The sequence below is a fragment of the Miscanthus floridulus genome, chromosome 4 (assembly GCF_019320115.1).
Source record: "Miscanthus floridulus cultivar M001 chromosome 4, ASM1932011v1, whole genome shotgun sequence".
NCBI lineage: Eukaryota > Viridiplantae > Streptophyta > Magnoliopsida > Poales > Poaceae > Miscanthus > Miscanthus floridulus.
This window is the reverse complement of record NC_089583.1, coordinates 118,951,314-119,022,953: the sequence shown is the minus strand read 5'-3', so window position 1 is coordinate 119,022,953 and position 71,640 is coordinate 118,951,314. Positions and strand designations below refer to the sequence as shown.

The 71,640-nt window shown below is 43.3% G+C and overlaps 4 protein-coding genes and 1 pseudogene across 6 annotated transcripts; 3 read left to right on the top strand and 2 right to left on the bottom strand.

The window, feature by feature from the left end:
- Positions 1–19,479: 19,479 nt before the first annotated feature.
- LOC136550537 (protein CHROMATIN REMODELING 5-like) lies at positions 19,480–35,954 on the top strand. Its single transcript, XM_066542138.1, is given in 32 exon segments — positions 19,480–19,901; positions 20,339–21,025; positions 21,162–21,223; positions 22,081–22,506; positions 22,845–23,078; positions 23,202–23,285; positions 23,588–23,647; positions 23,710–23,810; positions 24,066–24,117; positions 24,206–24,269; positions 24,616–24,709; positions 24,793–24,880; positions 24,967–25,101; positions 28,025–28,216; positions 28,297–28,364; positions 28,551–28,644; positions 28,733–28,857; positions 29,056–29,119; positions 29,743–29,952; positions 31,001–31,243; positions 31,409–31,519; positions 31,599–31,688; positions 32,085–32,267; positions 32,357–32,437; positions 32,535–32,777; positions 33,151–33,303; positions 33,389–33,550; positions 33,552–33,584; positions 33,648–33,830; positions 34,358–34,708; positions 34,786–34,876; positions 35,012–35,954. Coding segments are annotated over 31 exon segments (5,199 nt in total). The 5' UTR covers positions 19,480–19,901; positions 20,339–20,388; the 3' UTR covers positions 35,497–35,954.
- Positions 35,955–38,807: 2,853 nt separating this feature from the next.
- Positions 38,808–39,818, top strand: LOC136552860 (uncharacterized protein At5g39865-like). Its single transcript, XM_066544432.1, has one exon. The coding sequence runs from the start codon at positions 38,897–38,899 to the stop codon at positions 39,491–39,493; it is 597 nt and encodes a 198-aa protein (XP_066400529.1). The 5' UTR covers positions 38,808–38,896; the 3' UTR covers positions 39,494–39,818.
- A 2,503-nt stretch (positions 39,819–42,321) lies between these two features.
- On the bottom strand, positions 42,322–46,732 carry LOC136552859 (E3 ubiquitin-protein ligase DIS1-like). 3 transcript variants are annotated; one of them, XM_066544431.1, is made up of 5 exons: positions 46,572–46,732; positions 44,443–44,666; positions 43,697–44,083; positions 42,844–43,179; positions 42,322–42,431 (listed from the first exon to the last, which is right to left on the bottom strand). In XM_066544431.1, the coding sequence occupies exons 2-4, from the start codon at positions 44,641–44,643 to the stop codon at positions 42,859–42,861; spliced, it is 909 nt and encodes a 302-aa protein (XP_066400528.1). In that variant the 5' UTR covers positions 44,644–44,666; positions 46,572–46,732; the 3' UTR covers positions 42,322–42,431; positions 42,844–42,858. The 3 variants fall into 3 exon arrangements, with proteins under 3 accessions (XP_066400528.1, XP_066400526.1, XP_066400527.1); XM_066544429.1 differs by lacking the exon at positions 42,322–42,431 and having other exon boundaries at positions 42,565–43,179; XM_066544430.1 differs by lacking the exons at positions 42,322–42,431; positions 46,572–46,732 and adding an exon at positions 45,068–45,162 and having other exon boundaries at positions 42,565–43,179.
- Positions 46,733–49,456: 2,724 nt separating this feature from the next.
- LOC136552858 (F-box protein SKIP5-like) lies at positions 49,457–52,584 on the bottom strand. Its single transcript, XM_066544428.1, has 5 exons — positions 52,347–52,584; positions 51,467–51,611; positions 51,309–51,387; positions 51,116–51,174; positions 49,457–49,952 (listed from the first exon to the last, which is right to left on the bottom strand). Exons 1-5 carry the CDS (start codon positions 52,462–52,464, stop codon positions 49,607–49,609), a joined length of 747 nt encoding a protein of 248 aa, XP_066400525.1. The 5' UTR covers positions 52,465–52,584; the 3' UTR covers positions 49,457–49,606.
- A 7,843-nt stretch (positions 52,585–60,427) lies between these two features.
- Positions 60,428–62,494, top strand: LOC136549204 (annexin D3-like; annotated as a pseudogene).
- Positions 62,495–71,640: the final 9,146 nt, after the last annotated feature.

The window sequence follows — 71,640 nt, the reverse complement described above, 5'->3', positions numbered from 1 at the left end:
CAAGACACCTATGCCATCAAATGGACATCTCAACCTAGATGAGGGAGGTAAAATGGTTGATCAAACTCTCTACCGCTCTATAATTGGTAGCTTATTATATTTGACCGCATCTAGACCCAACATCATGTTTAGTGTGTGTATGTGTGCTAGATTTCAAGCTAATCCTAAGGAAGCTCATTTGGATGCCATTAAAAGAAACCTTAGGTACCTTAAGCACACACTAAGCATTGGTCTTTGGTATCCCAAAGGAGCTAGATTCTAACTAGTTGGCTATTCTGATTCGGATTATGTCGGTTTCAAAGTTGATAGAAAAAAGCACATATGAAGGGTGCCACTTGCTTGGTAAATCACTAGTGTCTTGGCCCTCCAAGAAGCAAAATAGTGTGGCATTGTCTACCGCTGAGGCAGAATACATTGCCATGGGTGCTTGTTGTGCACAAATTCTTTACATGAAGCAAACTTTACTAGAGTATAGTATAGTTGTAGAAAAAGTACCTCTTTTGTGTGGTAATGAGAGCACGGTAAAGCTTGCTAATAATCCAGTTCAACACTCTCGCACCAAGCACATAGATATCCACTATCATTTTCTTAGAGATCATGTTGCTAAAAATAATATATCACTAGAAGGTGTAAGGACCGAGGATCAATTGGCGGATATCTTCACTAAACCGCTAGATGAGGCTACATTTTGTTGGTTGAGGAATGAGCTCAATGTACTTGATTTTAGTAACTTCACTAGAAAATGAGCTTGTGTTGTTCCTTGCATTGCATTGTAATATAAAACATGTTTAATTTTTAGTAATGCACTTAGGGCTTGTCTAACATGGTTAAGATAACTACCGAAAAGTGTGTGAAGAAGCTTAACTTTGGATCAAACTTGACAAGCAACTAGACTTACTTTCAAGTATTGCATGGCATGTGCATGTGTGTTGATTTGTCATTTTTTTTGTTATCTTTTGAGTACCCGTTATGTTTATCGACAAATAGGGAGAGCATTTGAAGCTCCTATTGGTCATAAAACCCTATTGTGTGACCACATGTTGCTCCTTGCTCCTTTTATTGCATATTCTCTTAAAAAGAATTATAGCCTAAGGCAAAATACTTTAAATTTTTTGAGGGTTTGAGAGAGGTCTCTCACATCAATCCCAACTAGTGTTTATTTGTATCTTATTGAAGTTGGGACTTGATTGGGAATAGGCAGCGTGAAGGAACTTTGAAGATTTGCTGAAAAATGGTGACCAGACGATGCACTGGACTCTGCTTCCAGCGTCCGGTCAGTTCACAGGAGGTGAACAGATGCAGCGTAGGAGTGACCGAACACTGCACAGTGCTCTTCCAGCGTCTAGTGTGAAGGTGATCCTGTGTCCGATGAAACGAAGAAGACGATGTTTGGATCGACCGGACTCTGTCCTGCATCTAGTCAAGGGTAATCGGATGCATTCGGTCACGACTTGAGGGATTTTGGACCTCTCTATTGTCGACCAGACTCCAAGTGGTAGTGTCCGGTCACGGAAGGTCAAGCAAAAAAAATTTCTCTTTTCTTTCCTTGTCAGTCATGGGAGGCCACTATTTACTTTTCCTCATCATGCACCCGCGCCGCCATGACCTAGCCTCGCCTACCTTGCGCCGCCGCGCACACGCCCGCATCTGCCTGCCGCGCCATCACCGCGCTTGAGCCCACGCCTACCTCGCCACGCCCTTGCCATGCCTACGCCTCCCTAGTCGTGCCGCCTGTAACACCTCTGGTGTTACGAGCTCGTTTAGCACCAATATTTGGGCCTAAGAAAAATTTACCGAAACGATTTTCTTGGATTTTAAAATTTAAAAACTAGCTTTTTGCGTCAACGGTAAAAATCGAAAATTATATTTTAAAGCATTGTTATGGAGATTTGTTTTGCCAAAATTATTATTAAACACCTTAATATTTTGTTCCATGGCTTGGTACGAGTATGAGCTATCGCGTGCGATGTTTATTGGTGAAAGTCAATAGGATTTAGCTCTTTTATAGTTGTCGGCAACGTATCATTGTCACCTCCACGTCGCGTAGTCTCACGCGCAGGCAGGCAGCCAGTAGAGCCTCATGGTGCCCACGTGTTCTGTTGCAGCGTGTTCCCTCATATACGTACCCTGGTGAAAGGTCCTAATATGGCTAGAGGGGGGGGTGAATAGCCTATTTAAAATCTATAAATCAACTAGAGCAATTTAATTAGTATAACAAATAGCGAAATGCAAACTTGCTCTAGCTCTACAAGGGTTGCAAGCCACCTATCCAATAATTCTAGTTGTTATGATCACTAGACACACAATCTACTAGGTCACTACTCACTAAGAGCTCTCACAATTGCTACACTAAAGAGCTTCACTAGATGAACTTAATCCACAAAGCAAGCTCTCAATTCTAGCTACACTAAAGAGCTTGATATAGCTAGTTTGCGAGAATGTAAATGAGTAAGTGAGATGATTATACCGCCTTGTAGAGGAGTGAACCAATCACAAGATGAATACTTTATCAACCACCAGGAGAATACCAAAGGGCAAGAGACCACCAATTTTCTCCCGAGGTTCACGTGCTTGCCAACACCTACGTCCCCGTTGTGTCGACCAATACTTGGTGGTTCGGCAGCTAAGAGATGTTGCACGAACCTCGTCCACACAATTGGACACTGCAAGAACCTACCCACAAGTGAAATAACTCAATGACACGAGCAATCCACTAGAGTTACCTTTTGGTGCTCCGCCGGGGAAGGTACAAATCCCCTCACAATCACCGGAGATGGCCATGAACAATCACCAACTCATACCAATCCTCCTCTGCTGCTCCAAGCCATCTAGGTGGTGGCAACCACCAAGAGCAACAAGCGAATCCCGTAGCAAAAACATAAACATCAAGTGCCTCTAGATGCAATCACTCAAGCAATGCACTTGGATTCTCTTCTAATCTTACAAAGATAATGAATCAATGATGGAGATGAGTGGGAGGGCTTTGGCTAAGCTCACAAGGTTGCTATATCAATGCAAAATGGCCAAGAGGGTGAGCTAGAGCCAGCCATGGGGCTTAAATAGAAGCCCTCATGAAATAGAGCCGTTGTACCCCTTCACTGGGCACAACACGGGGTGACCGGACGCTGGACCTCAGCGTTCGGTCGTGTGATGCGTGCCACGTGTCCCCTCTCTTCAAATGTTGATCGCCTGATCTCAATGGTCAAGTGATGACCAGACGTAGTAGCTCAAAGTGACCAGACGCTGAGTCCCAGCATTCGGTCGTTTCCAGTAAACATCCAGAGACGACTTTTCACGACCAGACACTTCTGATCGAGCTCAACCGGACTCACCCAGCATCCAGTCACACGAAGACTCTTCTGTGCGCTGCCACATTAGCTGGATTGGATGCACCCTGTCAGCGTTCGGTCGAAGACCGACATCAGCATCTTTGCTGTATCATTGACTAGACACACTGGTTCCACTGAGACCAGCGTTCGGTCACTTCATCACCAGCGTGACTAACTTCTTTTCAACTCTATCTTCTTCATCCTTGCTCAAATGTGCCAACCACCAAGTGTATCACCTTGTGCACATGTGTTAGCATATTTTCACAAACATTTTCAAGGGGGTTAGCACTCCACTAGATCCTAAATGCATATGCAATGAGTTAGAGCATCTAGTGGCACTTTGACAACCGCATTTCGATACAAGTTTCACCCCTCTTAATAGTATAGCTATCAAACCTAAGTGTCTTGATCACCAAAACAAAATGGCTCCTACCATTTATATCTTTGCCTTGAGCCTTTTATTTTTCTCTTTCTTCTTTTCAAGTCCAAGCACTTGATCATCACCATGGCATCACCATCATCATGTCATGGTCTTCATTTGCTTCACCACTTGGACTAGTGCTACCTATCTCACAATCACTTTTGATAAACTAGGTTAGCACTTAGGGTTTTATCAATTCACTAAAACCAAACTAGAGCTTTCAATCTCCCCCTTTTTGGTAATTGATGGCAACCCTTTCACAAAGATATGAATTAAAATTCAATTGAATCCATATTGCTTGTCCAAACATATTTACCATGTGTAAAAGAATATGGACAAGTTTTATGAATCCCATATGGTAGCGATTGCTCCCCCTACATATGTGCTAAGAGTTTAGATTAAAGCTTGCACATATGCTTAGATAGGAAATATAGGAGACAATGTCTACCAAATGATGCTAAGGTATAAGAGATGGACCTTTGAAGCATGATACAAATCGAAGTGCACCAATATACCATCCTTAGCACTATTGGTAACTAGACATACATAAAAACTAGAATACCCCATGAGATCAACATTACAAATAAGGGTCTAGTTTCCATAGAATGACCATAAGTCTAGTTACTTTAGCCTATGCATGCTAGTTTCTCATTTTATCATTCAAGCCTATAACTAGCATACACCACACAAGCATGGATATTGAAATTTAAAACTTGTGCCATGCAAGCAAATATATGAAATGTACATTCAAATACAACATACAAGTTTATGAGCTTGCTCCCCCTACTTGTGTGCATTTTTTATTTTTTATTGATCCCCTTACAATGTCATTTCATTTGTTTGCTCCTCCTATCTTACTATCTTTATGAATTTCTCTTCCCCTTTGTCAATAATTAGCACAAAGGTGAGCTCAAATTATAGATAGGTTGAGGAGAAACCATGTGAAATGAGGATTATTTTCCTAATTTGGTTCAATCTAGATCATTTGCAAAAGATATTTAACTCGGTTTGATCCAAGGACAAGCTTCTTCACACCTCTAAATAAGGGTTATCTTGTACCATGTTGAGTTAAACACTTGTAGCTTATTTTCTAGATTAAACACTAGTTTTATAAGCCCACAAACATGTCATATGCTACCACTAGATCATTTCAAGCATACAAGTAATAGTGGTACCATACAAGCATTAAATTCATTTGATTTTCATGAATGAGCCTAGGATATGATAGGAATGACTAGATGCACTAAACAAGTCCTTAGCAATGGATGGATGACATGTCAATCAACTTTACCTTGCTTTGCTCGAAGGAGAAGCATGTCATATAATGGGGGGTGCATCAACACATATTTGAGAAGTCAAGTATGTTCAATTTATTCCTTAGCTTACAAAACCTCTTCTCATCAAGTGGCTTAGTGAAGATATCGGCAAGTTGATCTTCGGTGCCCACACTCTCAATGCAAATGTCCCCTTTTTGTTAATGATCTCTTATAAAATGGTGGCAGACATCAAGATGTTTTGTTCTTGAATGTTGAACTAGGTTATTGGTGAGCTTTACGGCACTTTCATTGTCACATAGCAATGACACTTGCTTGAATTTGATTCCAAAATCACTCAAAGTAGCCTTCATCCAAAGTAATTGAGCACAACAACTATCAACCGAAATGTACTCCGCTTCGGTGGTTGAAAGTGCTACACTATTTTGCTTCTTTGATGACCAAGACACAAGTGATCTTCCCAATAGTTGACATGTGCCCGATGTGCTCTTTCTTTCAACTTTACATCCCGCATAATCAGAGTCTGAATATCCAATCAACTCAAATCTTGCTCCTTTGGGATACCACAATCCAATATTTTATGTATGCTTCAAGTACCTCAATATTCTCTTTGTTTCCTTCAAATGACTTTCTCTTGGTGAGGCTTGAAATCTAGCACACATACATACACTAAACATCACATCCGGCCTTGATACGGTCACATAGAGTAGGCTTCTAATCATAGATTGATACATCTTTTGATCCACTATGTTGCCACTAGCATCACTATCTAAGCTTCCACTTGTTTCTATTGGTGTACTAATAGCTTTAGCATCATCCATTGCAAACTTCTTAAGCATGTCCTTGATGTACTTGCCTTGACTCACAAATGTGCCATTCTTCATTTGCTTGATTTGAAGACCAAGAAAGTAACTAAGCTCTCCAATCATAGACATCTCAAACTCACTTGCCATCATCTTGCCAAACTCTTCACAAAAATCATGATTTGTTGACCCAAATATGATATCATCAACATACATTTGTATTACAAATAAGTTATTTCCAAGCTTCTTGGTGAAGAGAGTGGTGTCAACCTTTCCCATTTTGAATCCCTTAGAGAGTAGGAATTCCCTCAATCTCTCATGCCATGCTCTTAGTGCTTATTTCAATCCATACAAAGTCTTTCTCAACTTGTAAACATGGTTGTGTTTCTTTTCATCTTCAAAACCGGGAGGTTGCTCGACATACACAAGCTCATTGATGTACCCATTGAGAAATGTACTCTTCACATCCATTTGGTACAACTTGATGTTGTGGGTACAAGCATAGGCTAACAAGATCCTAATTGCTTCCAATCTTCTAACCGGGGCATATGTTTCTTCAAAGTCAAGACCTTCAACTTGAGTGTAACCTTGAGCCACTAATCTTACTTTGTTCCTTATTACTATCCCATCTTAATCTTGCTTGTTCCAAAAGACCCACTTGGTTCCAATCATATTATGATCCTTAGGCCTCTCAACTAACTCTCATACTTGGTTTCTTATGAAGTTGTTTAGCTCTTCATGCATAGCATTGACCCAATCAACATCTTTCAAAGCTTCTTAATGGGAATAGGGATCCCATTCTTCTGTCAAGTAGAGGTAACTATCATTGTGGCGGAGAATGACACACCAATCTGGCTTTAGATCGAAAGATTGAACCTTGCAATCTTAGCATCACAAATCCTCTGGTTATCAACCAAGTAAACTTCTTCTTTTGCAAAAAAATACGCTGACCAGCAAACTCAAAGCGTGAACCAGGAACCAGATATGAATGAGACCTAAACACGATGAAATGATGACACATGAGAGACGACCATTCAATAAAGCAAACTGAAATTAAAATATTGCAACGGCACAACGGGTGATAGGATAAGGAGAAAACAAAGATTAACACAAATATTTTTGTGGGACAATTTTTGGGATTTATAGGACAAAGACAAAGACAAAACTAGGGTAATGATAAACCTAATGGTAATACCTAAAGCTCTGATTACCACTTAATGGGAATAGAGATCTCAATCTTCCGTCAGGTAGAGGTAACTATCGTTGTGGTGGAGAATGACACACCGATCCGGCTTCAGATCGAAAGATCAAACCCTACAATCTTAGCACCACAACTCCTCTGGTTATCAACCAAGACACGGATCCGGTTGACCTCGCCAAGAAGGCTAATCCCTACCTACGTAATGAAGAACACAAGCAAGAACAAGAAAGAAAGCAACCAAATTGCAGATGAATGATTAATCTTACGAAGTTAGGGTCTCATAAACCGATGAACGGCGAAACTATTCTTGACAGATTAATCTAAGCAAAACCCAAAACATAATAGCGGCGGTGGCATATGATTAAGGTCTTAGGGTTATCGCCTACCAAGGACGCACCCCCTAATGGGCCCAAACACGATATATGGTCCAACGGACCAAAAGACGGTGTCGCAGCACCCTGGTAGATTCTAGATGCTGACTTATTTCAATGATTCCTATTGATTCTGAAGGGATTTTGATGTGAGACCACTTGGATTAGCTTCCTTATCAAATTAGCTTTCCAACCATATATAGATCGTCGAAAACGGAGTCTGGATGCATTCTAGGTGACCAGTTTAAGGCAGACTGGTCCTAGAGGCCGAGGCAGACTCGAACTTGAGTTGCTTTGGGCCTCCACCTCGGGGACTCGAATCGAATTAGCCTCAGGCCTCCTTCTTGACTTGGACACCCTTGCTGGCCTCCTACCCCTCCATACCATGTGCCAAACATGGTCATATGCATGGGTGTCATGTCCTCATCACTTTATCCATCTTTTTAGGTTCAATGAATGACACAAATAAGAAGTGCTCACAAAATAAAGCCAATCTGGATCTAGTTTGCACACCTCTTGAAATATCACCAATTATAGTGTTCAATGGATGATCTCTTGCAACATTGGTTGGTTGAAGCACTTGCACTTGATTGCTTGTATTTGATTGATCACTTGGTTGAGATGATGAACTAGCCACTTGTTGTTGATCTTGTACTTTGTCATCACTTGTTCTTGCTTGAACTTGATCATGAGAACCACTAGCTTGCACATTTGAGTTAGAGAGCACTTGATTCTTGTCATCTTCAACATCAATCACCTCCCTAGACCTTATATCACCAATGTCCATATTTTTCATTGCATTGACCAATTGAGTGTCTCTTACATCATCTAGATTCTCATCTTCCTCTTAGAAACCATTTATTCCATCAAATTCCACATCATGAACCTCCTCAAGAATACCACTAACCAAATTCCAAACTCTATATGCCTTGCTAGTAGTGGAGTAACCAAGCAAGAAGCCTTCATCATATTTCTTTTCAAACTTGCTCAATCTAGTGCCTTTCTTCAATATGTAGCATTTACAACAAAAAATCCAAAAGTATGCTATGTTGGGCTTTCTTCCATTCAATAGCTCATATGGTGTCTTCTCCATCATGGGGTGATAATAGAGTCGGTTGCTATAATAGTAAGCCATGTTTATTGCTTCGGCCCAAAAAGAATGACTCACATTGTACTCACTCAACATTGATTTTGCCATGTCAATCAAAGTTCTATTCTTTCTTTCAACTAAGCCATTTGATTGTGGAGTGTACTTGGCCGAGAATTGATGTCTAATTCTAAATTCATCACACAACTCATCAATTCTAGTGTTCTTGAATTCAGTACCATTGTCACTTCTACTTTCTTGATAGTTGTTTCAAACTCATTGTAAATGCTCTTGACAAATGATTTGAATGTTGCAAATACATCACTCTTGTCAACAAGAAAGAACACCCATATGTATCTAGTGAAATCATCCATAATCACAAATCAATATTTGTTTCCACCAATACTAGTGTATGTGGTTGGTCTAAACAAGTCCATGTGTATCAACTCAAATGCCTTGGATGTGCTTATCATGCTCTTCTTAGGATGTGTGTTACCAACTTGCTTTCTGGCTTGACATGCACTACATAGCTTATCCTTCTCAAATATGATATCTTTCAAGCCTCTAACTAAGTTATGCCTAATCAACTTGTTCAATTGTTTCATTCCAACATGACCAAGCCTTCTATGCCATAACCAACCCATGCTAGACTTAGTGATCAAACATGTAGTCAATTGAGCTTCTCTAGCATTGAAATCAACCAGGTATAGATTCTCATATCTAAAACCTTTGAATATCAAGTTAGAGCTATCTACACTTATCATCTCTACATCATTCACACCAAATATGCACTTAAAACCAAGATCACACAATTGAGCTATTGATAATAGATTGAAGTTCAAGCTCTTTACTAGTAACACATTGGAGATACTCAAGTCATTGGATATTGCAATCTTACCAAGCCCTTTGACCTTGCCTTTGCCATTGTCACCAAATGTGATACTATCAATCTCATTGCTCTTGTTTTTATTGATTGAATTAAACATTCTTGGATCACCGGTCATGTGTTGTGTGCACCCACTATCAAGCATCCAATGTCTTCCTTCAGCTTTATAATTGACCTAAAAAAGAAGATCAATTCTTTTTAGGTACCCAAACTTGCTTGGGTCCTTGAAGGTTAGTTACCAAAGTCTTTGGTACCCAAATGGCCTTCTTCTTTAGGCCCACAATTGGTGTACCAATGAATTTAGCCTTCACACCAATGGCACCCTTAATAAGCATGTAACAAGAATCAAATTTAATTGAGGATACATTAGGTAGCTTATTCTTGTTAGTCTTGCAATATTGCTCTATATGCCTAACTTGCTTGTATCTATTGCAAAACCGGCCATTGCCCTTCATAAAGCTAACTTTGGGAGTGACAAAGGCCGCCTTGCCTTTCTTGGGGGTATAGTCTAATCCCTCTTTATTGAGAGAAAACCTTTAGCTACCCAAGCACTTTAGCAAGTGGGCATCTCCACCATAGGCATTGCCTAAGGCATGAGTGAGCTCATTCATCTCCTTCTTGAGGGTCTTATTTTCTACCATTAGTGAGGCATCACAAGTGAGATCATCACTCAAATGTGAGGTAGAAGTAGTAGTGCTACAAGAAGTGTTAGTGAGAGCAACTACAATGGGCTTATAAAAAGATTCATCAATAAGATCACATGTTAGTCCCACATCACAAGACATAATCACTTGCTCCATCTTGGCTTCCTCTATTTTGACTTGCTTGATGAGAGAGGAGTGAGCCTTTTCAAGCTTAGAGTGAGCTTTGTCAAGCTTCTCATGGGCTTCTATTAGCCTCTCATGAGTGGCATTGAGCTCATCAAAGGATTGCTCAAGAAATTTGACTTCTTGCGTAATTCTTTGCACTCCTTTCTCTTCATTTCAATGCAAGTGTGCACTTGCTCACACATGTACAAGAGCTCCTCCTTGGTATACTCCTCCTCCTCATCATCATCATCATTATCACTCCTACAAGCATCACTTTCACATTCATCATCATCACTCACATCATATTTTACCTCGATAGGCTTTGCCATGAGGCATGTCGATGGAGTGTCGAAGATGGAGGGCTTGTTGTTGATGGCGATGCTTGCTAGTGCTTTCTTGATAGATTTATTGTCATCATCACTAGAGCTATTACTATTCGAAGAGTCATCACTATCCCATGTGACCACATAGCCTCTACCTTTCTTCTTCTTTTGGAAGGTCATTCTCTTCTCCTTCTTCTCTTTCTTGTCCTTCTTATGCTTCTTCTTTTCATCCTCATCATTGTCACTATTGTAGGGACAATTTGCTATAACGTGATTAGGGCTCTTGCAATTGTAGCATCTTCTCACATATTCATGCTTTTGGTGTGATCTCTTCTCTTTCTTGCACCATAGCCCTTCTTTTTCATGAATTTTCTCATCTTGCGTACAAAGAGGGACATAGCTTCATCATCAATATAGCTAAGATCATCATCATCACTTGATTCTTTCTTGGACTTTCCCTTGTTCTTGGATGATGATGAGCTAGCCTTGAATGCTATACTCTTCTTTTTCTTATCTTCTTCTTCCTTCTTGTCATCCTTGTCATTCCCTCTCCTTTCCACATGGTATGTCTCTTGTGTCATAACATCACCTAGTACTTGGTTAGGGGTAATCTCCTTCAATCCTCCACTTATAATAAGCAATCTCAACATCACAAATCTTAGAGGTAGGCACATTAAGAATCAATGAGAGACATCATCATCCTTGATCTTCTCTCCCAAAGCCTTCAAGTCATTGACAATTACTTGCAACCGATGGAACATCTCCGGAATACTCTCATTATCCTTCATCTTGAAGCTTGACAACTTATCCTTGAGGATGTATAACTTGACACTCTTTACTACTGGTGTGCCCTCATATGTTTCCTCTAATCTCCTCCACACCTCATTAGCTCTTTCATAATCATTGATTTGCTCAAACACCTTGGAATCAATGGCATTGTATATGGTGTTGAGAGCCATTGTATTGCATTACTTGTTGGTCTTGTCTTGGTTGGTGGGATTGTCGGGATCAATGATAGCATAGTCATTTTCGGTCACCTCCCATACTTGATCATTGATTGAACCAAGATACATCCTCATCTTTCTCTTCCAATAATCATAACATGTGCCATCAAAGAATGGTGGTTTGCCCCCCCACATGGTTGAACACAACTTGAGCCATAATTTAACATCGAGGTTGTTAAGCCTTTAATCAAACGGTGACCATGGCTCCGATACCACTTGAAAGGTCCTAATATGGCTAGAGGGAGGATAAATAGCCTATTTAAAATCTACAAATCAACTAGAGCAATTTGATTAGTATAACAAATAGCGAAATGTAAACTTGCTCTAGCTCTACAAGGGTTGCAAGCCACCTATCCAATAATTCTAGTGGTTATGATCACTAGGCAGACAATCCACTAGGTCACTACTCACTAGGAACTCTCACAATTGCTACACTAAAGAGCTCTACTAGATAAACTTAATCCACAAAGCAAGCTCTCAATTCTATCTACACTAAAGAGCTTGATATAGCTAGTTTGCGGGAATATAAATGAGTAAGTGAGATGATTATACCGCCTTGTAGAGGAGTGAACCAATCACAAGATGAATACTTTATCAATCACTGGGAGAATACCAAAGGGCAAGAGACCACCAATTTTCTTCTGAGGTTCACGTGCCTGTCAACACGCTACATCCCCGTTATGTCGACCAATACTTGGTGGTTCAATAGCTAAGAGGTGTTGCACGAACCCCGTCCACACAATTGGACACTACAAGAACCTACCCACAAGTGAAATAACTCAATGACACAAGCAATCCACTAGAGTTACCTTTTGGCGCTTCGTCGAGGAAGGTACAAATCCCCTCACAATCACTGGAGATGGCCACGAACAATCACTAACTCATACCAATCCTCCTCCGCTGCTCTAAGCCATCTAGGTGGTGGCAACCACCAAAAGCAACAAGCGAATCCTGTAGCAAAAATACGAACACCAAGTGCTTCTAGATGCAATCACTCAAGCAATGCACTTGGATTCTCTTCCAATCTCACAAAGATGATGAATCAATGATGGAGATGAGTGAGAGGGCTTTGGCTAAGCTCACAAGGTTGCTATATCAATGAAAAATGGCTAAGAGGGTGAGCTAGAGCTAGCCATGGGGCTTAAATAGAAGCCCCCACGAAATAGAGTCGTTGTACCCTTTCACTGGGCACAACACGGGGTGACTAGATGCTTCGGTCATATTGACCGGACGCTAGACCTCAGCGTCCGGTCGTGCGATGCGTGCCACATGTCCCCTCCCTTCAAATGTTGATCGCCCGATCTCAATGGTCAAGTGATGACCAGACGTAGTAGCTCAAAGTGACCAGACACTAAGCTCTAGCATCCGATCGTTTCTAGTAAGCATCCAAAGATGACTTTTCACGACCGGACGCGTCTGATCAAGCTCGACCGGACTCACCCAGCGTCCGGTCACATGGTGACTCTTCTATGCGCTGCCACATCAGCTAGACTGGATGCACCCTATCAGCGACCGGTCACCAAGTGACCCAGCATTCGGTCGAAGACCGACGCCAGTGTCTTTGTTGTATCATTAACCGAACGCACTGGCTCTAGGCGCCTGCTATGCCATCGTCGTCTCCTTGCATGCGCTCGCATGTTGTAGTGGCCTCCCCCAATGCCATCTGCTCGGCTCACCCTGCTGCTACCGCTGCGACAGGACTCTACCTCCATGGCACCGCCCAGCTGGGTTAGCTCACTCGCCCTCCTTGCTTGCTCTCTCTCGCTTGGCTCCTCTTCGTTGCTTGCCTCATGTCGATGTCACCATGCCATGCCAACTGCCCGACGTCATCAACCCCTTTCCCCCATGGCCCACGCCAGACCCGCTGCTCTGCGGTGCTGCCCTCCTAGGCACCTTCTCCACAAGCCGTAGTTCCACAACGCCATGTGCGTCTCCACCCCGCTTCTCCCCGTTCCCCGCTCCTTCACTGCTGCTCAGCCACCAACCACCACGCATGCAAGTGCTCGAGCCCCACAGCCTGCTCTAGACTACTGCCCTACAGCACCAGCTAGGGCCACATCGCCGTCGCCCTGCCTCCCCCACGAGCACGCCTAGGCTCGGGTTGCCGCACGTAGCTCTGCCTCGCCGCACCGCCACATGGAAAACCTCACCGGGGTCGACTCTTGGTTGCGCCCTCCTCTCTGGCCATGCCTGCTCCTACGCCTCCCTCACATAGTCGTCCGTGCTGGTATGGCTGCTCCGTGGTGCTGCCCCTTCTAGGCACCTGCTACGCCATCGCTGTCTCCTCGCATGCCACAGTGGCCTCCCCCGATGCCGTTCGCCTGGCTCGCCCTGCTACTGCCGCTGCCATGGGACTCTGCCTCCATGGCACCGCCCAGCCAGGCTAGCTCGCTCGCCCTCCTCGCTTGCTCTCTCTCGCTCGACACCTCTCCGCTGCTTGCCTCACACCAACGTCACCATGTCATGCCAACCGCCCGACGTCGCTGGCCCCTTTCCCCCATGGCCTGTGCCGAGCCCGCTGCTCCATGGTGCTGCCCTCCTAGGCACCTCCTCCGCACGCCGCAATTCCACGGCACCGAGCGTGTCTCCACCCTGCTTCTCCTCCTTCTCCACTCCTTCACCGCTGCTCAGCCACCAGCCACCACGCGTGCAAGCGCTTGAGCCCCATGGCTCGCTGCCCTACAGCACCAGCTAGGGCTACGCCCAACGTTGCCCTGCCTCTCCCCGCGAGCGCGCCTAGGCTCGGGTTGCCGCGTGCAGCTCCGCCTCACCGCACCGCCACGTGGAAAACCTCGTCGGGGGTCAACTCTTGGTCGCACCCTCCTCTTCGGCCACGCCTACTCCTCTGCCTCCCTCCTATAGCCATCCATGCTGGGAACCACCGATGCCGTCGTGGGGCTCCGCCTTTAGCGCCTGGTCCGCCCGGTGTCGAAGGGCTGCCCTCGCCAGCCGCCATGCCACGACCACCACCTGGTGCGCCATGGTCACTCTCGCTGCCCTACGCATCACCTCCATCGGCCGCCGGTCGATTCATCTGCCATGCGTCGCTCTGTTTCAAGGTAGCAGGTGGACTTAAGGGTAAATAGTGATAAAAGTAAGGGCCTAGGTGTGATAATGTTGACTCATAGGAATAATAGAAATGGAAGCATACTAATAGGTAGAAATGCAGGGTCCTTTATGCAAAAATGTGCACCATGCCTGAGCAGGCCTCGCGTGGGCCGGCTTGTTGGGCCGTTCGCGCCGCGCGCTGGGCCAGCTAGTGGCCGTCGCGCCTAGGCCACTGCGCTGTGTGCGCCCCCGGCCCCTCTGGGCCTTGGCCGCGTGGCTGCAGACGGCCATGGGCCGCCTGGCTGGCTGGCTAGGCTGTGGGTGCCTAGGCCTTTTGCTCGCCCGCGTGGGCCGCGTTGGCCAAGGCCGACCCAAGTGCCCATCTCTTTTTCTAGTTTTTGTTTAAAATGGCTGAAACTTGTAAAATCAATATACACTTGTGTAGTTGTTCAAAAATTATGAAACCAATTTTGTTAGGCTCCTAAAATCATGATCTATCTATTAGCGTAATTGGTTCATCTAGTTTTAAAATATTTTCAGGGTTGCTTTAATTATTTTAACATGCTTAATATTGCTAAAATTTGAACTTGTAGGAGTTTTTGTGATAAATTGATGATAGTATTAACTCTAAAAATTTTATAGTAAATCATCAATATTATTAGTTGCTCACTAGTAATTTTGTAGCTTCAGAATAATTAGTTTGCTAGATAGGTAATGATGTCCCTATTTCAAGTAAGATTAATTCGATAGAATAGAATAAAGAAATAACTTGGGACTTGTATAACTAAAACAATTGTTGGAAACTAACGCCTTATTCGACAACATGAATATGTAGTCTGAGTACGGTCGTCGTTAGAACTAGCTTATTAACTTGAGAGGCGTAAATCGTATTTTATGAGTCACAGTTACGGTTGATTAATTACGTCTTTACATTGCATCGCATTGCATATCATAATAGGGGCGTCGATGGACCGCAGAGTCATCCGGCGGAGCTTGTGGATGACCCAACTCAAATCGTGAGCAGTTATGGGCGATTCAACGCCACGGAGTGTCAAAGAATCAGCCCGTAGAGAGCACTTGATCCTTACGTGGATCAAGGGGGAGCTACACCCTTACGCGGGTGCTCCAACGAGGACTAGTGGGGAGTGGCGACTCTCCGATACCTCAGAAAAACATCGCCGTGTTCCTTTCCCTCTTTTTACTTTGAGCATTTACATTTGAGTAATTCATTTTATGTCTTTATATTCCAAGAATTGCCATGCTAGAGTAGGATTGGAACCTAGGGTGCAAAACTTTTGTATGTGAGTTCAATAGAAACACATTCTAGGCATAAGGGGTGAAGTGGACTAAGTGTAGGGCTTAATTATTGTAAAGAATTTAGAATTAGCCTAATTCACCCCCCTCCCTCTTGGGCATCTTGATCCTTTCAGGGAACAAGGCCCACGGCGTTTCAGCCGGAAGCTTGATAGTGAAGACGGCGGGGAGCGGTCCAGAAGATGCTTGCCGAAAGGCACACCGGAGACCCACTTGCATGTGGAAAAGTCTCGGGGCTATCCACGGAGTTACCCAACCATGAGCTTGGCCCTTGTGAGGGATTCCTTGCGAGGGGCTCCAATAAGGACTAGAGGGAAGCTTGCGCGCTTCTCGATACCTTGGTAAAAATATAGGAGTCATCGATGGGAGTTTGCATATCTCTATCTTAGTCTTTGGCTTTTGTATTTACATTGCAATCTTAGTGTGTGTTTTACTTTCCTAGCTTAGTGATAGGCTAGTTGATAGATTTGGAACCTAGATTGCATAACTCCTTTTACGGTAGAGATAGCAACATACTAGCAAAACCGTAGTTACACATTTAGATAGTTTATCTTTTGCATATGTTTTGCTAAGGGTAGAAAAAAATGACATAGTTTAGAGTTAGAGTTTTAAGTTAACTAATTTACCCCCCCCCCTCTCTTAGGCATCACGGTCCCTTTCAGACGGGCGTTGTTGAATCGCATGGACACGTGGCCATGGATGCGCGACCGGATGCTGGGGGCCACGCATCCAGTCACTTTGACCGGCGTGTCCGATCGCCCCAAAAATTGTGTAGTAAGGAGGCCAACGTCTTTATTTGTTTGAGCCCGTTATAAACAGAGGTTGGCCGGCCATGGCTCACTCTATTGGCCATTTCTATTGAGAATACACCCTAGTGATCCTAGACATTCTTCTCTAACTCATCTTACTTGATTGATTCATCATTTGGTAAGATTGGAGTCCAAGTGCATTGTTTGAGTGATTGTATCTAGAGGCACTTGGTGATTGTGTTTTGCTGCAGGATTCGCTTGTTACTCTTGGTGGTTGCCGTCACCTAGACGGCTTGGTGCAGCGAGGATCATCGAGCGGAGGAAGGTGCTTATCTCTTAGCTCTGATCATGGTGATTATGAAGGGTTCTTGAGCCTTCCCTTGTGGGAGATCACGAAAGGCATTTTTAGTGGATTGCTCATGGCTTGTGTGATTCCCATCTTGTGTTGGTTATGCGGCATCTGATTGCGGGTTAGGCGTGTGATGCCTATTAGCGCGTGAACCTCCAAGTGGATGAATCGCCACAACGAGGACTAGCTTGCTGGCAAGCAAGTGAACCTCGTGAAAAATCATTGTGTCATCTTATCTGCGAGGATTTCATTGGTTTTCATTGATACATTGTGATTGATCACTTGCCACGACAGTATAATTACCTCTACCTTTCTTGTGTATTTACATTCTAGTGTAGCTAAGATCTTTAGTGTAATTAGTTTGAGAGCTAGCTTGTTTGTCAAGTAGTTTGGTTAGTGAGGCTCTTTAGCCTAGTTTTTGAGGGCTCACTAACTTAGCAATGAGTGACTTAGCCATTGCTTGATATAGAGATCATAGATAACTAGAATTGTGGATAGGTAGCTTGTATTTTTAGTAGGCTAGTGCAAAACTTACTTTACGACATTTAGTTGTCTAACCTCTTGGCTTCAGTGTTGTTGTAGAAATTTTTATAGGCTATTCACCCCCTCTAGCCATTTAGGACCTTTCAATATTTGCACCGAGTCACCTTGCAGCAAGCTGATGAGGACATGCGAGGTCATCGCCTTGGTGGCCAGTCCGTTCATGCGCCTTGGAGGTCGCCACCCCATGAGGTCATCACCCTCCTAGGCTGTCAACTCAGCCCTATGAGATCGCTGCCCAGCAACTTCAAGGGTCTCTCTATATCCTTCCTTATTGATAGGAATATAAATTTTGGTAAAAGAAATACATTCGAGCATAATTGGATCTGTAAATATTGTCATTATCTATTTCGGATTCCTCCCTAGTCAAAGATGGTGAGCGGAATTCGCTCTCTAGAGAGCGCACAAGGTATAAAAAATCTGTTGGATGGTGGAAGATATAAAGAGCGATTTTATTCAAATGGCGCTCTAAACGATGATTTAGAGAGTGAGTTTAAGAAAGATTCTTGTAGATGCTCTTAGGCTAGTCTCAGTAGGAGTTTCATGTCCTAGCTTCCAAGGCTCTCATACCTTAGAAACAGTGTAAACAAGTTTCACCTCCGTAAAACTATTTCATCCCATGAAACTTCTACACCTCTTTCTTCATTTCTATTATGTCATGTTAGATTATTTAGGGTGCGTTTGGTTCCCAATAGCACATCGCCTGCCCTCGCCTCACCCTATCGGCGTGAGCCACGAGAAGCTCGCTTAGACAAGTGAGCTATTTTGGCTCTCCCACACTAGCGAGCCGAATCTTGCTAGCACGAGCTCCATGACGTGCAAGCAAGCAAACCAAATGTGTAGGCTGGCTTGGGATTCTCGCTCGGCAGGGCACACAGTGCCGAGCGATGAAATCAAACACGCCCCATGAAAATTTCGTGAATTTTCCATTGTGTACTCCTCGGGTCTACCGTATGGTCCATACACATTGCTTTTGCCTCTGTAAATCATATATATTCACATGGAATAACCTCAAATTGAAATTTAATGCAATGAAAATTCTCGAAACTTTTTTTTGAATACATCAGCACTCGACGGTGTTCCATTGGAACCAGAAATGGTAGCATGCACTTGAGCAACATAGATTTTTTTTAGGGGAACTTGAGCAATATACTCCGTAGATAAGATGGACCTGCCATCGGAGAGAAAACATAGATGGGCCAAGCTCTCGCCACATCGCCACATCGGTGCGCCAAGCCTGCCAATAGGAAAGCGTGCCCCCCCCTCTCCGAGTGGAAAGCGTGGGGCCGTGAACCGTCCGTTTGGGCCACAACCCTCTAGAAATTACGAACGTCCGCTAGGCACACCAACGCACGTCGCAGCACCCACGAGGCTAACGGTCCCTAACACGCCGCCCCCACCCCCGATCCCGACCCCACACGCCATTCGAAGAACACACCGGTGACGCGGCCCCCACGAGGCGGCTTGCACTGCACCCCCAACCCCGCCTCTACGCGTTGCTTACTGGTTGTCCCCACCAGCGAATTCAGAGGCGTCCAGAGACGAGCGAGCCCCGAAGTACTCTGCCACAACGAGCCCCCCAATGCGACCGAGACAAATACACGAGAGAAAAGGTGAGAGCCGGAGAGAGAGAGAGAATTAGAGAGGGGGAAAACTTATCTGCCCTTCCTAATCGCCTTTAGTCCATCTCCAACAAGAGATCTATTGGGATACCTAAACTCAAAATGAATCTCCAGCGTAGAATACCTATAGTAGGATATTTATAGTTTTCTATCTATATGAAAGACTTATTTTAAGTATCAGGAGAGGTATAATCTAAATTTGAGTATCTCTCCTAAAGATCTATTTGTAAAAATAGTTTGTCTTTGGATTATTGTTGGAGAAGATATTGAAACTTTTGTTGTAGCAGCTGGCAAAGGACTTATATTTTGGGTCATGGTTTACGGAGACAGTTACCCCCATTGTGATAGATAACCACCCCCCCTCTCTTTCGCGCGCCGCCGCCGCCGCGCTGCCCCGCCGCGCCCCGCCGGGAGCTCGTCTCCGGCGATCGCCGCCGTCCATCCCCCCTCCCGCCCCGCCTCCGATCCGAATCCTAGGCGAAAAATCGCGGAAAATACCGCAAAAAATCGCGGAAATTCGCCCGATCCTTTTTGAATAAATCGCACGGGCGTTGCGCCCCTCCCGCTTGCTCCCCTCCCGCCGCACCGCCCCCGCCCCCGGCGACGGCGATCGCGCACACCAATAGGCGCCCCGCGGCGAGCCAGAAACCCCGCCGCGTGCCGGTCCGAGCATTCGTCTCTGTCGCAAGGACTGAGCGCCCGTCGCCCGCCCTCCGCCCGCCCGCTCGCCCGCCCGCCTCCTCCTGCTCCTCTCGTCGGCCGCGGCACGAGGTGCGTTCCCTTGCCACCTCGCGGGTTTTGTGGGCAGTGGTTGGTTCCGAGGCATGGGCGCGCGTGATGTGGCGTCGGTTCGAGCGCCGCCCAGCCTGATCCGCGCCGGCGCAGCTCGATCTGGCCGCCGCACGCGCCGATCTGCTCGGCCGCGCGTCAATCGTTTGGGATTTAGGGTTTCGGAATACAGTTTGGATTCTGCGCTCTCGAGGCTGCTCACCGGTGTATCTCTGCTTCTGCTGCTCGATTTGGATTAGAGCTGGGATCGAGTCACGTCCCTCGCCTAAAACTTTTAATCCATTTGGCATTCAAACGATCAACCCCTAACAAAAAAACATTAGAAATTGATTAGATTCTAGTTGGATTGCCCTCTTTATGGCACGACATATATTGATCACTAGCCACGTTCTAAATTGACTTCGTTTCATGAACTGCAGGAGTGATACTGAGCCTGCGAGAGGTATTCCATGTAATGCCATAATTTGTGATGGCATTCTTCAGCAACTCCGGGAGCAAGGCCGATTCAGGAGGGTACAACTTGAATGAAAAGGCTGATGATGAGGGCATCTATGAGTCAGTCCGGGATGGGAATGTTGAACTGAACTCTAGGCAGTGGAACTTAAATGAGAAAGCAGAGGATGCCTATCACAGCGAAGCAGAGCAATATGAGGCTGGCCAGTCAGGTTTGTACTCTTCTGAGAACGCATCAGGGCAGCATGCCCAGAGAGGAGGCAGATCATCTGGTGGTCCATGGGGCACAAATTTTCTGAAGGATTCCAGGTCCAAACAGACGGCCGGAGAAGTTCCATCGAATAGTGGTAGGGGAATGGATGCTGCTAGCTCGCATGATGACATGGATGGTAGCGGAGAGGATGATGAACTGAACAGAGCAAATGGTGAGGTGCCTGCTGAGGAAATGCTCTCTGATGACTATGACGAGCAGGACGGAGAGGAGCAGATTGAATCGTTGCATCGCGGCGGGACGAAGCAATCAAGCTGTTCCACTTCTGGTGGAGCAGCAAAGTCTGGCTCACGACAAATGAAGAAGACGTCAAAGTACAATGCTTATGATGACGACGACGACGAGTATAATGATAAGAATGACGATGACAATGATGCAGATGGTATATTGAAATATGGAGTCATGTGCTTAACAAAATAAATGTGTTTTTGCTTTATTTGTGTCTGTATACATGGTGTTACAACCCAAGTTGATTGGCATTTTTTCTTCTTATATTTTTTTTCTTCTTATATTTGTAGAAGATGATCCTGCTGACGTGGATTTTGAGCCAGATAGCGAAACGGACAAGGCTATTGATAAGGTCATCTATTTACTCAATTGCTCTGCATGGAATGGCATATAAGTGTAACATGCTACAGTTTCCACATATTAAGCTACATCCTCCTTTTATTATTTGGGTTAGCTTGTGTAGTGAAAGTTTGTTACAACTATGTTCAAGATCTATATGCTGCTTCCCGGTTATGAAGTTGTTTACATATATATTGTTTATGAATCTGAGCTGGTGATATTAAAAATAGCGCCTTAGTTGAACTCCAACTTACATAAAATTGGACTGTTTCTTCAGTTGGTGTAATAGACCCAAGAACTCAAATTATCTCTTAGCATCAGATAGGTAATCTAGAGGAAATATATTCATAGTATATGGAATAAACTTATGCAAGCAAAATTCATGTGAATGGTCAGAACCTTGGATGGATTTGGCTCTTTGGTATTCTTGAACGAGGTGATAAAATATGCTAAACATGATTTCTGTGGGCCATCTTAACTGCATCAACTGCAGTCTGCAGTTGTTTCTAACCGAGTCCTGGAGTAGTTCTATTTGGACCTTTTGGTGTCATTCTAATGTACTTGACCTTTCTCGTGTGACCAGTTCTGCAGCATTTTAGAGTGCTTATTTATTTGTACTGTGATCATCTGAGTACAGATTATGAACTCCCCCCCTCCGCTTTTCAGCCTATAAATTGTCCACTAAGGCCCTATTTTTTTAATATAAAAATAGTTTTACAGCTATGTTATTGTGTTTTCTTCTGGATTGCTGAGTTTTCTATTGGCCCATTCAAAAAAAATTATCAAGTTAATGTTATTCGTTTTTTTTTGTATTTGAGCTATTGGATATTTTTGCTTGATTATCTACCCTCTGAAACATTCAACTCACAGGATAAGTTTATGGATAGTGAGAATTCTGATGGCGACGACGATGATGACCTTGAACTCTCAGATGATGAAGATGATGATTTTGTTGAGAATCGGAGGCAACCTAAACGACTTAAGATTGTAGCAACTAAAACTTCCAAGGGAAGAAAGTTGCCCATGCCAGCTCAACGAAAACGAGGGGTGTCTCACAGTGATGAAGAATATTCTTCAGGAAAAGACTCAGATGTTCCCAGCGATTCTGATTTCAAACACAGATCGAAAAAACCTGACAGGTTGCATCAGAAACCTGTGGGCCGCAGTGACGTTGCCCCAATCAGTTCTCATAATGAGCTTCGAACTTCTGGAAGGAGGAGGACGGTGAAAAAGATCTCATATGCTGAAAGCGAAGAAAGTGATGATAGTGATGAGAAGTCAACTAAACAACAAAAGGTGAGCTCAATACAAACTATTAGTGAAATAGCAATTTTGTCACTGAGGAATCATAATGGATAACTGGCAAACTAGTTCTTGTCATTTATGGCTTGTTATCAGGCTGGAGTTGCATATGTATTATATTCTTAATGTTGTCATTCAGGTTCCTGATCCTCACTTTTAAGTTGTTTCTTTGACAATAGAGAATCTAGATATCTGTCTTCTAAACTTTCCTCTCTATTTTGTTGTCTAAGGCATCGTTATTACGGTGTTAATTTAAGTTACTTTCTTCTGATCGCGTAAATAAAAAATCCATATATATTATGGCCATCTTAACAAGTTTTAATGTAATCTAGCTCATGAAGGAGGAGCCTGAAGAGGAAGATGGAGAAACAATCGAAAAAGTTCTTTGGCATCAACCCAAGGGTGTAGCTGAAGAGGCAATAAGGAATCACCAGTCAGCTCAACCTACTGTTGTCAGCCTAACATCGGATTTCAATCAACAGTGGGATGAATTAGAGTTCTATATAAAATGGAAAGGCCAGTCTTACCTGCATTGTCAATGGAAGACATTATCAGAACTCCAAAATGTAAGTACTTATGTAGACTACATATAGATTATGTTATCTGTATGTTAGTTAGCTGTATTTGCTTAATCCTTTGTCTTTGTTCTTTCTAAATCTGCTTTCATTCATATAACCTCTACACGACAGGTTAGTGGATTCAAGAAGGTAATAAATTACACGAAAAGAGTTGCTGAGGAACAGAGGTACAAGAGGGCACTATCACGTGAAGAGGTAAACCAGTAGACCTTTCATTTCAAATTTAACATGAATTGAAGCATGACACCTTTTGTATCTTAGCATCCAGAGTATAAATACTAACTCTATGGTAAAACTTCAAAATGTAAAGGAAATGTTTGTGCCTCTTCCTGTTATGGAAGGTTCCTGTTTTTTGCATAGTAGTTATTTTGATGATGTTCAAAATTAAGTCAATGTTAGGTTTATATTCCATGCTATTAATTAGTGCTTCTTTACTTGGCAAAATATTGGCATTAATTTGATATGTTTCTCTGGTTATGCCAACATATTCATATCAGGTTGAGGTGCATGATGTGGGCAAGGAGATGGAGCTGGATCTTATTAAACAATATAGTCAGGTTGACTGTTGATATACACTGTTCATTATCGCTTTGCCTATTGTCTAACATTGAATCTTCAGGTTGAACGGATATTTGCTGATAGGGTCAAAGCTGATGGAGATGATCTGGTTCCCGAATATTTAGTCAAATGGCAAGGACTTCCTTATGCAGAATCTACCTGGTAATTTTGTGGCATGGTATCCAGTTCCAGTTTTATGGTTATGATTATTGTTTTGCACATGGATGAGCTTCGATCATAAACACAATATCTCTACCTCTGTTGATTCAGAGTATGATTATGTGTGATGATCTTTCACACATTTTATATTCTATCTGGTGGATGTTAATATCTTTGTTGTAAGAAATAGGAATGCGCCTTTACTGTTTAACTAGGATGCATTAGTCTCACTGACCTTGTTTTGGTGCGCTGTTTCAGGGAAAAAGATACAGATATAGATTTTGCTCAAGATGCAATTGATGAATATAAGGTAAGGTACTCAGTACCCTATACAAGCTTCTGTAATTGTACCTAAGCGTGTAATTTTGTATCATGACTGGCTTTACACTAAATGGTAGGCTCGTGAAGCTGCCTCAGCTATACTTGGGAAAACAGTAGATTTCCAACGAAAGAAAAGCAAAGGTAACACATTCCTACTTACTTTTGGTCCAGAAAATAGTTAATACATAAGACATACTAGTTAAAAACTCTTCGATGCTATTTTGTTCCTTCTGTGTAGTTTTTCACCTTTGTTCTTTGTTATAAAGTCTTCAATTAGTATGCTATTTACCATGACTATGATGTGATGTTATGAAATTAAGTGATCCTTATCGCTCGGAAATCTACAATGTTCTTTTGGTCATAGTTTGAATATGGATTTGCATTGGCTTACCCTTTTCTTTGGGTTTTTACGGGATCCAATGTACCTTTTCTAGCACCAGTGGATCACTATTGCTGAGTTTATCTGAATCAAACTTTACGTTTCCAGCTAGTTTGAGGAGGCTTGATGACCAGCCAGAATGGCTAAAAGCTGGCAAGCTTCGTGATTATCAGCTGGAAGGACTAAACTTTCTTGTCAATGGGTACGTAAGATCAATATGAATGTACATATATGCACAACATAATACAAATACTTTGTTTTCTGATTGTTTGATTGGTGACACAGGTGGAGAAACGATACTAATGTTATACTTGCTGATGAAATGGGTCTGGGAAAAACTATCCAATCTGTTTCTGTGCTTGGCTTCCTTCATGTAATTATTTCTCATTGTATTTGCTTGTCATCATTATGATGAATGAATTTGTCTTTTAATATTAATATCTGACATATCTGTTGCAGAATGCTCAAGAAATCAATGGCCCATTTCTTGTAGTTGTGCCACTGTCAACATTGTCGAACTGGGCAAAGGAATTTCGGAAGTGGCTGCCCAACATGAATGTTGTCATTTATGTTGGCAACCGTGCCAGCAGAGAGGTATATAAAACTATCAAATCAGTTCTCCATCTGTTTTTTGTATGTGATCTAGCTGCCATCGTCAAATGTTGGCAACAAGAATTATCGACTAAAATAGTATATTATTAATTTTTGCTAAATATAAACTTTACCTGAAAATACCAATTATTGTTAGTGCTGAGAATTAATTTATTCGCTGTTAGCACTAGTAATTTCATATCATCTGTAAGAGAGACTGCTCCTCCTGTATGAATATTTTGAACTGGCTAGTAACTTCAGATATCAGCTTGTAAATTGCATAGTGTTAGAAATTAAAAGCCTTCGTAAACAAGAAATATTAGTTAGGAATGGAAAAGGCTGATACAATAGAATAATATCTTATGGAATTTACCTGGTTTATATTTTTTGTGACAACTCAACAATATCATGACTTTTAACCTAGATCACTTTCTATAATGGACCTGTATGTATTACTTCCATGCCACGTTTTATGATTTTGATAAGTTTAGAGAAACCAATATGATAAGCCGAGGAAAATTGAATAGCCAAAAGCCCAAAAGAACTGTCAAACCTTCCTGTCTTTCTTTTTTTAGAGTTTAAGGGATTAACCTCAGTCTTAGCAAAGCTGAAGACCGTCAACATTTACAGCATTCAACAAGTGCAGGACAGTCACCATTCACCTCCCCAACCATAACCAAAAGACTGATGACCACAAAAACAACCAAGAATTGCACAGAACTTCCTATGCTCCACAAAGACCAAAAACCACCAGATTGAGCCACTTCCCTGACTTGACTGCCTCTTCAAATGAAGTAGTAAGTCCATGTCCTTGGGGGTCCAGTCACCTGTGTTCTCATACATGAAGCTATCTTCAGGCCTTGATACCTTGTCCTGCCAGAAATCCTGGATGGCATAGACGCCAACCTCTTTAGCTCTTCCAACTTTGGAGTTTAACAACTGGAGCTTGTCGTGAGGGCAAAGCAGTTTCCAACTTTGCACCATGACAGCAATCTTTAGCAGTGCCATATTCATATTCCTTCCAGACAAAGTTCTGAAAACACATAGGGTGTGTTTGGTTTCCTGGTCTATTTCTAACCTGGCTAGAATCCTAGCTTGGGCAGCCTTAGCCTGCTCCCGCCAAGCCAACCCCTAGTTGTTTGGTTGTCTGTGCTATCTAAGTCTGGCTAGCAAATGATGTGTTTGGTTGCCTGATTTGCTTTGCATAGAGTCACCCCTTCCTTGACTTGGTAAGTTTACCCCTCTCTATTGGGCATCCTCGGAGAGCACGACAGCAGGTTGACGACCTCGCCGCCGGCGTCATGCTCACACTGCCACGCGAATGGAGATTGTCAGCGATGGAGATGACACCATATACCACTGAATCGGTTGGAACATGCCATGCTGTATTTGCAGTCTCATAAAACTAACATGCTGCCAAAGTTCCTCTACTCCTGCTATTCAAAGGTCTAGTATATAGCAGGTTGATGGAGTTTGAGTTCTGCTTAAAGGGTCTGCATTCAGTGAGTGCCTCGATCCAGATCAATCAAGTCCATTTGAGCAACGAAATAACAACAAAAATTCATATGATTTAGCACACAAACATATCTGCAACCATCATTGAGGAGAGGCATGTGAACCAACCTGACTGATAACCAGTCGAGAATTTACATCACAGAAATCAGAGTAAAACGTAGACATGACTAAAATTCAGTGGGCAATGAGAGCAGAGAATTAAGGGGACAAGGCAGCGCATGCGCATTGCTACTACCTTGGGCGAGGACAGCGTTATCAGATATTCAGATCCTCCAAGCTCAGCACCTGGGGTCATTTGCATATTGCAGGGCTTAATCGGGACGGGAGGGGACAGATTCGGATTGAGGCGAACAGGAGGACGCCGGCGCGGGCGCAGCGGCTCCGATGCAAATACCTTGGCGAGGTTGGCCGCCATTGCCTTGCCTATGATGCCCAGACCCAGGAACCCCACCTCCATCTCTGCTGCCTGCTTCCTCCCTCCCGTCTTCTCCGCAGCTTGCAAGCGCGCACGGCCACGGCACGCCCTGGCTCTCCTTTGCGGACGAGCTGATGCAGGCCGCCGCACGTCCCACCGCTGGCCGTTGGAGGAGGAGATGCGGGCCGCCGTGCCGGTGGAGGAGCTGATGCAGGCTGCCGCTCCTCCCACCGCGGGCCGTCGGAGGAGGAGATGTGGGCCGCCGTGCCGGAGGAGGAGCACAGCAGATGCGGGTGAGATGGGAGGTGACGAGGAGCAGAGCAGATCCATCGGCGAGGAGCGCCGGAGGAGGAGCAGAGCGGATGCGTCGCGAGGAAGGAGGGGTGCGCGGGTGAGATTGGGGGGGGGGGGGGGGGGGGGGGGCGGTGAGGAGAACGCGTACCGGTGCTTAGCCAAGCCTGGCTCCCAAAAAACGACCACCTCCTGCAGTTTTTCTGGAGCCTGGCTAAAGGGTGGTGGGTGGCTTCCTGGAGCCTGGCTTCGGGCTCTAAACAGGCAACCAAACAAGCCAAAAGTGGCTTCGTGGAGCCTGGTTAGGTGTTAGCCACCCAGCCAAACAGGCCCATAGCATTTCTTAGTTTCCAAAGACCCCACAGAGCTTCCTGTCTTTCTTCAAAACAGGACTATGTTATGCTAACATCACATGTCATTGAAATGAAACCTTTTTGTAACATGAATCTCTGCTCAAAAACTCTATATATTGATGTGCGTAGCATTTTGCTTTTTTTTTTTTTTTTTGCTTTTCTTTAGGGTATGGAATTGTGTTTTTTTTTCTTGCCTCTTTTCTCATTCTTTTTGCTTGTGTTATATTTGTTTTTAGTTAAAAATATGAATTAGTTGGCTTGAGGAATCATAAGGCACAAAATTCTAACTAATAATACACTTTCTAGTTTTGTTTTGTTCACCTTGGTTGTATCTTTTTGCTATTTGCCACAGATGTGCCAGCAGCATGAATTTTTTTCAGACAAGAAGGGTGGGCGTCATGTAAAATTCCACACATTGATAACTACATACGAGGTGATTCTCAAGGACAAAGCGGTTCTTTCCAAGATCAAATGGAACTATCTTATGGTTGATGAAGCCCACCGGTTGAAAAATTGTGAAGCGTCACTGTATACGACCCTTTTGGTATGAAACAATTTCTTAGCTTCTGTATCATGTAACTTTTACTGGGATTAGATTAGACTAATTTTGTATTGCTTCGACAGGAATTCAGCACTAAGAACAAGCTGCTTATCACTGGAACACCTTTGCAGAACAGTGTGGAAGAGCTTTGGTACGGCATCTTTTATGTGGAGTTATAATAGTTAACTTATATTATATGCGGACATGTCATCTTTTATGTGGAGCTATATTATTTTAAAAAAACAGCAATCTGTTCGCAGTTGCTACATCTGGGCTGATTCAGTTTGTTAATCCTTTTAATCCTTCATTTTTCCTTTGTTTCTGAGATTTTTTTTAGGGCATTACTTCATTTCCTTGATCCAGTCAAATTCAACAGCAAGGATAGTTTTGTTGAGAGATACAAAAATTTGAGTTCGTTCAACGAAACTGAGGTAGTGTTTCAAATAAAAGCTTTATCTTCGCTGATCAGCATATAATATGTTAGTTTTCCCATAACTTCTTTTGCCGGTTTTCTTGTAGCTTGCGAATTTGCATAAGGAATTGAGGCCTCATATTCTACGGCGGGTTATAAAAGATGTTGAGAAGTCTTTACCTCCTAAAATTGAGAGGATTCTACGTGTCGAGATGTCACCCCTTCAGAAACAGTGAGTACTCCATGCTAATTTTCTTGAACCTCTTTTTTTTTGTTTTTTTATAGTTTTCTTATTAGTTTGGATGGAACCCGCATTCTTAAACCTTTTAATTTTCTAATTTTCCTACAAGCTCCAAACCCTGCATGGACCTTGGAGCTGTCCAACGTGCCCTTATTTTACATTGAGGCTATTTTTTTGGTTTTTTACTAGGTACTACAAGTGGATTTTAGAGAGGAATTTTCAGAATCTAAATAAAGGAGTCCGTGGGAATCAGGTTTTTGTTACATCTTGTTCTTTTAAGCAAGTTCTTATGTTTTTATATTCTCTGTGGCTTTAGTTATTTCAGTGGGCACATTTGATTATTTTTTGTTAGCTACCACTCTGTTCTATCTTGGAATTTAATGTAATTTGGTTGTCTCAGTATGTAGCAAATTGAACCTTATCTCCAGACATGAATATGTACCGTTGCTTCTAGTCTAGGACCATTTTTCTTGCTAAATGCTGTGGTGCTTGCCAGGATTATCTTGATTGGAACAATATTACTATTCTTTCTCACCTACTATTGCTAGCTCAAGCAGTTTCTCACCTGCTATTGCTAGCTCAAGCAGTTCCTCACCTGGCCGTGCATTACCTATCAAACTGGAGCATGGGCAAGGCCACAAGGCAACACTTGGCCGTTGTGAGCCAAATCTGCTTTCCCATGTGGGCAAGGATTGATTGTTTATAACTTCATGTTCATTGTTTCAAAAAAATAACTTCATGTTCTGATCTACTAATTCCAAATAATTAGTGTGTTTGGCAACAATTATTCTTAAGGCATTAGCCAAATCTGCTCGCCAAAAAATTACTGTCTTGCTATCATGTTTTATGTGACTGACTTGATCGTGGCATATGCAGGTATCACTTCTTAACATTGTTGTTGAATTGAAGAAATGCTGCAACCATCCATTCTTGTTTGAAAGTGCCGATCATGGTTATGGTGGAGATAGCATTGGTGATCGGAATAAAGTTGAACGCATTGTTATGAGTAGTGGGAAACTTGTCTTGTTGGACAAACTATTGGTGAGACTGCGGGAGACTAACCATCGTGTGCTTATATTCTCACAGGTTTGTATCTACCATTTTATCGCCACATGATGTGGTTATTCAAATTTTAGATAGTGGTAACATTTGATTTCTTTTTTTTTCTCTGCTGCGGCCCCACGAAACGAGCACAATTCTAGACTTCTAGAGGTATGAACCTATAACCAAATCAATTCTGAATGGCCCTTCAGTGCGGTTTGATTTGGTTCAAACCAGCACTATGGGTGCCTAAGAGAGAAAGCAAAAAAAAGTGAGTGTTATTTGGATGTCAACCTGCCGAATACACCTTTGGGAGTCCTTGAGCTTTGCTAGTGGTAGAACCAGAAACTTAAGTTAGGGGCAGCTGGTTGCCAGAATATATCAACATCATGATATAGTAACAAAAAAATTGGAAAACTGAAATAAAACTGATTTTAACAATGTACTTTCTTCAGTAAAAAAGTAGATTTTTTGACTATACGATGATTTTATGACAATGGCGAAGAGGCATTCAGAGGGACACTTGTTGGAAAATGTTTCAAAATGACAAGAATTGGAAACCAAATAAAAATGCTTGAATGAACTTTAGTTATTTCTAAATGACAGGCGTTTGGAAACCAGAACAATGAATTTGTTTGGTGTTTGCCTAGCTCAATGACCCCTTCATGTTCAGAGGCTCAGTAACTTGCTTATTTTTCTCGGTAACTCTGTGGGCTCCAACTTAAACATTGTAATCTAATTTCGTTTCTTCATGGTAATGAAATTCGTCTCGGCCGTTGTGGAAAAAATTTCTACTTATTTCGCCGTACTGATTCTTTTCTATTTCTGTAGTTCTCTTTGTGATTGAGTAGATTCCTTTTAAGAGAATCTTGGGCAGTTCTCTTTGTGATTGAGTAGATTCCTTTTATGAGAATCTTGGGCAGTTCTCTTTGTGATTGAGTAGATTACTTTTAAGAGAATCTTGGGCGTGATTTGCTTCAAGTTAAAACATTACATAACGATTTTCTTATTGTGCTAACATCAATATATTGGGAAGCAAAATATTTTTTAAAGCATCTGCGCCTCATGTGGTTTACTTCTTTATTCCTTGCAGATGGTTAAGATGTTGGACATCCTTGCAGAATACCTCTCTCTTCGGGGATTTCAGTTTCAGAGGCTTGATGGTAGTACAAGAGCAGATCTTCGTCATCAAGCCATGGAACATTTTAATGCTCCTGGAAGTGATGACTTCTGTTTTCTTTTATCCACACGTGCCGGAGGACTTGGTATTAATCTTGCAACTGCAGATACAGTGATAATTTTTGATTCAGATTGGAATCCGCAAAATGATCTGCAGGTTTTTCCCTCTCACTCTCACTCTCACTCACTCACCCACTCTCCCTCTCCCTCTCCCTCCCTCTCCCTCCCTCCATCCCTCCCTCCTGGAAGTGAGTGTGTGTGTTTAATTTGTAAAAAATTACTTATCTTTCCTATGTTTCTTAATATGGCTCGTTTTTGCTAGGCCATGAGTAGGGCACATAGGATTGGCCAACAGGAGACTGTTAATATCTACCGCTTCGTCACATGCAAAAGTGTGGAAGAGGATATTTTGGAACGCGCAAAGAAAAAGATGGTTGTCAAACTCCATAGTTCATGTATTCTTTAGTAGGATTATTGAACTGTTCTTTTTACCTTTTTTTTCCCTATTTCAGGTTCTTGATCACTTGGTTATTCAGAAGCTAAATGCTGAGGGCAGGCTTGAGAAGAAAGAATCCAAAAAGGGTGGCTCCATATTTGACAAGGTAGGTTTTGGTTTCAACTATCTTGTTTAATTATTTTAGGCTAACTTTTCGGCATGAATTACCCTAGAAGTTTTGTATTGGGTGGTTTACGAGATTCATTACCGAGTTTTGTATTGGGTGGCCATTGAATGTAGCTTCTGGTTGAAACAAGTTGTAACATGTTGCTTAAAGAAATTTTCGTACAACTTAACAAATGCTGAAAATTGAAGTGTCTATCATATTAGTTTTTGTTCAGTTTAGAAGTTAAATGCATTTGCTTGTTCCTTTTACCTTCTATCAGGATATGATAATCTTTTGAGAAGGTAAAAAAAAGATACATACTTTATTTTCTTGTTCCCTCTCTATTTCCCTTTTATGATGTTTTACTATTCTGATGTAAGCTGCATCACTCGGCAGAATGAACTTTCTGCTATCTTGAGATTCGGTGCAGAGGAATTGTTCAAAGAAGACAAGACTGATGAAGAGACCAAGAGGAACCTTGAAAGTTTGGACATTGATGAAATTCTTGAGAGAGCTGAGAAAGTCGAGACAAAGGGTGGTGAAGGGGAGGAAGGAAATGAGCTTCTTAGTGCTTTCAAGGCATGTGATGTGTATGCTATACCCAAGTTACTGATGCTGAGAAGGAACTATTCTGTATTCACATTTATTATTCTTCATATTTTGTGTAGGTCGCAAACTTTTCCAGTGGCGAAGATGATGCAACATTCTGGAGTAGGCTGATACAGCCAGATCCTGCAGATATGATTCAGGTATTGATTGGCTAGCTAGTTTGCCCAGTTATTATAACCTGCTTTCGTCATTTCTTTCTGTAAACATTATCAGATAGTGATGACTGGTATTCTTCAGGAAACCTTGGCACCTCGTGCTGCACGAAATAAAAAGAGCTATGTTGAAGATCCCCAGCTTGACAAAAATAATAACAACAGGAAAAGACGGACAGTTGAAGCACAAGAAAAGCCAAGGAGGCGTTCTGGCAGAACTGTGGAAACAGTTAATTCATTACCATTGGTTGATGGAGCAGTAGCTCAAGTACGAGAGTGGTCTTTTGGTAATGTTCCAAAGAAGGACGCTTCTCGTTTTGTACGAGCGGTAATATGCACGTTAAATCTATCTATCGTTTTCTGTCTTTTCAGTTGAATCGTGTACTTCTCATAATTGATTTTTAATTGTATATACTAGTGCCTGGAAGCATGCTATCAATATGTCATTGCATCATCTTCTTTGCTTTGAGTTGATGCCTTGATGGGATATTGTAATACTTTGCATTATGATGGTTATAGAACAAGTAACTATATTAGTCCAATTCTATTGGCATGTAATTGCCAGTCGATTTTGCAAGTTTTTTCATGGAAAGTTTTTCTATGGGATCAGTTAGTCTGATTTGGTTGCACTTCATCTGGCATTGTTTGTGAAGCAATATGTGTGTTGATGTACTCTCACCCTGATATGTGAAATTTTTTAGGTCAAAAAATTTGGGAATGCAACCCAGATTGGATTAATCGTGGATGATGTTGGTAGTGTACTTGCGAAGGCACCACATGAAGCGCAAATAGAGCTATTTGATTTGCTGATTGATGGTTGTCAGGAAGCGGTTAAAGAGAATACGGATATCAAGGTAATAACTCTCTCCTTTTCATTAACTGTAAAGAGTATTTCGTGACATCACCTTTGTTAAGTTCACTTGTGCACTTCCAATATAGGGCACAGTTTTGGATTTTTTCGGTGTAGCTGTGAAGGCCTACGAATTGCTAGCTCGTGTTGAAGAGCTTCAGTTCCTGGCAAAGCGAATTGCACGTTACAAAGATCCAATCAAGCATTACCGCATCCAGCTACCTTATAAAAAGCCTCAGTGGTCTGCAAGCTTGTGGATGGACTGAAAGTAATTGCATTTCAACCGTAGTTGTTTAGACATTCTATAAAACATTGGGATCTTATAGTCTGTTTCTTGTATGGTCGTAGCTGACTGATGCTAGATTGATGGTTGGAATTCATTGGTATGGCTACGGGAATTGGGAGAAAATACGGTTGGATCCAAAGCTTGGCCTGGCAACAAAAATTGCACCAGCAACACTTGGTGAGAGAGAGACATTTTTACCACGTGCTCCAAACTTGGATAACCGCGCTAGTGCTCTCCTGCAAAAGGTACCTCTTTTGAACTGGAGGTTCTTTTTTAATGTACATGGGATCAGTTAACTTTCTGTACATTGTTCTTTTCTTGGTTTCAAGTGTGTGATTATCTAATTTATGGATTACTAATAGTTGAACCCTTCTATCATGTTCTGATCATTCAGTGAGTTCAGGTTTTGAACTGTTATTGAATTGCAATCCTCAAGTAGAGTGGCGTTTAGGTTTTACCTTGAGATTGTAATTTTAAGGGCTTGTTTAAACGAATTATCCTATTTTTTTCCTAATCCAACTATTTTATAATGATGCATTTGTAATGCTGTAGCCAATTTGACAATCAAGAACAGCAATTTGTTTATTTGTTTGCTTCACATGTTTTAGTTGCTTCGAGATGTTTTGAGTTTATTTTGAAAGAGTATAAATGAATGTTTCACCTTGAATTTTATGCCTTTGTTTACTACAACAATTGCATATTCTACATGCTTTACATTTTTTTTTTTTTTTTTTGCATTCTATTATGCTGACAAGAAGTTGTATTTATCAAGGAATATGCTAAGTTTAGTGGTAAGAGCTCAAAAGTCAAAGGAAATGCCCGCCAGACAGTCAATAACGACAGTAATAGTGGAGCTCGATCAATGAGGGGCCGACAAAAGGATGTACCAGAAAAAGAGGATAATAAGCTGAACAAAGATGACATTCAGAAGCGCAAGGTAATAGTGGAAGCTGAAGCAAGAGAAGAAGGTGAAATTTCTGAATCGGAGGCAGAGACAAAGTATCGTCTGGACAAAGAGGAGAAGTGGCTTGAATGGTGCTCTGAAGTTTTAGATGAGGAGCAGGATACTTTGAAGCGCCTGGATAGGCTGCAGAATACAAGTGTAAACCTCCCAAAGGAAAAGGTATCTGCTTTTTCTGTGGACAATATATTCTCAAACTGCTTTTCGACCCGAATCTTACCTTAATTTACTGTCTTTAGGTTCTTTCAAGAATTCGTAAGTATCTCCTGATAATTGGGGACAAAATTGGAGAAGTTGTCCGGCAACACAGTGAATCTTATAGGCAATCCCGTAAGTGAATATGTTCCCTTCTCCATTATCAGTCTCCAGACAAGACTCTTTGTCTTAACATTGTGCAGACAATTTTGAATGGCATATAGTTGGATCCCTTGATAGATCCTGTCTAAATTATTTTATTGATCGCAGGCATGACCATGAGGTTATGGAATTATGTTGCCACCTTTTCAAATATGTCTGGGGAGCAACTGCATGATCTCTATTTGAAACTTAGTCAAGACCAACTGGAAGGTGGAGTTGGCCCATCTCATGGTGGCAATTTCGCATCCGTTCCTCCCAATAAGGGAGGTAACTCAAATCAACTTCATCCTTCGAGAAACCAAAGGCCAACTAGGTCTCTCCAGTACAATTCTGAGTCTTTCCATAATAATGAGAGCTCTGGAAGTTCTGAAGCATGGAAGCGGCGACGGAGAGCTGACCCAGATAATCAATTTGACACCCAGCCTTTGTATCAACCTCCAATTATGACAAATGGTAATAGGCTGCAGGAATCTAGTAGTTCTGCGGGTATTCTTGGTTGGGGTCCAGTTGAAATGAGACGGTATGGTAATGCAAGGCCAAAACGTGGTGTTCATCCTAGTCATTTTCCTACTGGGCATGGACCTTTGCTGTAGCTGAAGGAAGTAGATGATGCGAAAACCTTGTCCATTTTGGCATAACTGTTCCCAGTGAAATTCAGCTTCCATATAGTTACAAATGGAGGACCTCGATCGGAATTGAAATTCTTTTTTCCATAACAAAAAGGAATAAAGAGGAAAACCTGACCTGGATCGCAGTTTTGAAATCTGTGCCACAAAGGTAATGCAAGGACTCCAGAGGCGACGCCGGGAATTGTTAACAGCTACACTGAATATCCTTCTGACACCATCACAGCAAAACAAATACATGGTGGCTCGTGAACTGCCAAGAGGATTAATCGAGGAAGTTTTGTCGGTTCAGTTTTGTGATCCAATAGAAAAGTTGGGGTCATTTAGAAAAGTTCGTCTAAACAATGATCTATAGTTCAATCTCAATACATGTATTATGTTTTACGTTGCAATATAATGAAATATGGTTTAGTTATCCCCCTCCCTCTCGATGTGTTTTGTGCCCTTTTGTTCTGTGTTTATGTAATAGATCAAAGAAACGCATGTTCTCATTTGGACGCAACAAAGTTGCAGCGACGGGCACAATAGGTGTTAGTTTGTTTCAGTTTCTGTAAATAGGGGTGAAATATATCTTTTGTTTACGTGATGGAATTGTTGGATACTTGCATTGCTTCCTTTTTTTTTTTTTTTTGCTGAGGTAATGTGCTGAATGAGGTACGGTTATATCAAACGGTGAGGATTAGGTGGGTGGTTATATATATTTCAAATAGTTGTTTGACACCACGGTGTATCATTTACATTTTGACATGTCATGATCTGTGTTCTATATGGTGCAGGTTAGTAGGTGCTCAAAACCATTCTACAAATCATTTGGATATCCGGAAGTTGGATGAGGCCTACTTTGCCCTGGTTGACCCACACTCTGCTATTTAGATGCTGTAAGGATGTTTATTGTATGATGATGACTCAATTGAAATTTTAGTCATGTATATGAATGATGATGCTCAAACACTGATGTAGCAGACGCCAAATATGTGATAGCACAATTGTTGTGGAGTTGTGGATATATTGTTGTTGCTGAAGCTTCAAAGCTACACTTGATACAGACAACTACATCATATGTCTTGTGCTGTCCTGCAAGATGAACAAGCTGGATGTTCCTTCCTGCAAGCGTGTCGTAATTGATAAACAACATATCTCTGTAGCCACAATAGCACGAGCATACCTTCTATATTCATTTCAGCAGAGGTGTTCCTGTACGGCTCCGTATGGATCAGCAATGGCATATGGCCATATGCATTGCACGGTACGAGAGGAGGGCATGGCCGTGAGGAGGCAATGCCGTGTAGATCGATGTCTGGGCGAGGCGACGCGACGTTGACGACTCATGAACTGATGCCATGGCCACCGGACCAAACAGGCAGGGCAGGCAGCCATGGATGGAGGAGTGCCATGGTCCATGATTCCTTCCGAGGAAAGTTCTATGGATGGGGAGCCATGGAAGAGAGCATGGCTCAACCGATCAATGTGCCACTGGAATGTCGTCAGTACAGTGACTCTGTATAACTTGTTGCATGCGTGCGGCACATCCATATGGGGACCTGCTCCGGATAACTGACGGTGACGGCTCATGTCTCTGAAAAACGAGTAGGCTGAGAGCAGATATCAGTACCAGTTAAAGTTATGCTTTGGAGGAACGGCCATTTTGTGGCTCAAGGAGTCTTATTTTCAAATGTGTAAACATGACTGCATATACGTGTATATAACACAAGGGAAAATGATGAGTGCAGAAACAATACAACAGTAACACAAGATGCAGTCAACTCCTTATATATAGTACTGTCGGCTCGGATGAGGTTCTGAACAATGAACGGAGTAGCTGATACAACCTTAAAAAGGTTTCCAACAGAATAGCAGCAATGGGATTTCAGAATTTTCAGTGTTATTATACTCGTTTACCACATCCAAACTTATGGGGATTATCAGGTCAATCCTTATATATAGTACTGTCGGCAGGATCAATAGAAGATATATGCACAAACACTAGGAATGCGTGCTTTGGTGATGGAGCGCTGGATAACTCACGATCGTCGGACGCCGAATTGATTAACATGATGGGCTAAGAACTGAGAATTGACAGGTACCAATACAATTGACAAACAGAAACAAACAAACAAAACATACATAAAAAGAACAGCATGTGGCAAAAGTAGTTACACCCAGTGTGGTTGAGGTGTATGAAAGACAATAGAGAGATCAGTAATCTCGACAAATCAGCAACAATTGTGATTCACTAGCTCAAAAGACATTCATCGATTCCAATACGATCGCAAAACTTAGCATTTTTAATAAATAGCAACTGTCGTTCGCTAGCACAAAATACATCGTCGATTCAAATACGATTGCAAAACTATCATTTTTTAATTAATACCATGCATAGCATGAGAAGGAAACGGCATGGCTCCAACTGACACACAGGCTCCTAGCTCGTAAATTATTGACATCAGGTCTTTAATTGCTGCCTTCAGCTAGGTGTCGTCGTCTTCGCCTTCGTCGTCGGTGAGCTCGGCCTCCGATTCGTCCACCGCGTAGCCATATTCTGCGTACTGGTCGATGAGGGCCTGATGGTAGTCACGCAGTTTCTTCGCGATATTCATTTCTTGGTTGTATAAGTCTTGGAAACTCTTGGGATGACCCGCCAGCTGTTATCCAGTGAGCTCATTAGGGGTAATCGGGCAGTGCATTGCCAAAAGGGCGTCGATCTGCTCCTGCGCAACCATGACAGCCTCACGCTCAGCTGAGCGACAACACGTTGTGGAACTTTCCTGTGCCCGTTTGTACAAGCCACGGCCGCCCACTTCACCCAGCCCCGGAGCCGCCTCTTCTAACAGCTAACGGGTCCAACTCCATCATCCAAAGCCCACCGAAATTCGTTTAAAAACAAACACTAAAATTAACTAACAACCACTAAAACTAACCAAGGAAACCATTTCTTCAAAATTAAGCAACACAAACAGAAGAAGGTTGTTAGTTTCTGCCAGTACAACTCTAAACAGCCTCCAGCTCCTAATCAGCAAACCATTAATCACACAAATAATCACTAGTTCTAGTATTAATAAATACCAATTAACCATCTCCTAATCGCTTTGCTAATTACCAAACCAAAACGTCGAAAACCAAGAAAACACCAACAAGAAAGCCGTAAAAATCTCCACCACCACAAGAAAACATATGAAGTGCGGCTCTTGTGCCCCCCACCCCACCTTCCTTCCCAACGAATTCCGTTTCTCGCGTCGATTGCTTGCACAGCTCGCTTCCTCTTCGTCTTCCTTTCCCCCCTTTCCTCGCCTCCCGGTAACCGCCATAGCCAAAGAACCTGGCTGCGGCGCGGGCGGCCGGTGCTGCTGCGCCGGCGGCGGCGCGTGAGATGGAGGATTGCGGCGGCGGCAAGAAGCCGTTCCAGCTGACGCGGTCGCTGACGTACCACCACCACCAGGGGCACCGGCCGGCGGCGTCGGCGGCCAGGTGGCGGCGGCAGCAGCTCGCGGACGAGCCGCGCGCGCAGCGGCCGCAGGCGGTGGTGCTGTACACGACGTCGCTGCGCGGGGTGCGGCGCACGTTCGCGGACTGCGCCGCGGTGCGCGCCATCCTGCGCGGCTTCCGCGTCGCCGTGGACGAGCGGGACGTGTCCATGGACGCCGCGCTCCGCCGGGAGCTCCAGGCGCTGCTGGCCGCGCGGGGACGCGCCTTCGCGCTCCCGCAGCTGTTCATCGGCGGCCGCCTCGTCGGCGGCGCGGACGAGGTGCGGCAGCTCAACGAGACCGGCCAGCTCCGCCGGCTCCTCGACGGCGCGGCCGGGCAGGACCCGGCCTTCGTCTGCGACGCCTGCGGTGGCGTCCGGTTCGTCCCCTGCACCGGCTGCGGCGGCGGCCGCAAGGTGTTCGTCGAGGAGGAGGACCGCGTCGTCCGCTGCGGCGAGTGCAACGAGAACGGATTGGTACGCTGCGCTAACTGCTGTTCTTGATCACCAACGCCCAACGGTTCGCCGTTCCATTCGTGCTGCTAATCCAAGTGGTAGAGGTTGTAGTTGATATCAACAGAAAAAGAAGAGGGGCTTTCGGTTTCCAGGCGTGGGATTCGTGTGTGTGTGATCCGATCATTTTGAGGATCGGATTTGCTACTCGGTGGAGAACAACAGATTGTTCTTGACTCCTTGCTGCAAAATTGCCATATGGTGATGGCGATTGGAGAATAAGAAATGGGCCTTGTTTGTATATGCATCTCATGTATCAAAGATTGACACTGCTATTAGTTCAACTAATGTAAATACTTAAGTTTGGGGTGATGAATTGCTTGTCTTGTCCAGCTCGTAGACTCGCTCTCGTCTTTCTTGATAAACTGGTTAGAGATCTGAAGTTCTACGCAGCAAAAATAAATCATTTTTTTAGAAAAAAAAGGTTAATTCCGGCCTCTGCGATTGGTTGCACACAGCAAGTTTTTATAGCTTTCAGCTCATATGCTAATTACACTCTGGCATAAGAGAGCATCAAATGGAAGATAAAAGGTAAATAAAAGAATAAAAGAATTTTAGAAAGACATTTTCATTCTGAAATCTGAATATTAGGTGGGCTCACAGCTCACACACTCTGATTTTTTCGGCATAAAGGAACTGATCAAACTATACTAAATGAAGGCTCCTTTTTCTTTAGCGATTATAGCTAACATAAAGCTTCTTAACTATTATCATGTTGTCCTGCAACTCTTCATATATACCTTGGGGCCAGCTTTTCGGTTCTTTATGCTAGGACACTAATCTTGAATGCAGCTTTGCGGCTGCAGCTCCCAAATGAAGTGGAGTCACCAGGATTCTTTCATCAATCCTTTCATAATGACATTTCTATTGAGACAACTGGAAGTGCCGACTCCAGTCCGGATGCCTGGGCAAAATTTATCTGGAACAACAAGGCGCCACCTTGAGTACAATTCTTTGCATGGCTGCTCTCACAAGGAAGGATACAGTGCAAATCTAATCTGACCAAGAAGGGGATTGTGGAAAACACAAAGTGCGATGTCTGTCATGGGACGGATGAGACGCCGGCTCACGTAGTCTTTGGCTGCACCGCTTCCAGGGAATTCTGGGAGGCTATTCAGATTACAACCGATCCCAGCTGGTCAGTTATAAAAGTACAAGAGATCACGGCACCAACACACATTCCAGTAAAGCATTTCCAAACCTTTGTACTGCTATGCTGCTGGCATATTTGGAAGAGGAGAAATAATATTGTCTTCAGGAATGACCGATCCACGCTGCAAGGAGCGCTGATGGCATGCAGGTCCGAAGCTCAACTCTGGAAAGCTCGCTTACTGAAGGACAGAGAAATAGCTGATGTATGGTGCTCCATTTTAGTTAACGCAATGTAAAAGCCAAGCTGAAAATACCAATGTAACTATGTATTTCAAACATTTGCCTTCGAGAGCCACATTAGGTGGTTTGCTAAGACGACATTTCATTTGCTTATGATAACAAGTATTGAAGAGAACATATAACAATGGAAATGGTTGCCATAACATCAGCTACCTCTAACTGGTTATAGGAGTATCAGCAAAGAAGGTGATTTGGTAAGATGACATCTCTTTTTTCTTTATGATAACAAGCATTGAAGAGACACATGTAACAGGGAAAATGGTTGGCATAATATCAACTACCTCTACCTGGTTATATTCTCGAGTACTATAGATTTGTATGCTCCCTGAATTGCTAGTCTGTCCATTGGGACTGAGAAAGGATAAGATCCGGTTACTCTGCTTTCCTTTCAGTGTGTACAGGCAGGGGATCCGGTTACTCTGCTTTCCTTCCAGTGTACACAAGTTGTTAAAGCTCCAGTTTTGCAAATACAAAGCCGTGAGAAGATCATGAGGTTCTTGTCCATTGATATGTAGAGAATTACTCTCAACATATTTGGTAGTCAACCCTGAGCTGAAATGTTGAAGCCTGTGGAGTTGCTAAGGCGCGTTCGTTATGTTTATGTGGTGCAATTCAATCAGATTGCAGACATATGAATTTAACAATTTAGCACCTCCCATTTGAACAATGACAGTGGTGTTACTCTGTCACATAATTTGTTCTGCCACTGTATTGTAAATCATTGTACTTCATCTCTCCAAAAAAAAGTGTAATTCTATGTTTTGGATAAGTCAAACTTTTCTAAGTCTGACCAAGTTTTAAAAAAATATCAACATTTTTGTCTTCAATTAAAATAAAAATATAATAATCAATCTAATATTTATTCGGTATCTTAAATATTTATAATTTTTTATATTGATTTGGTCGAATTTAAATTTGTTTAACTCCTCGATAAGTAAGAATTATTTTTTTTATGGGGGAATAATTTGTAAATTTTGTGGGTCCCAAAAAAATACTTTGCATTGTAATGCCCTGTTCGCTTGACTGATAAGTCATGGCTGAAAGTACTGTTGGTTGATTTGTTGTGAGAGAAAAATACTGTTCGTTGACTGAAAAAGTATGACTTATGAGCCAAAACGATCAGGGCGTAAATCATTGTCAGTCCCATGAATCTCATCGATGGGTCAATACAATACAAGCAGGGATTGTCAACGGATTTCAGGGTCAGAGAAGGTTGGTGTACGCACGCGTGCCCAGATGAGACAGTAGTGAAGTCGTGCTAAATCCTTTGACCGGTTGACCTGTGCAGGTTACCTAGGCAGTTTTGGCTCACCGAGAAGGTTGCCCTGCGGGCCGCAGCTGCAGGCACGGCACGGGCTCCGTTTCACCGTTTGGGATAGGGAAAAAAAATATATGAGACACCGTGTTAAAATGCGACACCGTCGCATACAATTTTTTTTCCTTTGGGATATAAGAGGTCAAATATTAGTAGCGTGCACATTCATGCTGCCGTTGTAGTTGCAAATGATGTGCTCTACGGCTCTACCTCTCAGGTTTCCTGTTGAACAAAAAAAACAGGCTTACATGAATGATGTGTACTCTCAGACAGTCAGATCTCAATAATATGTACGAGCTGGAGCAGAGAGTGGTTGGAGCCAGTAACTCAGAGACAATGGTGGTCTGCCGTCCAATATAGTCATATAGAGCGAGTCTGATCCACAGACAGAGTGAGCCGGGATACATCATTTACATTTCACATGGAGTCCACAGCCGTGCCATCAAGGCCCGCCATGGCCAACTCTCGAGAGGTGCAAAGCAAAGGAGAGATTTGCCTCCGGTTTAACGACACAAGAACCACCCAACGACACAAGAACCACCCATGACTCAAAGATTCCAACTACCACCTACACCCTACAAGGTTCCTGGATTCCATGCTTCATGCCATGGTACACCGGAGGAAAGGAACATACCTGCATGCTGGCAACTCACTGCTCCTTCCAGATCCTCCCGGTGACCCGCAGCTTGAGCTCCTTCCTGTCGCCGCCCGAGAAGAAGAGTGCCATGTTGCGCTGGATGATGAGCCCGTCGTAGCTGTCCCGGACCTTCCGGTGACTGTCCCTGATGCTCCGAGGCACGCCCTGCCATGTCATCTTGCGCCCGTTCCCTCCAACCTCCAGGCTGTAGCTGTAGTTCTTGGCCTCGGCGTCGTCGCCCATGAAACGGAGGAAGGCGATGTACACGGGCGCCATGCCCAGCTGGAAAGCCTCGAAGTGCAGGCAGAAGTACTGGCCGAAGCAGCTGAAAACCTGGAGGATGATTCTGTGATTAGCTACGGCATACTCAATTCCCATGGAAACAAAAACCAAAACACAGGCTTCAAAAGTTGAAGTTGGGATAACGTCCCTTTTTAAAAAGAAGGTGGTACTATAACACATATTCTACTTCTACCCAGAGAAGAAAAACATGTAGAGCTGATGATAGCAAGCAATCACTTTGTGTCTGTAGTGAGTACCATGACTGACAGAGCTGATCATGACAAGAGTGAAACTTTTTAGCAGTATGTACCAGGGCTAGTGGTGCTCATAAATGTGCACTTGTTAAGCAATCAGAAAAAAAACATGAACTCAATGCTAAGATCTAGATCAATAAAATCTACATATACAAAATTGTCCTAGGTGTTCAGGTCAATTAGAATATCATGTTTACAAAAGAATCGACATCCTAGAGCCACAAACTTATACTGAGAATTTAGATCCAGGTCAGCACAAAAAAAACATGAATTATGTGCTATGATTCTACAGTACAGAAGTCGGTGAGCATTACCGTGAGCATCCAGGTAGCATTATCAACTTCATGAGGATTTGACTTGACATAACGATGATTGAAGGTGCTTCCATTGTGCATGTCAACCTTATGGTCATCTTTCAAGTGATTTACTAGATATGGAATATCACCAGCAACCGTGCATTCGGATCCAGCATATGGACAAGTATAGGGTCTGTATTGGCACTGCGATTCATGTTTCAGCTTGCAATAGTAAGGGTATATGCCCAAGCACCCTAAGTTCTGGTACTTGCATGGAAGCTCTAGTGATGCAGCCACCTTTTCCAGAGCAAGACATCTTATGTTACCAAGTTCATGCCTGCATGTTGGGCAGCGATTATGAACCCTTGGCTTGCATCCAGAACACAGAGTATGTCCGTTGGAGCACTGCACCAGCACATGCGAAAATAACGTTAAAGACAACCATGCTAATTCAACTTGCTTTGTAGGTGAATATGCAGTTATGTTCAACATAATGAACCATAGCAAATGTTAAGAGTCCCTCCAGAAGAATCTGTGGTGCCGCAGACAATGTAGAAATTAAAAGAAAAAAATCGCAGTGTGTCAGTGTGTGTATTCAGACATTAACTTTGTTATCTGTAAAATCTTAACTGCATATTGCTGCCTAAAGCAGAACTCTATTCAAAATTCCCAACATTCGGCATATTAAAAGGCTAGAATAAGAACAGAATATCACAAGTACATGCTTCAGCTGAATGTAATTGAGATTCAGTGTCAAGCAGTACCTGATGAATTGGAGGATACATGGCACTCAAGCACACAGGGCATTCCAGTAGCTCACGCACGTTGCCATAGCTTGCCACATTTGGTTTTGGTGAATGCTGAATATGATCACCAACAAGTTCAGTGACATCCAGCATTTCCTCAGTCTTTGGAGGATCAATAACCTCAGCATGGCTATCATCAATATAAGTAATTGATGCCATGGGGAACCTCTAGGTCGAAAATCCTATTTGGAGGAAAATGGGAGCAGTGGAAACATATCAGGCATACAAGTTAGCAAGAAAAGATTAAAAAAAACAGAGAAAGAAGCAGTCTTTATCATTAGCAAAATCACTGAAGATATTAAAGAATAGAAGCATATCTTATAATTCAGAAAGAAAAAGAAAAAAACAGTGCCTTATCAAACAGCCTCAATTTTCCTTAGGAAGGACAAATATTTATTTTATTTGATGAACCCTGAGGTAATCAGATATATCTTTTTAAGGGCAATTTTAAAATAATTGGACAAACTTGAAGGGTTTTGTACGAGCAAAGCCCTAAAGGCAGCAATAATACAGTTGGACTACACATAAAGGTTTTGTAAGAGAAATTTTCATTTTCATTACTGAAATGAAAATCATGAGCAACCTTGCATGACGCTTTGGAGGTTTGACCCAATAAGACAATGTTTTGAAAGCATGATTGCAGGAATTTCAAAAGAGACAGCTCAACCAGGAAATATCCACACACTCCAAATAGGACATAAGAACGCCTGTCATATGCACAAGACTTTTAAGTGAACATTTAAAACAAAAAAAAAGATCTTGGGTTCAAGAGCATTTTCAGGCTTTTTCCTTGCAGATTTAATGCATGTTTGAATCATTTTTTTTTCATTGCAGGTATTTTGCTGACAAGTGAGGTTAAAGAGAAAACTACACTAATAATGAATAGACAAAACTGAAGTTATAAAACAGCATCATTTCCCAAATATAGCAAAGAGCAAGAAAGTTTGTTCGCCAGTTGATCTAGAACCAATTCATTCACAGGAAGGAGCAAGAAGAACACAAGCCCGAGGAGAAAAACGATGGAAGGGGTGGAAAGTTGGTGGTGCAGAACTGAAAGCAAATGGTGGGCGTGGTAGAACATGATTACATGAAATGGAAAAAGGGGTGCCAAACTGAGACTTCCATCAACCTCCACCACACCTTGTATTGCTCCGAAAGCAGTAGGCCGGCTACTACAACAGTTGCAATCAATCACCCCCCAAAAAGAAGGGCAGTTCATCACATAAAGCTATTTCCTCATGGCATAACGAATTGCCAGCAACATGCAGGATCTCTAATAATTGCCATTTGACAGAAACCACGGGTTTTTGCAGTGGGCATACCGAAACAGTGGACAAAGGAAATTATGGCAACGTGGTGCCAGAAAGATACAGGCATCATAACACAAATCACAAATGAGCACATCATGACTACTCCGAAGGGAACACACCATAGAAATTGAAGTCATCTTTATTAAGGAAGGAAAACCGAAGCTATTTCTCCTAAAAAAAACCGAAACTATGGGCCTGAGCCTACAGAACTCCATGAAATTGTAGGGACATGAAAATGATGATCTACTATGATTGCACAGAATGGTGAGCTTTTCTAAAGAAAGAAAGGAGAGGGAACAACTCCAATGACCAATATAATATTTTAGAACTAAGAAACAGTCCCAGGAGCATAAGTCATCATAGCCTTAAAACTGGGAAAAGATTAACATAGCATCCCATATGTGGCCGCCCAAACAATGTGACGGGTTAATCAACAATAGCTTGCGCTGCATTTAGCTAACCAATACACACACCACATAGAGAGAGACAAAAGTTTGAACCAAGAGAGACCCAGCATCTCGACACATAACCAGGCAACACTGCGAATCTACGATCATTTGCAGAGCCGCAAAATTCCCCAAACCACACTAGACTAGAACACTAATCCACAACCACCGCGCGCGCTCCAAGCGCCCGCACCCCTGATCTCGCGCTCGCACTTGAGCGAGAACGGACCAGGAATCGCAGCAGCATTGCAAAGCCAGCCCCAAGATTTTAAAATCCAATCTTTCCTCGGAAAGAAACAACGAAACCGAACAAGCGACAACAATGCGTCACCTCAGAGAGGAGCCGCGATCGAAGCCGGATGCCAGGGCGGAGGAGTCGATCTCCGGCCGGCGGATGGGGCTTTGGCGTGATGTGATGCCACTGTGCCTTTGGGGAAGGGAGGAGAAGGGCTCGTCCTCGAGGAGGCAACGGCGTTCGAATTAAAGCATCTCTCTTTCTCTCTCTTCCCCCGGGCAGGCCAACACTGAGAGAAAGTTACGGGTGTCTTCTTTTACCTCGGGGTTTGGAAGTAGGGGTTTAACTAAAAATTAACAAATGATTCTCAAAAAAATTAAAATTAACAAACAAGCGTTTTAATTTTACTCATGTAAAGCACACAAAAAATTGTCTTCCTCATAAAATGTAATACCCTGTTAGTTTATGCTGATGCTTATGCTAGTTGCTAGCTTATTCAGCACTACTTTTCAGCTATAGAAGATTGTTTTTCTCTCACAACATTTCAGCATAAGCATTAGCATAAGTCAAATTTTAGTATTCGAGGATTATGTGTATCTTTTTAGTAAAAAAATACTGTAATAGATATGAATACTCTCCTGCTAGGTTGCTAGTAGTATGGTCTCGCGGAATCGAATAAAAAACTGGAAGTTCAGAGCTTTACTGGAGTATACGTACGCCTTTCGGAATGACGGTACTGAAAGTCGAAGTTCAGCTTTGGCAATTGTGAAGACAAAGTCAGCTTTAGCAGGGTGGCACATCCAGACGTACACTCAGGCCTGATTTAGCAGTATGTTCGAGAGACCTTAAACGATCGTGGATTATTTACTGCTGGCTGGTTTGGTACGAGAGAAAAACACTGTTTCTAACTGAAAATTTATAATCGTTTACGAGCAAGCGAACAGGCATCCTTCCAAAAATTTACACCCTGTTCCATACACATGTATATAGAGTATTAAATATAGACTAAAAAATAATTAATTGTACAGATTGCAACTACTTTACAAAAATAAATTTTTTAAGTCTAATTAGTTCATGATTTGACAATAAGGTGCTACAGTAACCCAAGGCTAATGATGGATTAATTAGATTGACGGATTATGTAATTTGTTTTTTATTAGTATCTAAATACCACATGTGACACTTCTATGTAATATCCGATGTGACACCCTAAAACTTTAGATGGAGAAAAAAAAAAAGGCCTGGCTGAAAAAGTAAACAACAACGGGAATCAATTTTGCCCAATCGAGCATGCCGTTCCAAGAAAGAAGAAACAACGGGAACGGATTGTTTGTTTGTTTCGCCAGAGATTACACGTGAACGCGTAGTAAAATGTCTGACGGAGCAATGGTCCAGTGGCCTACTGGCCGGCCTGAGACAGCCGTTGCAACTTGTTTGAATTGATTGATACTGTCAATCTCTTCTCACCCCCAAGGTTCTCTATTTACTCTAAACAACACGACTAACTAGACAGGATCCACCCTGCTGAGCAAGCGGTAAGTGCCTGTTAAGGACAAATTACGGCACAAATTTACCAGCTTTTGGGCACCTCCAGCTCTCACCTGTCGTACCAGGCAACGGACAGAGGGCTGTGTACAGGATTGAGTAATTATGCATTTATGGTGAACAGCAACTTACGTAGAGTAGTAATCGACATGGACTTGAATTGGCACTGTTTCAGGCAGGGGGAAATGAAAGGATCTGTCAGCCTCTGTCCAAAGGATCAACAATGAATTCCCCAACTTCTTCATGGTCATGGCCATGTTTAGGCCCCGTTTAGATGAGAAAATTTTTGGCTTTTGGCTACTGTAACACTTTCGTTTGTATTTGATAAAAATTGTTCAATTATGAACTATTTAGGCTTAAAAAATTTGTCTCGCTAATTACAGGTAAACTGTGCAATTAGTTATTCTTTTTACCTACATTTAATGCTCCATGCATGTGCCGTAAGATTTGATGTGACGGGAAATCTTGAAAAATTTTGGATTTTGGGTGGCATCTAAACGGGGCCTTAGTTGCTCCCAACTCCCAACTTTGACACTATGCAAAAAGAAGATTCTCCGTCACATCAAACTTGTGGTATATGTATGTAGTACTAAATGTAGACGAAATCAAAAACTAATTGCACAGTTAGGTTGTACTTTGCGAGACGAACATTTTGAGCATAATTAGTCAACGATTGAACAATTATTACCAAATACAAACGAAATGCTACAATACGCTACAGTGACGCACAGTGAATCGGGCGGCTCTGAATTCGGCCAACTAAACTTGGCCCATATCACGTATTACGAAGTGAAGATGAACAGAAGTTCACTGTTTTTTTGAAACAATAACAGAACTTCACTGTAACCTCAGTACAGTACACCAGTACCTGAGTTCTTGCTTCAACACGCCAGCAACACAGCAGGACAAGGCAGCAAGTGCTGCTCTCCTAAATTTTAGTCGTTGTCCATCGAATGTTTCGACACATACATGGAGTATTAAATATAGACTAATTACGAAACTAATTACATAGTTTGCGACTAATTTACGAGACAAATCTTTTAAGCCTAATTAGTTCATGATTTAACAATGTGGTGCTACAGTAACATATGCTAATGACAGCTTAATTAGGCTTAAAAATTCGTCTCGTGAAGTACTAACAGATTATGTAATTTATTTTTTTTATTAGTATCCAAACACTTCATATAATATTCTTAAGACACACCTTCTAAATTTTAGTCACCGGAGACAACACCAAACTAGACCTCGAAGGGTAAAAAGCCAGATTGGTCCCCCTCCCGTCCTCCGTTCAAATAACGCCATCCAACGCGCAAGGCATAAAACATTACAACCAGCCAATCAATAACCTGAGCGGCCGATCCAAAAACTGGGGAAAGTTTTTATCAACACCATTGCCACCTGTGAATCCGTACGCTGCAAACTTTTCAAGGCTCACTTTCAAAAAGCAACATGTTCATTGTTGATTCAAACATCAGTTAGTTATTATAAGATTACAACAAACAGGAGACAGCCATCTGAGTTCACCAAACGCTATTGACCTAGGAGATACAAGAACACGAGAGCTTATTGCTAGTGTACAGGCGGTTCTACTTTTCTCCTACTTCGAACCAGAAGAAAACAGAGCTACGGGAATAGATGGCCCGCACACGCTGCAGCGCGAGTGTTCCGTTCGTCCTGATGGCCTTCGCACCCCCTTCAATCCGGGTGCGAACAACAGTTACACCATGCCCTTGCTCCTTGAGGGATGGAAATGAATTGTACTCTATCGCTGTGCTGATTATTGGGAAGGACAGATAGTCCAGAGGGTTTTGCTCACACTGCAGCAAACACTCCTGAATAGTCAATTTACCGCTTCGATGCAGCAAGCAGCATCCAAGTTCTGCTCTAATAGTCAAATTTGCAATCTTGCATGTTGACAGGAACTCCAATGCACTGTTTGATAGGTCAATCAAAGGAAACCTAGGTAAGACTGAGATATTGATAAAAAAAACAGCAAGATAAACAGAACCATATACTAGTTTGCAAGTTCACTATTTTCTGAAGTAGATAGAATCTATATTGCCACCTTTCGATGGAAAACAGACAATAGGTAAACAACTGTATCCTCTCAACTATCAGACAGACATAAACTACTAACGATCCAATATAGTTGAATTGCTACATTGGATCGTTAGTAGTTTATGTCTGCCTGATAGTTGAGAGGATTCAACTATATTGGATCGTTAGTAGTTTATGTCTGCCTGATAGTTGAGACTTGAGAGGATACAGTTGTTGACCTATTGTCTGTTTTCCATCGAAAGGTGGCAATATAGAGCGCGAGCTCTCTGCACTGGGTACGCCCTTTTTAATAACCTTAAGTCAAGCATACAACACACACAAAAAAAAAGGGGGCATACCCAGGGCTAAAAGCTTTTTTTTTCTTGAACCCACAGAGAGCTGCAGAGCATTATATTAAGAAGAAAAAGGGGGCACACACCCACACATCCAAGATTCTAGATACACATATGTGCCTTTAACAAAAGAAAAAAAAAACCGACCACAACCAGCAGTAGGCCTCAGTTGTCTACCAGCTGTAGAGCGAAGAGGTAAGAAATACCTCTTGCTCCAGCTATTTCCCACAGGGTGCAACTCCTCACTAGCGAGTAATAAAGTTCTACCTAAACTTGGAGACGCACCATGAAACACGCACCTATTACGGTATTTCCATAAGGACAGGCTCCCAGCACTAAAAGCTACCACACAAGGTCAGGTTTAGGGAAAGCATACAACAATCAATCATGATAAAATTTTACTTTTCACCACTGCAACACCACATAAATCAATAACGTATAGATTCAGTTATGTTGTACACTTATACTGGTCACTGTGTCACTTAACATAAATAAACCTAGCCAACATGCTGCTGAGACAAATCTACAGGAAGCCTCATAATCATTTCATTTTTAAGGTGTACTGAAGGTAAAAATTTACAGTAAGTTAAGAGACGTGACAGCAATCAATCTTGTAAAAGATGGACCGCCATAATACGACTATGAAATGATCATGAAGCAGAAGCAGCAGACAAGAAAAATGGCCACAAAAGGGAGGGAGCTTACTTGTCGACGCCACGTGAGCAGGTTAATACAGTGTCATCAGGAAGATCACCCCCACCAATCTGATTCAAGTAAAATGGGTTCACAGTTGCACCCACAAAAAGAACAAATGTCGACGCCGAGTGCAGGAAGCATTCGTCAAATAAAATCTCTGTTGACATCTTCAGGACTCAGGGACATGGAAGGCAAAACTTACTATGCAAATAGGCTTCTTTATTTGGATGTTACACGCAACATGGGAACCACCAGCCGCAATAAGAATGGTGTCACCGGGCCTTCAACAAGGTATATGGAGATCAGCCATAACATCCGCTGTTCCCAATGAGAACTAGAGAGGGAGGGAGAGAAATAGACCTAGCAGCAGAAACAGCAGCCTCAAGATTTGGATAAACTCCAGGCTCCATCACATCTCTGATTGGCCTCTCAACACGCAGCCATAGTCGAGGGTGGCATGCAAGGAAGCACCATCTGTGGCAAACGAGGGCGGTGTTATACCTATCTGCAGGTTCAACAATGAAATTGCTAAAAACAGCTCATTTTAAAGCACATCAGCAGTACATGTTAAAGTATAGATACCATCAAAGACAGTTCAAACATGTCACATCCAGGCAACTCTTACCACGGTTGTAAACACTTCCAGACATAAAAAAGCTTCCATATATTAGTAAACTAGCTATTGTAAATTGCTTTGAAAGATAATCTACACAAAAGCTACATTTGACATGAACTCAGAAGTATGACAGCCTATGGCAACGGCAAGAGGAACACAAATTGAATATTCCTCAATCTCTAGTTATATATGATACAAAAGCACCAAATCTATCTATTGCTACGAAACTACACAATCATACAAGCCATGTGAACAGTTATTGTCATCTATACTCATCTTCATATTTTACCCAAAACAGGAGCACAATTGCATAACTGCATCCACCAACTGAAGACATGATACAGCATCAGCACATCTAGAAGACTTCCGCAATCCAACACACACAAGAAGTATGAAACCAGTGCCGAATTAAACAGATCTTCCCACCATCCAATCTTGTACAAGCAAAAAAAAAAAGGTCAACACAATTCTGACCCATTCTTCTTTAGCTCCGCCCCATCCGCCCCGATTACTCAAACAACTAGCGGAGCTAGTCGGAATCCCCACCGATTACAGATTCTCCATTCGATTGGTTCTCCTACGAAGGCGTGGACGTGGAGGCATAGGATTAGGAGCGAACCGAACCTGGGATTGGGCTAAGGAAGCTGAAGATGTGCATGAGGCAGCCGTCGTCCAGGCTGTTCACCGGCGAGATCAGCTCCTCCACCACCGGCGCCAACGCGTGGCGACGGCGCTTTGCCATGCCCTTGTCCCCGCCCTCTCTCCTCCGGGACCGGGAGTGGTAGGTCGGCGACGGCGAGAGGACGGGATATCTTCTCTCACAACGAGCCCCCAGATTTTTTCCCTCTTCTGGTGGGCCCTGCCTGTCAAAGGTAGCCGCTTCGGACTTGCCAGTTGCGACGTCGCCACGCCCGATTTTTTTATTTTTTTGACCCGTTTTTTTTTTAAGTTATTCACAAATATGCCCCTAGAGTTATGGTTTTAAAATCTGGACCCTTAGCTCGGCGTCATCGCTGGTGGCACCGAGATTACACGTCTCGGCGTCAGAGGGTTTGGCGCTTAGGTCGGGACCACGTTGGCGGCGTGGACGCTGACCTGGCAGCCAGCTCGGCGCCGAAGATCTTGGCGCCGAGCTTAGCGCCAAAGATCCTAGCGCCGAGGTGGTGTTTTAACCCGTCGCCCAACCTTGCTGCCCTAGCCTTCTTCCTCTTTTTTCTCCTCTCTCTCGAGTTTTTTCTCTCCCCACTTCGCCCTACCTCACGAATCGGCATATTGAACCTTGAAAACTTTGATTTGATCCGTAGACCTTTGAGAACAAGGTATCCTCGCTCCCTCGTAGTTTTTTCACATCGATTCGGTATATATTAGTCGAATTTTTTAACTTAAAAATCATCATTACTTAGGGTTTCATTAAATTTTAATATTTATATTATACAACCGTATGATACCAAGGCGCGAAAAAGCTAACAAACCAAGGTAACCTCAACGCACGTTGTTATGTTATGGGTTCATTGTTGTGGATCAAATGAGAAATCCTAGGTGTAGGGTTTAATGTTAATTGCTTTCGGTTTTTGGAACGAAAATAGCTAAATTGTAGTTATGGTCGGATGACCAAAAATGTCTTCGACTCGTTGCCTCTGCCTAGGTGTTCCAGTGCCCATGTGCTTTTACGGCGATCCTTTCAAGGTAGCAAAGTCCGATAAAGATGACACGTATAGGCAGAGGTATTGGATGTGTTTCAATTTTACGTTTGAGCCTACATTTTGTCAGCGCCGCATTAACAAGATGGTGAGGAATTGATGTTGTGTAATAATTATTTTATGTCATATGACATCTTGCATGATTTTTTTGTTGTGTAATAATTGCATTTGTTGCAGACCCCTCCACCGCTCTGTGATTTTGAGCAGTGGATCGACACTGAGATCGAGCATGGAGACAAGGAATGGATGCAGAAACTGTTATGATAGGAGACAGAGGATAGGAAGATGATGGAGAAGAGATGCAGAGAAGAGGCTGCAGAAAAAGAGCACAAGGAAGAGGAGGAAATGAGGTGTGTTGCTGCGTATAGGGAGGAGAGGGAGAAGAAGCTTGAGCGTGCACGTCGGCGAAAACAGCAATGGAGGAGAATCCCGATGCCCTGAGAAAAAGAAAGTGGCCTCGTTGCACTCAGTGGTCTCCATTACTTGCTAGTTCTACTGTTTATTCATGAACACTATTATCTACTGTTGGACTTTTTATTGTGTTGTCATATAATGCACTTTAAGTATGAGCATGCTTAGGTCATGTACTACGTTATTTAGTTTGTCAGCACGCACTTCTAGTATTATTGTGTTGTTTAATATGTCATAGTATTGGACTTTTCATTATATAGTTGTTTTCATTATTTGTGGTCATAATATTCAGCTTAATATTACGAACGTAGTGAAATGTGATCACATACTGCAAATAAAATCTAACGAAGTAGGGCATTATATAATTCAACACACACAACACATGAAATGGCATGTGAGAATATGTACCAAGCTAGGGTATAGAGGTCCTAGACTAAACCTAATATGCCTTAGGTAAGTGAAGCGAACAACAAGCACACGAAATGACATGTGAGAAATATGTACCAAACAAAGGTACATAGTTCCTTCGACTAAACCTAACATGCCTTTAGTAATTAAACCAAACAACAAACACATGGATGTACCATGTGAATAAGATAGGGTCATCCTAGTAGTGTGGCTATATAGCAAATTGTGTTGCACCTTCTCCACAGTAGCCTCCCATTGTTGGTGGTGGTGATGGTGGTGGGGGTGATGGTAGAGGCCCCTTGTTCTTGTGATTAAGGTAGGTGCAATATGGATCATTGCAGAGTGCCTCCTGTGAACTTGCACCATTGTTGTTGTCGTCGTCTTTGCCTTCCTTGTACCCGCTGCTAACTTCCCTTTATAGATTGAAGATTTAGTCCTGCAGGCAGTAGATGTACTGATGATGCGGATAAATTGGTCGATGATCCACCCACCTAATGAACCCACAGTTTTCTTCGGACTCAGAAGACTATAATAAGCATGTCCTATGATTTGTAAGGGTATTCGGGAAACATATTTAACAAACAGAATGTAATAGCAATTACCTATCTCGCGGGCATTTGAAGAAGTGACGACCTCCGTCGATTCCCTCGGTGAACATATGCACTAAGCAGACCTCACCATATATGTATTTTGGCCAATCTTCTTTCATGTTATCGTATCCTTTGAGAGGGCACTCTTTAGTGAAATCACTCTTGCTCTCGGAGAAAAACTGATATAATGGTTCATCAAAGAAATTAGACCCAAGGGATCCCTCCCACACAATGGGAGTTCCCTTTGTCCCCCCCCTTCCTCTCCCACTCCTGAAACTAATACACTGGTTCCTTGCACAAACTCTCCATAGACAGCGTTCCTTGTCACACACAACTGTATAACGGCGCTCCGCATATGAATGCAAGACCTTATAAGGTCTCTTTCATATCACTGCAAATTCCTACAACCACCTCTTCAATACAGGGAGGTCCTTGAATACCCTATCCTTCTCAATTATCATGTTAGGGCCGACCTTAGGAGCATCTAGGAGCTCATCATTATGTCCTTCTACACACGCCTGATCTGAATGAGCAAGATTGCTGAACTTGTGAACTCTTGGATCATGGTGGTCAAGAAAGATACGCCTCAGCATCTCAACATCACTCTCTATCAGCTCTCCAATAGGGCGATCATCATCAGAATCAAAAGCCCTTGCCATCTCATATGGCTCCTAAACATTCATAATTTCAACACTATTGGAGCCATGGAATCTATCTCCATAGTGCACTTACGTAACAACAGGGGGCACATCCATATTGTTAGAAATATCTCCTGCAACATAAGTAGCAAAATAAGAAAAGAATGAAAAAAATAGATGTAAGGAAGAGGGTAAGCTCCCAATAACCATGTGGATAAGACACTTACTCAGATGATTCTATGTCAAATGGATCTCATGAGGAGGATCTGTCACAACATCATGAGTCTAACAAGCATCTCCAACTAACTCATTAGAGGTAGATTGAGCATTGGGAATCATAGGTGTAACCTCCACATCCATATCAGGTTCCAGGATGGGAGGATCGAAGTGTGCCTACTGATCCATTGGTGGGGAAAACCCATAAGGGATGGGATCAACTAACACCCGACGCACAACCACATCCAAACTTTGGAACTAACACTTCATAGCCGACCTTACATAGTTCTCCCACTGGTCTGCACACCTAATTGGGATCATCTTCCTTAGGATGTTGGGAGGGGAACCTAGATAAAGTACACCCTCCACTGTGATGCCACCATCATCATCAGCTCCATAGCAATGTAGCTCCTCCCGAGCCCTTGCAACCAACTCACTAAATGAATACTTCTCATTGAATAACACAAGCACGTTTTACATGTTAATAAACTCAACATATCCATAGCGATCTCTTTTCACGGTGCCTCCATGATATATGCTCACTAGGTTATCCATCTAGTAGTTCAAAAAAAATTGAAATACAGTTCGTTTACTCCAAAGTAGCTACTATATAGTACCTCTCTAATATATACTAATCAACTACACCCTAAGTATATAAATACAATCTATTAACTACATAGCTAAATTCTACCTAAATAACTATGTCACTAGCTATCTAACTATATTTATCTAACTATATTTATATCACTGACTAAATCAACTAGCTATCTAATAACTATATCTATGTATCTATGTCACTAGCTATCTAACTATATTTATCTAGCTATATCTATCTCACTAACTAAATTAACTACCTACATCATCAAATTTACTAGAAACTACCAAATAATCAAAGTAGTACTACAATTCAAGCTAACTAAGTACCTACATTGCATATTCAAAAATTTACCTGTCCAAGTCAATGCAATAAACAGAGCACGCGACATTGGAGGCGAACAGAGCTCTAGCAGTTGTTGAGGCCATGCAGCAGGACACCAGTCCCTCCCCTGCGGGCGAGGAGGGGTAGGCTCGTGGACGCTAGAGCAGGGGCCATGGTCGTGCTCAGGCGACACAGGCTGGGGATGCGACGTAGACGTGGACGCCAGAATTGGAGCAGGACGGGGATACGGAGGATGGAATCGACGGTGAGGTCGCACCACACTGGGAGCAGGGGTCGTGTCGCGGTCGGGGCCGCCGAAGGGAGCGCCTATGCACGCGGCGAGCCGAGACGGTCGCGCCGCACTGGGAGCAGGGGTCGTGTCGCGGTCGGGGCCACCGAAGGGAGCGCCTATGCGCGCGGCGAACGCGGCGAGCCAAGACGGACGACACGGTAGGGTACGGCGCCAATGATCTTGGCGTCAAGATCTTCCGCCAATGATCTTGGTGTCCATCTTGGTGCCAAGCTTAACGCCAAGATCTACGGCGTCAAAGTGGTTGCCAAGTCATCGCCACGTCTGCGTCGATGCCTATGTTAGCCCAAGACCTAGGCGTCAAACAAGTTGGCGGCGAGACGTGTAAGCTCGGCGCCACCAACAATAACACCGAGATAAGGGTCTAGATTTTGAAAGAATACTTTTAGGGGCATATTTGTGAAAAACTTTCAAAAAAGGGCCAAAAAATAAAAAATTCGGTCGCCACGCCGGCACGTGACGATTCATTTGCAAAGTCCACATGTGAACGTGCCTTCGGCTTTTTTTGCGGTAACGCTGAGAAGAGGATGTCGTCCATCGACGCTGGTTTCTGGGTCTGCACGCAAAAAGTCCAACAAGCCCCATGCATCTCACCATCTCTCTTAAAAATATCTTTCACTCTCGTGCTCGTTCATCACATGCTGTTGCAACGCGTACTCGCTGCTGCCATCTTCACCATAGCTCACCCCATCTCACGTCGCACCCTCTTCACCGTCGTGCTCGCTCTAGCTCGCTACGCGTCGCGTCCTCACTGTTGCACGCCATGTCGTGTCCCTACGCGCGCCGAAGTGTTGTCGACGCCGCCGTTCCCACCAGAAGGTCGTGGCCACTGTTGACACGCAACCTCATCAAGGAAATGTTGCAATGAAAGCGGATATTCCAAGCGTATGTTTCAAGTATTTCAAATATTTGAGAGTTATGTTGCAATTGTTTCATATCGATGTTGCAACAGTAGAAACAAGCACCCAGAGCGTCGGCTTGCAAAATTCAAGATGGCCATGGTGAATGAAGCTGGATTCAGACATAGCTTGTGTGATCATTCTTTGTTTGTTTGTTATACGACTTATGATATGGTTATTTTTTTGGTCTAAGTTTATTTTTTGTTTGAAAGTGTGAAGTGAAGGAAAGTGTGTCGGGGTAAAACTGGAATTACAAGGTCATTCATTCCAGATAGACCTAAGGGTGATAGATTTGGGCACATATGATGTAGTTCTTGGGATGGACTGGATGAAGACCATAAGCCTCTTTTATTGGGACAACAAGTCTTTGACCTTGTCGTTAAAAAGAGGACCAGACCAACTCATTCTTAAAGGAAGTTGTGGATTGAACATCCCGAAAAAGATCGGGGATGTTGCATATATTGCAAGTGTTTCAGAGGTTTGTTCGAAATGTTTCATCTATTCCAGACGTATGTTGCAAACGTTCTGATCTGGATGTTGCAAACGTTCTGATCTGGATGTTGCATATGTTTGACACATATGTTGCAACAATATGTTCAAGATGTTTCAGTTGTTTCATTCTTATGTTGCAGTAAGTGTTTTCGTGTCGCAAGTTGCAAGCGTTTTTATCTAGATGTTGCATATGTTTCACACATATGTTGCAAGTGTATATTCTAGATGTTTTATCTCTTTCACACGTAAGTTGCATTCAAGTGTTTCATATTGCATGTGCTTCATATTGTTCGGAGAGTCAGGGGTGCGGGGAGTGATGGTGGCATGGCATGGGTGCCGTGGAATGGGGCATGGTGAGCTGGGGGCCGGCGGACGAGACGCGAGGCATGCGGCGCGCCGGTGTCCTGTAGACGTGGCGCGTTGGAGGCCAGCAGTCGAGACACGACGGGGGCTAGATGCACGTGAAGGGTCGGGCGAACAGCCTCGAATCGAGGCGGACAGGGCGGACTGTGTGTGTGAGGCAAGTCGTCCGAACACGCCGGCGCTACGACGGGGCATGAAAAAAAAATAGCGGACTGGGGCAGGCTGTGAGGACGTCCGGTCACACGCGTCCAGGCATTGGCACGGCCACTTCTTTTGTGTGTTTTTTTAGAATCGCTTCTTTTGGGCCTATTGGGCCTGGCCCAGACATTTTACGTAGGTGAACTGAGGCCCATGATAAAATTTCTAAAAGAAAGAAGGCCCATGACAAAATGAAGCTTTGCCTTTTTTCCCCCTTGTCGTGTTCATGTGTCGCCGAGACGCCGACGGTGGTGGCTGGTGTATTGAATCCTTGGTTACTCGAAAAAAAACATATTGAAAAGGCAAGTGAGAAAGGTTTATCTAATGTTCAGATAAAGAAACGAGAAAGGTTTGCATATCATCTGATTGCTTTATACTTTTATCTTGTCAATTACTCCTCTCTCTTTTCAGCCCGTGTTTAGTTGGTGGAAAGTTAGAAATTTGGTTACTGTATCACTTTCGTTTTTATTTGGCAATTAGTGTTTAATCATGGACTAATTAGGCTCAAAACGTTCGTCTCGCAATTTCCAACCAAACTGTGCAATTAGTTTTTTTTCATCTACATTTAATGCTCCATGCACATGTCGCAAGATTCGATGTGATGGGTATTGTAACACTTTTTGGGAAAACTTTTCGCGAAGGGCTCAATGATGCCATTGCACGGCTATAGCACTTCCTGCCCTGATCAGTATATGTGTAATCGTGCAAAGATTATACTATGCATCTGTGTCATTGTGCTACATGCATGAGTTCGTCTTTTATGCAACTTTGTTAAAGCGTTGGCCGTTGGGCAAATAATATTAATACTTCACAGTATATTCGTTGAAGCATGGCCTGCATGGCGCTGCAAAATGAGTTCTGAAACCATGCTCACATATGGGAAAACTTATGCCTTGTTTAGTTCCTCTCTCTAAAATTTACTCCTTATCACATCGGATATTTGACACATGTATGGAGTATTAAATATAAACTAAAAAAATAATTAATTACACTGACTAATTTGCGGGACGAATTTTTTAAGCCTAATTAGCCAATGATTTGACAATGTGGTGCTACAGTAAACATGTGCTAATGACAGTTAATTAGGCTTAATAAATTCGTCTCGCGGATTACTGAGGACTTCTATAATTTATTTTATTATTACTATCAAACACCCTTATGTAACACTCCGATGTGATCGCCCTAAATTTTACTCCGTGCATTTAAACGGCCCCTGGATTCGTAGGGAAGGACGTTCGTGTGTCCTCCTGGCAAGAACGCCGGCCGGCGAAGTTAGTTTATCCAGATGCGTTTATTACCCAATCGTGTCATGAGTCGTTTCAAGACATTGTTAGCTTTCAGATGATTCCCAATAACAAATAAATAAATGAATGAAGTTACAAAGCTGAAATGCTTTAAGATCTGTACCACGCAGTTTCGCTCTGAATTCTTCCGGTGCGACGTTATTGCAATGCTCTGGTCTCCTCGATCATCTGATCCAGCCCACCTGTATATATAAAATCCATCTTCCTTCGCCAATGCAACAGAATCGTATCGCCGCTCCGGGATCAGATCAGACATCATGTCCACCGTCGCCGTCCCGAGCCCTCCGCCGACCGCCTCCGAGGACGCTGAGAGCCTGAGGAACGCGCTCCAAGGCAATCCTAGTTACTACTAGGGCCTTGTTTAGATGCATCCCAAATTCCAAGTTTTTTCACTCTCTCTCCATCACATCAATTTTTAGCCGCTTGCATGGAGTATTAAATGTAGGTAAAAAAAATAACTAATTACACAGTTTAGTTGGAAATCACGAGATGAATCTTTTGAGCCTAGTTGGTCCACGATTGGACAATATTTGTCAAATAAGACGAAAGTGGTACTATTCATCGGGTTGAAATTTTTTCGCAATCTAAACGAGGCCTAGCTTATTCTCCTGTGATCTTCCGATCCGCTGCTATCCAGCCATGAACACTGATCAATCCTATCAGCTTAGTCTCCCGTTACCTGAATTTATTGACAGTTTCAGTACTGACGACGCGGCAAATATCTCTTGATGCGCACTGCAGGATGGCGGGCGGACAAGGCCGCTCTGATCGGGGTGCTGTGCCGGCGCACGGCGGCGCAGCGGGCGGCGATCCTGCGCGCCTACGCCTTCCTCTACCGGGAGCCTCTCCTCAACTGCTTCCGCTACAAGCTCTCCCGCCACTGCTTCCTCTCCGTCGATTTCTGGGTAGGTAGTGTAGTACCTCCTGCTAGGACCCGTACCTCCTGCGATAGATGCCAAGAACAAGAATCTCGCCTGCGGCCTGTCCCATCGTACTCCAGTTCATCATCAGACGACGGCATGCAGATCGAGTTCTCTGAACTTCCGATGCGTTTCTGTTTTTCTTCCATTTTCCTTTGTCGTTCATTCAGAAAGCGATGATCCTGTGGACGATGGATCCGGCTGAACGGGACGCGAACCTGGTGCACGAGGCGGTGAAGAAGAAGAAGGACGAGAGCTACGTCTCGGTGCTGATCGAGGTGTCGTGCGCTTCCACCCCGGACCACCTCATGGCCGTCAGGAAGATCTACCGCGAGCTGTTCAGCTGCTCCGTCGAGGAAGACGTCGCGTCTTCTCCTGCGCTCCAAGAGCCTCTCAAGAAGGTACGTAAGATCGTGCGTGGAAATGTGGAATCTTCAGTCCAAGCTCCCTCGTCTATTTCGCTCCACGACGGACATGTTCAGAATGTTCAGACTTCAGAAGGGTCTCTGCTCCCGTGCTACACCTACACTACAGATGTTGCTCGGTCTTGTGAGCTCCTACCGCTACGCCGGCGAGCACGTCGACATGAGCCCGCTTATCTTAAAATCGACTTGTCCGGCTTCTTTTTTTAGCCGAAACAGTGTTTTTTCTGACAACAATTCAGCATTTTTCAGCCAGTTTCAGTCAAGTTTCGGTAAGCCGAACGAGGCCATGGACGTCGCGAAGCTGGAGGCGGCTCAGCTGTCAGAGGCCATCAGAGAGAAGCGCCTGCACGGGGACGAGGTTGCCCGGATCATCAGCACTCGCAGCAAGCCTCAGCTGAGAGCGACGTTCCAGCAGTACAAGGACGACCAAGGAACAGACATCGTCGAGTTGTCACGTTGAAATTTTGAAATCTTCAGCATTCTTGTGCATATGCCTTCAGCTGTTCGTCCATTCAGGATATCAGGTGCGGCGGCGGCGGCGGCAGGTAGGCAGGCAGCTCGCCGGGATGCTAAGGAGCGCCGTCCTGTGCTTAACGTCGCCGGAAAAGCACTTTGCAGAGGTAGGTAGGTCGGAGAAGCAGAGTGCGGCTCGCCGGCTCGGCAAACAGACCAGCACGACCGTCTCTCGCTGCCGTCGAGATGGCTGGCATGGCTGGCGCTAACGTTCAGTGCGTGACTGCGTGTTTGTGTTGCTGATGGGCAGGTCATCAGGTACTCGGTCCTGGGACTGGGGACGTGCGAGGACATGCCCACGAGGGTGATCGTGTCGCGGGCGGAGGTTGACATGGAGCAGATCAAGGAGGAGTACAGGACGAGGTACGGGAGCGCTGTGAGCCTCGACGTCGCCGGCGACACCTCCTTCGGCCACAGGGAGATGTTGCTGGCCTTGCTAGGGGGGAGCGAATTTTTTACATTTTAGTCTTTTTTTTTTAGTTTATCACAAATAGATTTCTGGAGAAAAGATTTTAGAACATGGATTCTTAGCTCGGCGCCGTTGATGCTGGCGCCGAGCTAACACGTCTTGGCGCCAGCGTCTCTGGCGTCGAGCTCCTGGGCTCGACGCGAACGTGGAAGGTGATATGGCAGGGAGCTCGGCGTCAGTCACTCTGGCGCTTGGCGCCGAGCTTCCTGCCATTTAACCCGGCCCAAGTTTCGTACCCGAGCGTTCTTCCTCTTCTTTCTCCTTCATCTCGGGTTTTTTCTCTCTCCACTTCACCCTACCTCACGAATCGGCATATTGGACCTTGGAAAATTTGATTTGATCCGTAGATCTTCGAGAGCAAGGTATCATCGCTCCCCTCCTAGTTTTTTCGCATCGATTTGGTATATATTAGTCGGATTTTTTAACGTAATAATCGTCATCACTTAGGGTTTTATTCTATCCCTCGATATATGTATCATACAAACGTAGGATGATGCTAAGGCGTGAAAAAGCTATCAAACATAGGTGCATGTAGTTATGTTATGGGTTCAATGTTGTGCATCAAATGGGAAATCCTAGATTTAGGGTTTAATGTTAACTGCTTTCGGTTCTTAGGAAGAAATTGGTTGTATTGTAGTTATGGTTCTCATTGACATTTATTTGTGATGTTTTGATTTATGTTTGTTAAATTGCATCTGTTTTGTTAGATGCAAGAAATGTTTCGGCAGGAGTTTTGGTGAAAACGGTGTCGTCCTCGAGAATTATACCCCCGACGCGTCTAGCAAAGATACTCTCGTCCCTCCGGACCTTCCTGTCCCTAACTGTGACTGTACTTTCTCGGCCCATGTTTTTCAATCGAAACATCCGAACACAGCGGCGCGTTGCTTCTACACATGCAGTCGGTTTAATATAAGAAATTATTTCCATTATCCTTTTTCTTTATTTGTGTAAGTATGGTACTAATATTTTGTTAGAATCTCGTTGTGTAGGACCATGAGAGGTGCTTTTTCTTTCAGTGGATCGACGGTACAGACAAGTTTGATTCTAGTTACCTCCTTTTCGACGATTGGTTTAGAGGGAGACATCCACGTGAGCACTTTAAGCGGTGGGTTCCACCCCCTAACCCTCTGTCAATGACGGCTAAGGAAAAGCACCAAGCCATAGTTAGACGACTCGAGAAACCTCCTCTGTGCGATTGTGGAGATCGAGCTATGATAATCCCTCAGAATACGTTGGAGTTTTTGTGTCCAAACAAGCATGAAGTAAGTGCAAAATGTATGTGTTGAAATATTGAGCTATATGTGTTCATGTACTAATATCTACTTATTTAGGTGTTTTCAATAGCGAAGTGTCGTTTCAAGGAGTGGTTGTATGGTCCTAAGGACCAATAGCCAGAAGAACCGCGAAAGATTAAGGAAAAAAAGAAAGAAAGGGTAATTTACAAAGCACCTCATGTCATGTGCGAATGTGGTGTTAAATCCAACTATGACATAGTCCCTTCAGAGCTTGAAATAGGCCATTATTGCAGCCATATGGTTGAGTATGATAAGGTTGGTTATTTTTGTGGTAAACATGAAATCGTATTTTGTTTCTTTTGCTAAGACATATATGATATAATTTTTTGTTTGAACAAAGCACTAGGAAATGCAGGTGGGAATGTTATGATGGTCAAGCTAAGTTCTTGGATGAACTGAAGAAGAGGTAAGTAATTGCACAAAAGAGGAGATATGGACCTGACTACGTCAACCTATTCATTAAATATCACAAAGAAAAGATGTGTGAGTTTGCTAGACCACGTGGTATTTGTAACCCGATCGATGTTGGGCTTAATAAATGGAGATTAGAGAGACGGATGATGTTAGAGGAGAAGAGGGCAAGGAATGAGGCAAGCGAGGAGATAAGAGTACAGATGCAGGTCTTGAACGAGCATGTCGTTGCATTATATGCCAGTGAGTGCTTGAAAGCATTTTTTTGTTGCCTGATTTTAAATGTAATATAATCACGTTGCTAACTGATTGCATTTCATACATGAAGGGATTGGTTACAGCGAGGAACATGCTACAGAGTTGGCTCATGCAAGGTATGAGGAGAAGAAGTTAGATGAGCATAGATCGCGAGTTGGTCGCACCGTTCAATCACCGATTGTGTTGTCTGATGAGGGGGACAAGGATGAGGACGATACTGGCAGACTGAGTGAGCTCATTGCTCTAGTAGAGGCGGGCTTATAGGCATAGGAGGCTAAGGATGATACTGGCAGACTGAGCGAGCTTATCGCTCTAGCAGAGGCGAGGTTGTAGGCGGAGGAGGCTAAGGAAGACACTGACAGACTGAGTGAGCTCATCGATCTAGCAGAGGTGGGCTTATAGGCAGAGGAGGAGGATGATGCGTTCTTCACTCAGGCCACAGTGGCCGCAGATGAAGCGGAGGCCGCTTACTAAAAGCGACAGGCAGGTTAGAGCAACGCAGGTGAGCTTGGCAATAGCAACAGGGTTGTAGTAGAGGACTGGTACTCGGATGATGAGTTGCTTACTCAGTATGTTTCAGACTGAGGATTTGGAAGTACATTTGCCCCTATGTCTACTATTGGCACGTACTTCTAGTATTATTATGTTGTTTAATGTGGCATAGTATTGAACTTTTTATTATATGGTTGTTTTTCATTATTTATGGTCTCAATATTCCGCTTAATGTTACAGATGTATTGAAATGTGAATATGTGCTGCAAATAAAACCTAACGATGTACGGCATTATATAATTCAACACACGAAACACATGAAAATGACATGTGAGAACATGTACCGAACTTGGGTACAGAGTTTCCTTCAACTAAACCTAACATGCCTTAGCTAATTAAACCAAACAACAAACACATAGATGTGGCATGTGAATAAGATAAAGGCATCCTAGTAGTATGGCCACATGGCAAATTGTGTTGCACATTCTCCATAGTAGCCTCCCATTGTTGTTGTTGTTGATGGCAGGGGTGACAGGGGAGGCCCCTTGTTCTTGTGGTTAGGGCAAGTGCAATATGGATTATTGCAGAGTGCCTCCTTTGAATCGGCACCATTGTTGTTGTCGTCCTGTCTGTCATCCTTATAACCGCTGTTAACTTCCCTTTCTAGATCGAAGATATGGTCCTGTAGGTAGTAGATGTACTTCACATGCAGATAAATAGGTCAAGGATCGACCCACCTAGTGAATCTATAGTTTTCTTCGGCCAAGGAAGACTACAATAAGTATGTCGTGTAAGTTATATAGAAGAGAAACATATTGAAGAAACAAATAGTAATAGCAATTACCCATGCTCGTGGGCATTTGAAGAAACGATGACCTCCATCCATTCCCTTAGTGAACATCTACACTAGGCAGTCCTCACTATGCATGCATTTTGGCCACTTTTCTTTTCTTTCATCGTATCCTCTCAGTGGTGTCTCTTTAGTGAAATCATTTTTGCTCTCAACTGGGAACCTCTCATAAAGAGCTTCCTCAAAGAAATCGGGACTAAGAGGACCCTCCCACCTAATGGTAGTTTCCTTCCCCTTTTCTCTCTCTCTGGACGACCCTTCAGACATTGGTACTGCAATGAAAGAAAATGCTGAGGAGTGTTCTTCTTTCTTGTTGTGTGTGTGAATGAGAGAGAGTTAGTGGTTATTTATAGGTTGAGAGGAGGAATGGAGGCCTCTCAATGTGCCATGTCAGCGATCCATGTGCCTCTTCACCTCAGCCCTTGGATCAAACAGTAATAAGATGGATGGTAGAGATAGAGTGGAGTTGTGCTTCCTTGCATGCCAGTACTATATCAGTGATGTGATAAATCGTTGATGTCCTTGTATCTAAAAAGTCTATTTTTATTGTCTAAAAAGCATAGATTCATTCACTGTTGCTAGGTAACCATAGATTCATCTACAAAGCGTATGTACGATATGTTTGGATTATACACGTTCTAATAAATTTACAGTTAATCTGTGTACTATATTTGTGCCTTTTTAGCAGTGTAGTATGATTAGTGATTCACAGAAAAAATTCGCAAGAGTTTCCCTTATTTTAGGAGCATCCACAGTTACAAACAGAGACATCATTATATATTCCAAACATTTAATCATCCAAGGAGCAAAATGCAACCACAACGAACATCACAACCAACATAATATGTCCTGCACAGTCCACAATGTCCATACAGTTCCAAATAGTTACAGAAAAGTAAATACAAAATCTGTAATAGTGCATACTAACAATTACCACATCCCTCACTGCCTCCTACTCTTGCCCTTACCCTTGTGACCGAGAGCGCTCGTACCTGGAGTGTAAGGGTCACATGGACGGCGTTGCCTAGTGCCTAGAGGCGGTGTAAGATGAGTCGAGGGAGCGTCATAGAGCTGAGAGGGGCCAAACTCCTCGTGCCTCTTCTCCACGTCGTCGTCGTCTTCCTCGTCCTCGTCCCCGTCCCCTGTAGCTGCATGGCTAGAGGAACCCAAGCCTCCTCTGCTTGTGGAAGGAACGTATACGTCTTGTGTCGTGTCTGTCCTACAACCACAACGACCAACCGTACGGCATAGACGACGTGACAACCTCTGTTGTACAAAATTATGTTAACTAAAAGAATCTAACGTATTAATGATATGTTTGAAAGAATATTTTTAATCTTATGTCCAAGAAGCTAAGCATGTAGTCATCCCTAACTCTCGACCGAATGCGCTCAATCTCTTCAATTGAGCATTTGAGTGTATTGCCTTGCAACAAAGTTCTCAGTAATAATACTTCTGAACAGATAGCAATGGATTTTGTTTTCTTTTGTACAAGAATCTAACGTATTATAAGGGTGATATGGCTCGAAGGTGGCACTAACTAAAATAGAAAACTCCTAATGTCGGTCCTAGAATGTCTAATGTACTGTTGTGCAACTTAACGTAGAAAAATAAGGCAATTGGCTGGGCGCGGCGTGACGCGGGCGCGGGCGGCGGCGGTGGCGAAGCTCGGCTCTGCTCTGCTAGGGTGAGAGAGGGAGAGGAAGAGAGGGGCGGGCTCGGCGCTAAGATCTATGGCACCGAGCTCGGCGCTAGAGTGACTGGCGTCGAGCTCCCTGCCATGTCACCTTTCATGTTCACGTCGAGCCCAGGAGCTCGGCGCTAGGGACGCTGGCGTCGAGATGTGTTAGCTCGGCGCCAGCATCAATGGCGCTGAGCTAAGGGTTCATATTCTGAAATCTTTCCTCCAGGGGTCTATTTGTGAGAAACTTTCAAAAAATGGTTAAAATGTAAAAAATTCAGCTAGGGGGGCAGGAGTAACCACCACCCAAGTATGCAGCCTCTTCCTATTTCAGAGATCCAGAGCTTCGGTGCAACACTGTAGTGCAAGTGTGCTATGTTCTTGGAAAAAGTGTTTTTTTACGGAGATAAACATTGGTTTTATACATAAAAACAATAACATCTTACAAAAGTGTAATATTTGGTTCCACTAAGTCATTTGTTTTCTTAAATTTAACTAAATTAGTAGAAAACAGTATCAATGCATGTCTCTTGATAGGTTTAATATAAAAAATTCTCAAATTAATGAATGACACTTATTCGGTACACTAGTGCTTTTTTATTATTCGGTGAGCTTAAGATTTTATTGATTTAGTAAAAAAGGACTGTAACAACACTGTTGAGATGGAGATAGTAGGTCTCATCGCACCTCATTGGTTTAAAAGAGTTGTATCACTTATTACCATACTCCCTCCGTCCTATGATACTTGTTTTCCTAGCCTTTTACACGTGTCCTCAATTAGCTATCGTTTTCACTTTTTCAATACACATTTCTCTTTTTACAATACAATCTCTGTCTATATGGGCAAGTTTAGATCTCTCACCTAGTCACCTTTGTTGCCTCGTCTGGCCGAGCGACTCGCTCGGCAAAGCCAGCCTCGCCAACAGAGGTGAGCCAAACTGGCTCTCTTGACCAAGCAATGGTAAATCGAGTAAATAAAGGAACTAAACATTGTAAACTTTGCTTAGCAAGACAAGGTGAGCACCATCAAAGAATCCAAAGACGCCTATCTTTCTCCTCGTTTCCTATGCAAAACCCAATTTTCATTTCTTTCTAATTCCCATGCCCTATACTAAAATCTTATCTATTATGAGATAGAGGGAGTTTTGCAGTAATTGGGCTAAAAATTAAGCAAACAACATAAAAGTTGAGTCTGCCTAGTCAACAACTAAGTGTTTTAGAAGCTCCTAGCACTTGATTTTTTTCCATACATTTACAGTGTCTTTTAGTTATATTTACACTGTCTTATTACTATATTTATACTGATTTCTTTAGTGTAATTTATTGAACAGACTGATGTAATTTGGGGATAACACAACTTATTATAGATCTATGCAAATTTTTTCAAAAAATTTTACAAATTATTTCTATGGATCGCAGATATCACACAAATATATGCCAAATTATAAACAAATGTCATCAAAATCTTCACAAATTTATCACAAATTCTAGAAAAAATAACAAATTGCAGAACATCCCACGGCGGCGCCGGAGCTCGAAGGGGTCGCGCCTGTGCCCGAGATGCCTGCTCGATGTCTGGCCGCGGAGAAGGGGCCGCCAGAGCTAGGGTAGGGGTGGCGCCAGAGCCCGCGTCGCCGCTTGGAAGTAGTCGTGTCGTGCACCATCGGGATGAGGCAGGGCCTATGCAACGGAGGGAGCATAGGCCTAGTCTGGGGAGGTGGCAGAGGGAGCAGCGTCCGTCCTAGTGGCAGAGGCGGGGGAGCAGTGGCCGGCGGGGAAACAACGGCTAGGTGGGGTTCCTTCGAGGCGGCGGGGGCGGGCACGTGCTTGTGTGGGTGCGAGCGATGCCACTGGGACTAGGCGTGCAAGATGCAACCATGGAATGGCCAGAAATTCGAGTGTCCCGGGCCTCTAAAACACTCGGTTATAAAATAGCATTACTCTAAAAAGTTGGAGTGCCTTGGACCCCGCTAACAGTTGTGCAAAAATGGATTTACATGTCTATTGTAAAACCGATGTTTCGTAATAGACATGTGGAATGGACTTGGACGTGGATGCTCAAAAGAGACATGCTTCTCCCTCATATCACCCTAGCCCTAGCACACACGACTAGTTGACCTTGTTACCTCCCTTCTTGGTGGCATAAGAGCAATTGTAGTCTATTGTGAAACCGATGTTTAAAAAAGAGAAGATCCGAGCATCGGTTTTTTGCAATGCCACTAGTGAAGTTGGTTCCAAAAATCAAGCATCAAGGTATGCTCATGCATCGATGCCTAATGAGCTCAGTTAATATTTAATCCTTAAGAAAGAAAGCCAAGGGAGGGGCCAGGGGAAAGGTTGTCACCGAAAGAAACTGATAATCGATCCAATGAATTGGTCCATGTTATTATGACATTGATGTTCAACGCTCTAGCAGATAACAATTTTAAACATAGCATACTGGGTTTCATAAAAAAACGTAGCTCTGAATTGAGGGTTCAAACTTCGACTATATTATTGGTGCTGTAAAGAGAATTCATGCTCAACACTATAATTTGAATATGCAGGAACCTCGACGACACGCCTTCGCTCCTACATATCACCTCGACGCACTTTAGCCCTCAACACTCCTCCTCCACATATGCAGTGTATCTAGTGCCGCTTTCTCTCCTTCCCCTCACCCACCATCCGATGCTCTCTTCCCTTGACCTGGCTCCCTATTGTTTTCTATTGTTCGACATCCCTACAAGATTTCCAACATCCAATTCAATGGACATTCAAATAAACATAATTTGTATTGTGCCTTACTTCAACAACAGTGTTGATTTGGTATTGGACCCAATTCAATTCTAGCACCTCCAATATATACCAAATGGACCCTTAGCAATATCATGGTAATATAAATATGTAAGGATGCCGCGAGGGTTCGAAACTAGATGGTGTCATAAAAATCAGGACACCTATTCTACCTTCAATCAGACTTATCACTAAATAAAGAGGAAATTAATGACTATGGAAAAGCTAAGTAATAAAATAATAGTATCTTAGAACACGTATAACATAGAGCCAATTATATTGGCACTTAAAGACAGAGGAAGCATAAAAACATTATGCTCTAGCTTACAATGGGATAGGCACTTCTTTGTCTGAGAACAAGTCAACAACGGTAGTTTAATTAGCTTCTCAGGGCACTGCTTGCCTTTGCATGAGCGCGTCGAATTGCCACCTAGCGTCGACGCTTGGTTAGGCAGCGACTCTACCTATAAGCGCCCATATCGTATCCACCGGTGATGAGTAAAATCTATAGCAGATAGAAGCGTCTGGCCAGCTAAAAGCATTGTATGTACCCTATTAAAGTACACTCTACTGTTAACAAAGAAAGCCGAGCCTAAATCTTGCCAGGGTGATGCATTCCCCTAAAATTTGGAGGGGTGTCATCTAGGTCCATCAACTCTCAAAGTGTATTTTGGGTCCATCAACTTTTTATATAGTGCACTATAGGTCCATACCAGTTGGAGAGCTTGATAAATTTTCATTTAACCCCCTCCCTTTGATACATCTGTCTCAAAACAGCACCCATGAAGCCGACGCCTGAGCCATCTAATTGGAACGAGCCTGTAGCCTGCACCCATGTGTCCTCCTAGTCAAGCTCGATCCCAAATTGCATGTGCATCGATGCCAATGCCGACATGGCGACATCCCACGTGCCCACTCGATTTGACTCCTTCCAAGCACTACATAGTGGTCTGGTGGATCTCCCAGATGTTAAGCCCTGTTGCACAGCGGTACTCACAGCACAGAAGAGGTTGGCGAGGTGCTTGCTTCTCCATGGACAAACCGAGCTACGTCGATAGCTGCCCTGTTCGCTTGGCTGATAAGCCATGATTGAAAGTACTGTTAGCTGATTTATTATGAGAGAAAAATATTATTTGTTGGCTGAAAAAGTACGGTTTATAAGCCAAGCGAACAGGTGAGCGTCTCCATGCCATGCGCTCCATGACCGTCCCCCACATGAGCGAACACAATCACAACATCTGGTAGCCAATGGTGTCTCCTCGAAGAGCACTAGAGCAGTCACATTAGCATGAGGTCGTGGGATGCCAATGCCATGCGGAGGCCAGAGGCTGCTGACCTGCTGTCAATCTATAATATTGCTCCTCCTATTTCTCGCTCATGG

Bases quoted from the DNA above. Each gene is read 5' to 3' on its own strand.
- LOC136552860 (XM_066544432.1), top strand. From the start codon at position 38,897: ATGGAGGATTGCGGCGGCGGCAAGAAGCCGTTCCAGCTGACGCGGTCG.
- LOC136552859 (XM_066544431.1), bottom strand. From the start codon at position 44,643: ATGGCATCAATTACTTATATTGATGATAGCCATGCTGAGGTTATTGAT. The intron at 44,084-44,442 runs GTACTGCTTGAC...GTGCTGGTGCAG, and splicing joins TGTATCCTCCAATTCATCAG to TGCTCCAACGGACATACTCT. The intron at 43,180-43,696 runs GTAATGCTCACC...ATCATCCTCCAG, and splicing joins ATGCTACCTGGATGCTCACG to GTTTTCAGCTGCTTCGGCCA.
- LOC136552858 (XM_066544428.1), bottom strand. From the start codon at position 52,464: ATGGCAAAGCGCCGTCGCCACGCGTTGGCGCCGGTGGTGGAGGAGCTG. The intron at 51,175-51,308 runs GTAAGTTTTGCC...TACTTGAATCAG, and splicing joins TAAAGAAGCCTATTTGCATA to ATTGGTGGGGGTGATCTTCC. The intron at 49,953-51,115 runs GTAAGCTCCCTC...CCTATCAAACAG, and splicing joins TGCTCACGTGGCGTCGACAA to TGCATTGGAGTTCCTGTCAA.